We start from the raw sequence: 72089 nt of genomic DNA on the forward strand, positions 1-72089 counted from the left end.
GCATTGGACCTTGAGACATGATTCCGGCGTTATCCTTCCATCACGTCCGTACAACAACTGCTTAATGCCTTCAATTTCGTTCTCATTGTAAACATATATCTTGAGATCGATATCGGAGCCTAACCACAACAGCGCCACCGTATATAACCGCCATCGTCACCGGAGAAGCGAACGCGTCAGATTGGAATTCGTTGGAGTAGAAGGTGGGAATGATTGGTCCAACAGTCTGATGGTGAAGAAAGTGAGTTAAAGGGATATATTAAAAGACTTAAATGCCCTCACCTGCAAGGCATGTGAGTCCATTTAACTGAATTTTTTGACGTGGTTAGTGCTAAAGGTTATAGGGTGTAATAAAACATGAACATAAAGGTTGGTTTTTGCCGATTTCATAGTGAAAGGTATAAAGTGCAGTTTGAGGTAAACATAAAGGTTGTTTTCTGCAATTTCGTCTTTTTTTATTGGCAAACAAACTTCTTTTTATTCCACCAAATATTTACAATAGCTGCAAATAGCAAGAACTGTCACAGACCATGTTAAATCACCCAGTTACATCATCATAATTCAAAAAGTATTAGGGTGTCCGGTGTGGTGCGGCAAAGGGTGTCAGCAAAGGCTTTTGCCGCGCGGCAACACCGCCACCGAGCCCTTTGCCACTCGGTTTCGTTGATCAATCGGTGTAGGCTTGCCGCTCGGGAATCATGAGAGAGATGGGGTAGTGTGAGAGAAAGAGGGTAGTGTGGGGTGGGGTCCATTCCAATCTCAACCAATCACACCTTTTTCCTTTTTTTAATAGTTTACCACTTCACCAAGTGTCTAACCATTGCCAATACTTTTGAGCATAGTTTACCACTTTGACATGGCACACTCTCATTGGTTGATTTTTTAGTTTGCCACTCTCAAGTGTTTAACCACTCCTTACACCCTTACATTACATTCATATTCCTAAAAAGCTGACATTTATGGGCTTCTTTTAACTTGTGTTTATTATTCGTCTTTTCTTACTCCAGGAGTTGGAGGTGGGTATTTTCAGTTATTTTTAAGTAATCATTTCGAAAAAACAACGAATTTAGTCATTTAGAAAAATATCTGTATCGGATAGACGGATAGTTTACTCTCATTCTCGTGTCAAATTGTGTATGAAGTGACTGAGATGGAGAGCTTTAACAATGCGAAGCAATGGCTAAGTGAAATCGACAGATATGCAAGCTTCTTGTTGGAGAATATGGAAGGAGTGAATGGTTCAATTGGGGTTTTGAAGAGGATGAAATCTGCCATTAGGGGTTATACACAATGAAATGACCAATCTGCCTTTCAAACTATAAGTAAAAAGACATCCCTGACCGGGTCAGTTAACAGTCGACTAACAGCAAATGCTCTGATGGACTTGATTGATTGCAACTGACAACCACAGGGACCTGGAATGACTGTTTTTTTTTTTTTCAAATAAGATCTCTATGTAAGAATGGATGTAAACCACAGGGACGGAAATTGTACATTACTCTTAATTATATCTTTTGATTGGAATAAATTTTAATTTTGTTGAACTAAATTACTTGCACAATTTTAATATCGTAATCAGGTTAAACAATTTGTTTAATTTATAAGCAATTCAAGTGCACCGCCTTCCCCACCATCAACCACCACGGAATCACATAGTCAATTTAAAACTGAAAAAGTTAAATCCATGAGACCATGAAATTCCCTCTTACAAAACAATATGAATTATGTCAAAGTTCATACATTTGAAACAAAAAAAATTCAAAATGAGCAAACTTGAATAATAATTTTTAATCACTGGTCAGAACCGACAACACAGAAAAATTGGGAAGAATTACCAAATTCAAAAGTAGTTCACCTTTTAAACCGCACGAATCATTCATCATGAATTTAATAAAACAAACAGCATTTTCAAAATTTGAGGAGATTCGATCAACGCCACCAGTCACCGTCCGTTATCTTAGCCATGAGATTGCTTGTGGGTTTTTGTTGGGTGAATGGTTTCTTCATCATCGATATCTAATAGACGTTTCTCTTGATGAGATTCGATGTTCTTGATCCTGCAATTACTCAAGAACCCTAATCAAGAATCCTAATAAAGATTTCTTGCAATCTTCTTGAATCAAATCCGAAGAAATGCTCACCGGCTCATTAAACCGCTCTGGGTCTAGTACTTGTGGGTCTGTCAGTCACCAATCGGTGTGTGTATACGTCGTCAAAACTGCCTTTAAATCTTCCGTTGTGCTACAACAAATCAGCTGGAAAGGTTCCGTGCTATGCCTATCGAAATTCCAATAGGTTTTGCCTTGTTCCTAATGGGAGCAATTGGCAATGACAGTTGGAAAAACAACTTTGGTGTTGTGAAGATACATACATAAAGAAAAAATCAATTACACATTTAATAGAGGCGAAAGAAAGATGAGAGGGAGACGGAGGTGGTTGTGGCTGTGGTGGTGACGGTGATGGTGATGGTGGTGGTGGTGTTGATGGTGGTGAGAGAAAGAAAGATGAGAGGGAGAGATGAAGGTGAGAATTTAGAGAGAGAAAGAGATAAGATTAAAGAAAGAGATAAGAGAGACAGAAATTTTTGGTTTTATTTTTTTTTATTATAATGGTATTTTGGTCATTTAACAATACTTAACCAAAAAATTCTAACAATGTTAGAAATTTGGACTCAAATGGTTAAAAAAATGCTTATATGGACTCAGGTCGTTAAACTTTTTGCTTTTGGACTCAAGTGGTTGAAACCCATAAAACACAGGGACTCAAAAAGTAATTTACCCTAATATCTTTATAGGGATAAACCCTAACTTGCTGAAAATATAACTTCTTTTATTTAGGTAACTAATAGTCACTCTATTTAAGACTTCAGTGCTCCATAGTTGGCTTCTAATAGCTTTACATCAAGTTACCTGAAACGCGTTTTAAAATATTTTATCAGCAAGAAATACTGTCGAGTACATTCCATTTTGTAAAAAAAAAAATATAATGTTATACTATACAGCATCAAGAGTTTTTACATTTGTTTATATCTACCAATTTCTCAAACAGTATTGCTATTGGGGCACAATTTCCCCAGTGCTTGTGGTCATGCTACCATTGGCTAACTCTTTGTCCAAAGGTAACGAGTGTCAAGTAATGTATACAAAACCCCACATACCGATAGTAATTGTAGAATACAAAAACTTAATTATTGTAATTATAACTGATAAACATTTAGGGTTTTGTAAAGCATATTAAATATAAATGTATCACAAAAATGTGATAAAAAAGAAGAATGACTCACAAACTCTGAGAAAAAAAAAAAAAGAGAATGACTCACATTGTAAAGTTAGGTTTTTCTACAGGCTTTCTGGTAATATTTTCTGATTATTTTCTTGAGTTCCTATTAAAAATATACAATGTACGTGTGTTAGTATAATAACCCAATTCAACTTTATCAACACGTCACGAGACAGAACCCCAACTTAGTTTACAAAGCATAGCCTTTATCAGGCAGCGTTTTGGCATCAGTTGTTGGGTTCCAGATCAATCGGACAGAGTATCAAATCAGTGATCAGGGGTTAAAACACTTACAATAGGGCAGAGCTTCGTGATTTTAGGGGTATATTATCGAGCTTAATATTGAGAGAGAAAAGAAATTGTGAGTGAGTTCGAAAGTGCAGATGAACGCTCAATTTATAGGTGCTTCCGGATCCCGTCACGCCCTGCGACACACACGGGCAAAGCCCGTCGTGGCCCGCTAGCGCCCCCTAGCTACGACTAGGGTTGACTGGTCATCATGTAGACTTGACACATGTCACAAAAGGTGTCCAACAAGTCATGGGGCCGTCGCGCCCTGCAACTGGGTCAAGGAAGTCTGTCGCGGGTCGCGACAGACGTGTGAACTTTATTTTTTTCAATTTTTTTTATAAAAATAACAATACGTGGGTTTGGTTTTTCGTTTACGGAGCGTATTAGAGCATTTTTAGGGTTGTTATAATCCCCTCTTGTACCACCATTTATCAGGCATTATTTTTTTTGTCATCATGCCAAAATGACATGTCCATGGTATTATAGCCTAGTAATATTTTAACATTAGGCCATAAATTCGATTGCCACAAAAGAATTTTTTCAGTATTGTTGATCGGGTGACTCCACTCATAACACCATGATTTTAGTTTTTAACTTTCAACTCATCACCAAATATACACAACTAATAATCTAAACCCCCATTAGATTCTCATCAATCACACTACCTCTTTCTTTCTTTCTTCTTTCTAGGGTTTCAACATTCAAAATCTCACTCACTCTCGCTCACTCTCATCATCATCTTCTTCTTCTTCAACCTCTCAAACTCACACCCAATGCCCTAACCCTAACCCTAACCAATCACACCTTCTTCTACACCAATGGACCGATCAAGATCCAAACGATACTACTACGACCACCAAGACTACGACCCAATCGACACCATTCGCACCACCAAACCCCGCTACACCACCACCACAAACCACCACTACCCCCGCCGGAACAGCTTCTCCAATGCTGCGGGACCCCGGAAAGTACAGGACCCATCATCTCTCATGGTAACAACAAGTTACAGGATCCTATGCCCCGATGCGAAAGCCGGAGGTGTAATCGGCAAGTCTGGAAGCATAATCAAGGCCATTAGACAACACACAGGTGCTTGGATCAATGTTCATGAATTGGTTCCAGGTGATGAGGAGAGAATTATTGAGGTTTCGGATACGCGGCGGAGGGATCCGGATGGCCGAATGCCCAACTTTTCGCCTGCGCAAGAGGCCTTGTTGTTGATACATGAGAGGATATTGAAGAGTGAAGGAGGGGGGTATAATTTGGGATATGGGGGTGATGATGATGATGTGTATGGGGGTAGGGGTGGGGGTGGGGGTGTAGTGAATAATAGGTTGGTGTCTAGATTGGTGGTGTCTAGGTTGCATGTGGGGAGTTTGCTTGGGAAAGGGGGGAAGATTATTGAGCAGATGAGGATGGAGACTAAGACTCATATTAGGATATTGCCGAGAGATCATACGATACCGCGGTGTGTCGACATGTCGGAGGAGATTGTTCAGGTTGGAAATTGGTTTTGTGACTTTGGAAGTTGTTGTTTCTTGCAATGTGTTAATGATTTAGGTAGTTGTACGTGTACTTAAGGCGTAGAGGGTTTGCCTTGGGCCTATGCTGTTAAAAAACGAGACTTTTTTTAAGCAAGGTGTGTAGTATGTTTGTTTGTGTTCGCGAACCATTCATGAACAGGTTCAATTTCTTAACGAACGAAACAAAACGAAGCCTTGTTCATGTTCGTTTGTTTACCGTTGAACTTTTGAAAAACGAGGCTTTTTTAAGCAAAGTGTGTAGTATAAACAAGCGTAGTTAGTGCATAGTATGTGCGTTTGTGTTCGTGAACTGTTTGTGAACAAGTTCAATTTCTTAATAAACAAACATGGACAAAATTTTCGTTTGGTTATGTGTCTGTGAGTCTGTTTGTGAACAAGTTCAATGCTAAATGAACAGACATGAACAAGGCCTTGTTCCGTTTCGTTCGGTTTGTTACTTCATTTACAGCACTGAGCATAGTGTAAACATGCCGTTTTTAGGGGTTTAGGCATGCTATCAGCTTTAAGTTGGTTTCATTTGCATTGTAAAACTTTTGCATCTTTGTAAGTACTTGGTGATGCAGTCATTTGGAAGCTGCTTACTTGTTTTTATCCATATGTGTGTGTGTGTGTGCTGCATATAGTTTGAAAATCATTGTTTCTTTCAATGCACAAATAATTTAGGTAGTTGTAGGTGCACTTAAGGTGTTGAGGGTTTGCCTTGGGCCCAGGCGGTTAAAAACGAGCCTTTTTTAAGCAAGGTGTGTAGTATAAAGGAGCATAGTTAGTGCATGGTATGTTTGTTTGTGTCTGTGAACAGGTTCAATTTTTTTGATGAACGAACATAGACAGTGTATTTGTTTGGTTATGTGTTTGTGAACCGTTCGTGAACAAGTTTAATGCTAAATGAACGGGCATGAACAAGGCTTCCTTCCGTTTTGTTCGGTTCGTTACTTCGTTTACAGTCCTAAGCATAGTATAAACATACCATTTTTTGGATTTTAGACATGCTAATATGCTATTAGCTTTATAGTTGGTTTAATACGCGGTGTGTCAATACGTCTGAGGAGATTGTTCAGGTTGAAAACTGTTTTTGCAACTTGAAAGTTATAATTTTTTGCAATGTACAAATAGTTTAGGTAGTTGTAGGTGCACTCAAGTCGTAGTGGGTTTGCCTTGGGCCTAGGCGGTTAAAGAACGAGGTTTTTTTTAAGCAAGGTGTGTAGTATAAACAAGCATAGTTAGTGCTAGTATGTTCGTGAACAGGTTCAGTTTCGTAATGAACAACACAGACAAGAATTTTCATTTGGCTATGTGTTTGTAAACCCTTTGTGAACAAGTTTAATGCTAAACGAACGAACCTGAACAAGGCTTTGTTCGGTTCGGTACTTCGTTTACAGCCCTAAGCATAGTATAAACATACCATTCTTTGGGATTTTAGGCATGCTATCTGCTTTAAGTTGGTTTCATTTGCATTGTAAAAATTTTGCATCTTTGTAAGTACTTGATGATGCAGTCGTTTGAAAGCCGCTTGCTTGTTTTTATCCATATATGTTGCATATAGTTTTTGAACATATTCTTGTATACATTGATGCATTTCAATTTCTCATTCCATCTTTTTATATGCATAAGATTGTTTTCAAAGGTAATGGGTCAATGATATTCAAGATTCTTGATTTACCCAAAAATATTTCTGAATTATGGCCAATATGAAACTATCTTGATAATATGATAGTTTTGAATATAATATAATAACTGCGCTATTTTTTTCCGCAGGTTGTTGGTGACATAAACTCGGTGAAGAACGCAATGGATATTATATCTTCACGATTGAGGGAAAGTCAACATCGGGACCGCAGTCATTTATTCAATAAGCTACAATCATCCGATAAGTTCTTTCCTCCTGAAGACGACTTCATGTATCACCAAAACAATATAATCCATCGACCATCAATGGATGGGCCTAACTACAGGTCCCGCTTACCTGACGGTTTAAACAATTCAAGAAGCTTTAATCATGGGTCGCGTCCATCTAGTTATGATGATATCGGAGCTAGTCCTTTGCCTGACAACGCTCAGTCGTTATATGCCGAAGATCTTGTATTTAGAATACTTTGCCCAAGTAACAAGGTTGATAGCGTTATTGGGCAATCGGATGGCTTTATGGAACTGCTTCAGAATGAAATCGGTGTAGACGTTAGGGTTGCTGATCGTGTGGCTGGGTCGGATGAACAAGTAATCACCGTTTTTTCAGATGAGGTACTTTTTTTTCTTCATTTTTATCTTAATAAGAAGTCAATGGATCCATTTTTGGTGGTTTATATTTCCGTAATGTTGCATACCGTAAATACGATTAATTAGTTATCACTTTATCTTATAACTTGTTTGAGCTTGTGTTATGATTATTAAAGGTTCCAATTCTGACCTGTTAATCTATAAATGTATTGATTTGGGTTCTATCTATTAGGGTGAGCAGAAAACCGATTTAACCGAACCGAAAAAACCGAACTGAAACATACGGTTCGGTTACGGTTTTGTATATTATGAAAACCGAACCGGACCGAATAACCTAATAAAAATCATTTCTTTTTAATGTTTGTTATAATATTGATTTAGGAATTATTATTAGTTTTATTGTTAAATTTTAGGTATTTATAATATGAACATTAGCATGTTTCTTTATCTTTGAAATGATTTATCCATTGCCAACAAGAAATAACAAAATTTAACATTGATTTTAATGATTTTTAAAGTATTATAATAGAAATTGTTTTAAAATTCTTTGGAGAAACATAAATATAGATTAGAAGGTTATGTTTATGTGAACAATATTAATTAAAAAGGTTAAATGTAAACATCCAAGAAAGATTCTTAAATCTTGGATTATACTTTTTTTTATCTTTGAATCTTACCTAATTTGTTCCAAAAACAGAACCGAATCATTGCTAAAACCGAAAAAAACGAAGGGTCAAAGGAGTTGAATGAGTCTTGCGGTTCGAAAGTCATCTGAAGTGTATTTAGATGCATAAACCTACAAAATTGTTATTTTTTCAGAAGTTAGATCATTATGCATTAATGTAACTTTTACAATAATATGTATATAACACATAATTTAAATATAAAATTAAAAAATGGATAAAAAAGATTTTCCGCCTCTAGTACTTGTACAAGAATATTGCTGCAGTTATTTTGTATTTCTTTGTGACTCTAGGATACTTACTGTAATTGTAATACATGTAATTTTAGGGCCCTGATGACGATCTCTTTCCTGCTCAAGAGGCTCTTTTGCATATTCAGACTCGAATTCTGGATCTCGTTCCCGACAAAGAAAATATCGTAACTACTCGGCTTTTACTGTCTGCTGGTGAAGCTGCGTGTTTGGATGGTAGAGATGGATTCTTAGCCGACACCAAGAAAATGACCGGTGCGGATATTCAGATTCTACCCAGAGAAAATCTTCCACGGTTTGTATCAGTTAACGATGAACTTGTACAGGTAATTGCTGCTTACCTTAAATCCCTTATGTGTCAACCTTAAATCCAACAATGTTTAAACTTTTGTTTGTTAAGATTGTTGGAGAGATTAAGGCTGCTAGAGAAGCACTTGTGGAGGTGACGTTGAGATTACGAAATTATTTATATCAAGGGTTTAGTCAAAAGGATGGTCAACCCAGCCCCTTTCTTGCACCGAGCCCTGTAGGGAGTGCTTCAAATATGGAAGCAGCTTCTAGTAATATTACAACTTCTCGGGAAACTTACACTGGAAATGATAAACCCTCTGCTGCATCTAATGATACCACCGCAGCACCAGCTCCAGCTAAGGTAACCAGAAAGTCCTAAACAACACTTTCATCAACATAAAAAGAAAAAAAAGTTGGTTCTGGACCGGACCAAGAACACAAATTTTTTTTTTTTTCATTTCATGGACTGAGAACCAGACTGTACGGTTTTGTTCAGTTTGTTGTTATTGATGTAGCTTTCCACATCCATAAACGGGCCGATTCAGGTTATGTTTTTTTTCTTAATGGGTCAAACATGTAATATTTGTATAAGTTAGTTAAAAAGAAAATAGCTCACTGTTCCAGACAGGTGTAATTATAAATCATTTTATCTTGAAAAATATATTTTTATTGAAATAATATTTTTTCTACACAATTTTAAAGTAGTAATTATTATGGACAAAAAGTTTTCCGGGTCAACCCAACCTAAGCCGTATAAAAGTAACCCGTTTGACTCATTACACAAATCGTCTGTTTTGCCACATTTAACTTGTTGGTATATTTGTTCTTGCATCTATTATATGTTCTAGAGCATGAAGTGTTCATTTTTTTTTTGTGTAGAATAACGCTGGATCTAACAGTGAACCTGTAAATCTAACTGAAAGTGGGACTCGTGAAGATGCACCAAGTTCCATGAACAGGTAGCGCTCCGGTTTTACTTTATGATTGATTTAAATTTAAATTATACACCAATTATGTTATATATTTATATAGCAATTGTTTACTCCTTTTAGGATCGTCATGCCAATGGTTACTAGGAGTACACTTGAAGTTGTCATACCAGAATATGCAGTACCCAAGCTCATAACAAAATCTAGAAATAAGCTTGCTCAGATTAGCGAAGTAAGCCTATCTCCAAACGTCAATATTAAGGAATGGGTTGATTTGGGTTATGTTTTTATCTCTAACGGGTCAACTGGTTTAAATTAAAAGATTTTACTAAACATGGAACAGGTTGAATGTAATCAGAAACATATTCAAATGCAAAAATAACCTTCTTACTCACTTAACTATTTTCAATGTTAAAGTATTCATTCATTAATTAACTTTTGAGTTTTGTGTTGAATTGCAAACAAGCTTTCGGGAGCGAATGTTCAACTGGTTGATACAAGCCCAGAAGCAACAGAGCATGTTATTAAAATTTCTGGTACCCGAGAGCAAGCGGAAAGAGCCCAGAGCTTGCTTCAAGGATTTATTTTGAGCAGTATGTACTCTTCTTTCTTTCTCGTGTGTTTTCCCAATAGGTCAACTGTATTTATTTCATTCTTGTTAAAAAGGGTAATGCTTTTGATTCTGCTCAAAAGAGGAATTTATTTTTATTATCATAAAAAGGGGTAATTCTTTTTATTTTGGTCAAAACGGGTCAGTTTGGGTTGACTTGCATGAGCTGGTTGCCAACCGCTCGAACAAGGATTATTTATTCTTGTCAAAACGGGTTGACTTGCATGGGACAGGAATTCTTTATACTTGTCAAAAAGAGAAATTCTTTATTTTGGCCTAAACGGGTCGGTTTGGGTTAATTTGCATGGGCTGGTTCCCAATATAGGTTAAACGAGTGATTATTTTCTTCTTGTCAGAAAGGGTAATCTTTTTTATTGATGGTCAAAACGGGCCAGTTTGGGTTGACCTGAAACATCCAGGTGTAACGTACGATCAAACTGTCTAATATTATTTCAACTATAATATGAATATTTTTTTTGTAAATTGGTGCGCATTAAAAAAACGCTTTAGGTGACTTTCGACATCTTCAATCCGTTTGGCCCGTTTCCTTTTTAACCAAGTTTCTCTATTTTAATCGATTTACCCGGTGGATATAAAAATATAAACTGAGTTGACCGCTTTGATTCATAATATTGACCATTATTTACTTTGTTTAATCATGCAGTACAAGATGATGGCCCTTAGAATTACCAAATTAGGCACATCAGATATCCAGTTACAAAAGAGCAGCATTACCATTACCATAGTTGTAATCTTTAAGTTATTTTGTAACATTTCTGGATGATTATGGGATGGTATTAGGTGTTTACATACATTGTTTGTTGTGTTTATGCTTTTTAAAATAGATTCTTTTTGACACATAATAAACCAATAAATGGTTTATATAGTGAGGGGTGATTACATATACCCTTACAAAGCTCATTAATTTCATACATACCCAACCCAAACCTAAATTTACTTGTATTTCCTTTCTTAATGTTAAAAACTAGTAAAATTCTCTCGCGCTACGTGGCTGCAATTTGATCGATAGCGGTTTGTTTTATTGCGGTGTTGCTAAGTATAGCGAAAAAAATCAGAAAAGAAAAAAAATTGTAATGTACCCAAAAGAATTTCAAGAATACTATGGTAGATTAAAATAGTAAGAATAGCGTTTCAAAAGGTTATTTTTTAGTAAAAAAACAATTGAGAAAAAACAAAGTAAAAAAGAACAAAAAGAGTTGTTTCGTCACAAAGGCTTGATCTAAATGTATATTAGACTGCGGGGTGTGGGGCCTGGGATGACATGTGGCACTTGTGGGCTTTACCAGTTCACACCTAAAATAGTGGAGTGTGGATGGGGTATGGCTAGGCAGCGTGGGGTGTCAATTGGCACCTATTTTTTTTTTTTAATTATAGAATTTAATATATTAATTTTAAAAACACCTATTTAATTAATATTAAATAACTACAACAAAAAAAATACATTACATCACAAAAAAAATCAATCATCTTCATCTTCGTCTTCAATGTCAAATCTAGGAAGTGTTGAAACATGTTTTACCAAATCAGCTTGAAGATTTGCATTTATTTGTCGTGACTCTCGATTAGATTTTGGTTTTGCGTTCTCTGTTCGTCACTAAGGTCTTCGTTTTTTGATTCGGTCTCCTCGGGATAATATTCAACTATTGCCCGGCCTTCATCCTCTAAAATCATGTTGTGTAGAATGATGCACGCATACATCACGTTTCTTATTTGATCTTTTTCATACAATCGACAAGGCATAAGGCATGCTCAAAATGCGTCACCTTTTCTACAAAACACCAAATGCTCGCTCGATATCTTTGCGTGTCACCATCTGAACTTTGTTAAACTTTACTCTTTTAGGATCTAGGGTTTCATCTCTTGAAAAAGATTTCACAAAAACAGCCCATTTATGGTAAATTCCATCAACAAGATAGTATCCATGCATGTAGGTAGAGGATCCTGTACATTAATCCAGAAGTGTGAGAAGTGTATTATAACACTATATATAACATCATATAAACACCGTATAACACGATGTAACACCATATAACGCCATATAACACTATGTAACACTATATAACAAATATAACACTATATTTTGTCTGATAGCATGTCTATGATAGTTGTATAGTGTTATATATTGTTATATAGTGTTACATAGTGTTATATGGTGTTGTATGGTGTTACATAGTGTTATACGGTGTTTATATGGTGTTATATAGTGTTATATATAGTGTTATAATGCACTTCTCACACTTCTGAATTAATGTACATTATCCCTATCCCATGCATGTATTCAGGGCATGTTTGGCTAAGCTTTTCAAAACAACTTATTGGCTTATTGACTTATCAAAAAGCCAATAAGTTGTTTTTGTGTTTGGCTAAGCCAAAAGTCCTTTTAGAAATGGCTTTTTGCAAATAAGAAAAAGGAGGTTTCAAGAAGTCACAATATTGTGACTTTTTGGCCAGCTTTTAACTTTTCAAACTACAAATTACCAATATACCCCTTCTTTACCCCTTTATATATAAAAGAATGCCCATTTTAGTCATTTTACATCAATAAGCTAATCCAAACACTTTTTTTAAAAACTCATTTTCAAAAAGTCCTTTTCCCAAAAGTCCTTTTCCAAAAGTTCTTTTTAACAATAATAAGCTTAGCCAAACATGCCCTCAACATCATTTACAAAAAATGTTCCTTTAGGTCCAACACTATTTATCATATCATTAAAAAGGGGCGAGTCATTAAAAATAACCCATGCATGTATTCAACGAACTTATTAAGTTAATTAACCAGACCAGTTAAAAAATATCCGGTTAAAATCAAAAAATCAAATTAACCGGTATAACCGGTTATGGAAATTAACCAGTTTGTGCACCTCTGATCGACTCTAAGTGCTAATCACTTTATCTTCGGCTTAACGAGCCCATTGGGCCAGTTTGAGCCTGTATTGAAGTTAAACATAAATCAGCAGGCCCATGAACTCACTTTACGACCACCAACGAGAACGCCCAAAACCGCCATACGCCACCGTAACTACTTTCTCCTCCAGTATCGCCGCCGAAGATAAGCGTACGTTTATCTCTTTTACTCATGTGACTGCTAAATTGAAATAATTTTGACTTTTTAATGTATGTAATTTGATTATTTGATGTGTTAAACATGTTAATTTTGTGATATTTTTTACACTACTTGTGGTTTAATTTCAGAATAGAACATTTTTGAGTTCATCCTTTCAGCTCGACATTTGTTGTTTCTAATTTTGTATACGATACGAATTAGATTAAATATACTTACATGTTATGGAAGAAGATAACATGACGTCATGAAAAAAAGAATTCAATTTGGATTTAAACCCTATAATCTGTTTATTTGTACCATTACGAGGCATAGTTGTCAACAGCGATCGTAGCGATCGCTTTAGCGCGCTATGTAGCGCATAGGTATAGTGTGGCTATTAGGGTTGTATCGATGGATAGAGAGAGTAGCGACACTTAATATAAAATAGTAGGGGTGTAAACAAGCCCAGAGGCTCGAGAGCCACTCGTTATCGGCTCGTTAAAAGCTCAAACGAGCCAAGCTTTAACGAGCCCGAGCGCGAGCTCGAGCCTAAAATAGAGCTCGTATAGTTATCGAGCCCGAGCTTGAAATACAAAGCTCGTTTAGGCTCACAAGCCTAAACGAGCCCAAACGACATTTTTTTATATATAATATAATAATAATGATGATAACATTGGCGAGCCGAGCTCGAGCCGAGCTTTGGCTCATTTAAGCGATATTGAAGCGAGATCGAGCCTCATTTGAGGTTCTTCTCAAAATAGCTCGAGCCGAGTCGAGCCAGGCTCGAGCTCAAATAAGTAGGCTCGAACCGAGCCGAGCTCGAGCTCGAGCCCAATCGAGCTTGGGCTCGGCCCGGCTCGTTTACACCCCTAATAACTAGCAATTAAATATAGCTATAAAATACTTAGATATACATGTAAAAATAGCATATATGTCAGGATATTTTGATATAATATACATATAACTTTTTTTTTAAATTGTTTTTCTAGTGTATCGCTATTTATAAAATAGCCGCCCGCTATTTATCGCTATTCGCTATGTAGCACCTTAGCGCTATTTGTCACTATTCGCCATTAACAACTATGACTTGCACAATCGTATTTGTGGTTTTTGTACGTTAGGTTCAATAAAATTATTGGGGGTGCTCGAGTGTTAAAAGGATTGTTGAAGTAGTAAATGTAATGAAATTAATTTTGTAGTACATTTAAATTTATGTAAGGATTTAACTACTTATGGAATGACATTTGTCAATTTTTTTATTACTACTAAGTGACACGTCAGCCCTAGCCTGGTTGGGGTGTACATCATGTGCATGAGGCGTTGCTCAAAGCACAACCAAATACGCTTTATTTACAACCAGAAACTGTGTTTGTCCCATCTTTTACATATCAACCTTTTCCTCAAGTAAATCTTTCATAAGCTTCCTATAGACCACCATTTTGACTTAGGGGCCCCTGATGCGCCTTTTAAAAAAAGTTATCAGCATGTATAATTTTTGGATTATGATGCTTTTTGTTCATAGTTGGTATTACTATTTCACTACACTAATTCATGCAGACTGTTTTGTCGAAAACTTGTAGTTGTTCCATCGGAGAACTTGTATACGTCAAGTCCTGTTGTAAATTTAATACATTTCCCTGATGTTATTGAGTTGATTTTTTTCAGGATGAGTAGTTTGTGTCCAAGCATTCACTCTGACTTGTTACAGTTACAGAAAGGGATCGTTAAATTTTTTAATCAACCTCAAAAAGGAAAATGTAACATGAGGTTGTATCCGGTGCCCAACGGGTGTTCGGTCTTTAGATGTTACACTACTACCAAATCATTGCATGTTGGTGGTCCGGTTAATGGAAATCAAGTTTCTTCTGTTGTTGATGGTTCAGAAAAATCTCAAAGGTGCGAACGTATAAACGGTCAGCTAGCCTAATTAGATGACCCCATGATGTGTTATGCGCACTGTTTTTTAATATCGTGAAATTTGAACTAGACCTTGATTTTGACCTTCCCGTAACTGTACTCACTAGACACGGTAATTTCAGCCTGTTTGGTTATGTTTTGTCTCTAACGGGTTAAATGGGTAATCTCTGTTTGTTTAGCTGAGTCAAACGGGTTGAAAGTCAAAAGTGTAATTTTGTGCATACAACCTGTTAAATTGCTTTATTCAAGAATCAAGATACTAGACTCTTCTCTTTTGATGCTAGAATTTTTATAATTATAATGCAAGCATTGATATATTTAAAAAAGGCGTATGAGCCTATGTAGAGGTGGGCAAAAAAACCAGTTAATTAACCAGAACCGTAACCGGTTATTAACCGGCAGAACATTAACCGGTTAGTGGTTAATTTTAACCGCCGTTTAGTAACCGGTTATAGATATCTATGCAGCTAATATCGGTGATTCATCGGTCCCCTAATAAAATATCAGTGACAAATATCGGTACCGATATTATCGGCGATATTTATCGATATATCACCGATAGTTGACCGATATATCACTGAATTATTGGTTTTAAATTGCTATATACATAAATTCTGCATTATATTAAAATTACCGATATCCCACCAATATCTCTCCGAGATAACCTATATCTCAAATATCCGATATTTTACCGCATTACTGCGTAGATAGATATTTAGTATTGGAAGTTGGAACCGGTTACTAACCGGTAGACAGGTTAACCGAAAAATTCAAAAAAAAAAAAAAAAGGCAAAAAACCAGTGATTAACCGGACCAGTTAAAGCAATAACCGGTTAAAGTAAAAAAGTGAAATTAACCGCCATAACCGGTTAACCGAACCGGTTATGGAAATTAACTGGTTTGCACACAGTACCCATAACCCATCTCGCGGCCTCTAGTTTTTGCTGATACGGGTTTGGTGGTTCATGTTACCGAGGAGTAAATAGGCTTAAAACGTCTATACTTTTGCTGTTTGCACAAACTAATTTTAGACTTTATGCTACTATTCATGCATGCAAGAAAATCTAACAAGTTCTTTGATGGCTGAAGAAAACTATTGGGTGACGATCTTGAAATGAAGTTAGAAGAACTGTTCTCTGAAATCAAAAGCCTGATAAAAATGGGAAATAAAGATGATGCTCTTGATCTACTCGAAGCAAATTATGAAGCTGTGAAAGAACAAATGATTGCGGGAGATAAAACCATACAAGAAGCGGCTGTTTTAGACGTCATAGCCTTAGGTTACATGGCAATCGGAGACTTTAAGATGGTTAAATCTATCTTGAATACGGTAATGACTTTTTACATAAATCTGTCGTTTATTCATATCGTTTTTCGATGCCTGAGAATTAGTTTCATTATAGCGTGCGAAGAAATTATAACGTATATCTTTGTTTTGATCTAGTTGGATGAGATTGTACAAAATTTGGGAGATGATGAGCCTCTTATTGATTCGATATTGACGCACATGGGGAGTATGCATTCAACTTTAGGGAGGTTTGAAAAGTCAATGCTTTCGTACAAGAGAGCTCTTGAAATTTTGGAGCGATATCACGGTAAATATGCTTTTTACAATCATATTTAGCGTGTAATTATATACTTGTAACATTGTCATAATGATGATTAGGGTTTCGTTCTAATTTATATAGGGGATAATAGTACCTCGCTTGTTATGCCGTTATTGGGAATGGGCAAGGCTCTTGGTTCTGTGGGCCGAGCAACAAAGGCGGTTGACGTTTATAATCGAATTATATCTATATTGGAGTCAAATTTGGGAGCAGAAAGTGAGGAGATGGTAGTACCTTTGAATGCGCTTGGCAATCTTTTAATAGAACAAGGCAAAGCTGAAGATGCCGGAAATCCTTTTATGAGGTTTTTTTTTAATATATTTGCTTAATTTCTTTGCTTTTTTTTTTATAAATATATATTTTTATTTCATTCATTTTGTCTCTTGGTTAAGCTTAGAATTGTAGGCATATATACCAAGTTATATGGAAAAAATGATCAAAGAGTTGGAATGGCCATGTGTTCTCTAGCTAACGCAAAGTGCGCAAAAGGTAAATTATGTTTTTTCGTTTTTATTTTTTATTTTTGTATGCATACATGAAAACTTATTGCATTTTGGCAACAGATAAAATGTTGATTCTTGGTTTCCTCGATTTATTCAGAAAACAAATTATTAATTTTTTTTTTTTTTTTTTTTTTGAAATTTTAACAACAGGAGATGCAGATTCAGCCATCAAATTGTATAAAAATGCTCTTGAGGTGCTGGAGCATTCAGAAAGTATGAATATCGACGACAGCGTATTGGAGAAGACACGGATAGACCTCGCAGAGTTGCTTCATGTTGTAGGAAGGTATGATCTATTTGTATAGATTGTTCACACTTATTGGTCAAATTTCAGGTCAAATATGGAAAAATTGATAATAATGGAACGCGTCAAACTGTCCATACAAGAGTTGGAACAGGCTGAAAGTCACCAAACATGTATTCAAATAATAGCAGTAATCTAAATCACTTTATTAAAAAGAAATTATCTTATTGTTATTATTATTATCATATTAGAGTATTTGATGCATTAATTAAGTATTTACAAAATACACACAAAAAATCACCAAACATGTATTCAAAGAAATTATAGTTTTTGTAATTATATTTGATGATGTTAGTTATCTACAAATACAGAAAAGTGTTTGTGAGCAAACCCAACCCTATGTGACCCATTTGGACCCACGCATAAAATTGACTGGTTTTGACCCGTTATCTAACCCGTACTACCTGCCCGTTTTCACCTATTAAAATCACTTATTTTCCAGAGAAGAAGAAGGCCGGGAACTTTTGGGAGAATGTTTGTCAATAACCAAGAAATACAAAGGAGAAGAGGATCCGAGTTTCGTAACCCACATTACAAATCTTGCAACCTCCTATTCACGTTCCAAGAATTATGTAGAAGCTGAGCGGCTTTTAAGATCAAGTTTAGAAATTATGGAAAGGAACGTGGGCCCTGATGATCCTTCAGTTACGTTTGTGATGTTACAGCTTGCTGTAACTCTTTACAACATGAATCGTGATGAAGAAGCGGAGCAACTGGCTCTTAAAGTCTTGCGGGTTCGTGAGAAAGTGTTTGGAGATGCTTCTTTACCAGTTGGTAACTTCTTCTTTCCTTCTGTAATTTGCAAAAATAAAAAATAAAATAATAATAATATAATAACATAATAAAAAAAGTTAGGCAACAGGAAACAAATGAAATATGTGGTCAATGTACTCACAGTCACCTATTGGTTTAATTGTCACATGTCAATATAGTTGCAAGTTTGTTAGGGGGTTACAAATAGCAACTGATTTTGTAACTGGCAGTTAGGTAAACAGCCTATAAATTGGACCTAATATTCATTTGTAACTACCGTTAATAGGGTTGTTCATGAGCTGAGCTGAGCTGAGCTGAGCTGAACCGAGCGAGCGTCTGCTCATACTCTGCTCAAATTGAAACCGAACGGCTCGGCTCTGTTCGAATTTAAGGAAACGAGCAGAAAATGTTGCTCGAACTCGCTTGGTTTACAACCAGTTGCTCGTTTCGCTCAGTTCCAGTTTTAAATTAAATTTTAATACAAAGACTTCTTAAATGTCAACATTGTTTCATTCAGAATTGTTTCACTCAAAATGTTGCTCGTTTTCGCTCGACTGTCATTCACTCAAGATACATCATATAAGTTCAACAAATACGAATATGATTTGGGCTAAATCCACTTACAATTCCAATATTCAATAAAGTGATAATTATAAAAATAATTATATATTCATGCATACAAAATTATATATATAAATAAAAATATTCGAGCAGGGCCGAGCGGAATTTTGCTCGTGCTTGGCTCGTTTATAAACCGAATCAAGCCAGCATTTTCCGAGCACTTTGCCCAGCCCTACCATATACCAACTTTGATTTAATCAGGGCGAAATTCGTTTGGGGTGAACCCCACGCGTTTTGAATAAAGCTTTTCAACAAATCGTGCCCAAACACATGCTGATTACAATCCGTCACAACATAGATGTTATTTGTTTCGACCCGTTTGACGTTTATGTAATTTTAGGGGAGGCACTGGACTGTTTAATATGCATTCAGAAAAGAATGGGAAGAGATGATGGTGAAATATTGGATCTGCTGAAGAGGAATTTAAGCATACAAGAGAAAGCATTTGGTGATGAAAGTGAACAAGTAGTTGAAACTCTCAAGAAGATTGTTTTTTTCATGGACAAACTTGGTATTAAAGATCACAAGGCTCCTTTTCAAAGGAGATTGTCTTTACTTAGAAGTAAATTTAAGCAACAAATTCAGTATTAATGTTTTTTTTTTGTTTATAGATAATGTTTTCTTGTATATAGATAATGAGATTTAGATTTGAGGCCCTAATACACATATAAAAGTGTCTGTTAACGATGTAGAAGATGTTGGGTGTTGTATTTTATTTATTTTTTTTAAATATACCTAACACTAATATATATTTGTTTGTGTAATATTAAATATTTTTTAAATTTATCGTCTTTTTTTAACCGGTTCAACCGAGTGATCCAGTAGTAAGAGCATCCAAATCGTGTTCTCCATCCCTCTGCACTCTCTCTAGGAAACCGACAACTTCAGGAACAAACGAATCAAAGTATCAAAGGCAAAGGTAATGAAGACATGTTCATTCTCAACACAAGCTTTTTCATACTTACCAACTTTTCCTAGTTCTTCCTATTCATATTTTAGATAAAATTTACATTTAAATAAAAATTACATTTAAGTCAAAATAATATTCTTTCTCTTCTCATCACCACCGCTGTGATATCTATCCATTTTTAATTGATTAATAATAATATTTGTTATTATTTATTAATCTTTTTCTTTTCACTCATAAAATAATTGAATGAAGAATGGCTACCTAAACTTGATCCCTATCTTGGATTAACAATCCCTATTTTGGATAATGATATATTAAGCGATAGTGTCAAATTTAATTAAAACCTTTTCTTTTCTTAAATTATAAAGAATGTTGTATAGTGTCAACAGCCAAGTTGCTTTATAAACATGCCTATATTTATTTGCTTTTGATTATAAAACATTCAGAAAAATGCAATTTGCGTCCATGTGGTATGTGCCAAACATCAATCTGAACCCCTAAATTCATTTTTTGGTTTTTTGAGCCCCTGACCTTATAAATTCATAACACTCCGAGTCCTTCCGTCTGAGTTCTGTCTGTTTGACTGTTTGACTATTGTGAAATGTCCAATATACCCTTAATGACCTTATACATATAATCCCTTATCCCCTAAATTGATCAAACTGATTCATAAGACCACTTATCTGATACGAACCCTAACCCCAATTCCCAAATCGATCGATCCAGTCTTAAACTATTGTGAAGATGTCTCAAAAATCAGCTTCAAGCTCCAACAAGAAATCAGCTGGCGGGGAAGCTTCTCAATTCTTGTGTTCTTGTGGTGCACCTACTTGGTACAAGGTATCAAAGACGGAAGCTAACCCAAATCGACGCTTCTTATGTTGTGTAAGTTAAAATTATAGAAGAAAGATTGAAGTTAATTATATGGCTATGTCCTGATTGATGTGTTTTTACAGAAGAAAGATTGTGGATTTATAAGGTGGGCTGATACACCTTCATCTCCATCTTCATCTCCACCTTCAAATTCATGCTCTGCTTGTGAGAAGGTAATACCCGCATTGTTAAGGAGCATGGAAAAGAAAGATGATTTGGCAATTAAGAAAGCTAACGAAGTGATGTTTTTGAAGATGTGTTTATTGTTTAGTTGGTTAATGATTGTGGTGGTTTATGTGTATTTTTAGTTTAATGTAATGAATGTTGGTTATGTGTCTTGTTTTGGTTAATGTATGAATGAACATTGGACAAGTTTAGTATCACTTTAATGCTATGAATGTTGTCGTTGATGTGTAGAATAACGAATTGGTTGAGGAAGTGGCTGACAATGAGTTGGACTTAGTGCCGTCTGTGCTGAAGGAGGAGTGGTTTGATGACTATGATGTTGTGATAGAAGTGTTGAAAGCAGAGTATGAAGCGTCTCTTCCAGATCCAGCAGCGGACTACGACTCAGAAGAGTTGGAATGGGCTAGGTGGGAATGTGCAGTTCAACCACCGGAGGATGATTGGTACCATGATCCGTCCCCGGGGGAGCATTCTTCTGACTCTGAATGGTCAAATAATGATGCTCATTGGAAGTAGATTGTTAGGGTTTTAAATGTTTGTATTGATACATTAACTGTATGTTTTTGATACATTAACTGCATGTGTTTTATACGTTTAATGAAATTTAGTTGTGGTTGAGACTCAATGTGTATGATACATTAACTGCATAAACTGCAGTTGAACTGCATTACCAAGATCAGCATATAATAAACTGCATTACCCATAAACTGCAGTTACAAACATAAACTGCATTACAAACATAAAGTGCAGTTGAACTGCATTACAAAACATAAACTTCATTGTTGAACTGCATAAACAAGTCTTGAAGTGGGCCACTACATAAACAGGTCTTAAACCATACATAAACATATCTTAAACCATTGAAATCAACCTAACTAAGCTTCACTCGAAGTTGGTGCACCTTGTGTTGCACTTTGAGATTCTTGAACATTCTCCCCTCCCTGGCCCTTGCATGTCCTACTGTTGTGACCCAAGGTTCCACACTTGCTACACTTGCCCTTCCTGGTTTTGTTTTCTCCACCTGCAACTTGATCCTCACTTGGTGCATGTACAACATTCTCCCCACCCTGCCCCTTGCATGTCCTACTGTTGTGTCCCAAATTTCCGCACTTGCTGCACTTGGTTGTATTGCCCTTCCTGGTCATTTTTCCCTCACTATCAAAATGAGCTTCAACTTCAGCCTCACCAACTGATTTCTTTCTCTTCTTTTGTGGCCTCCCAACCCGCTTATGGTGTTTGGGAGGCAGAAGTTTGGTGGGACATTGTGAGGGTATCCAATTCTCAGGCCCGGGAATTGGATTAATCACATTCTCATAAACCTTCTTCCATGTGGATAACCAATACACTTCATCAACCAATTCTTCTGGCACCCCTATCCTAATATCATTCCTGGCCATATCATTGATAGCAGCCACTGCATGTTTACATGGCATGCTAGTTAAATCCCACTTTCTGCAGGTGCATGTTCTGTTCTTCATATTAACAACACACTGAGATCTTGAGCTATTCACCTACACAAAATCAGTATCCAACATTGAAACATTGAGTTACTCACCTAGTAAAGGGTCTTATTTGGTCAAACTGCAATACACATACCTGGTACTGTACTGCATCCACCATTAAAACATTGAGTTGTGAGGCTTCTTCTTTGATCTTATTAAACACTTCTTGAGCATGAGGAGTTGATGGTTGATGAAGTGTATTGGTTATGAGTCACTAAACATTGAGTTATGAGTCACTAACATTACATGTAATTTTTCTCTTCTTCCTTACCTTCTTCGCAACCTTGTCCAGCAGTGTACAGTTATCATCTTTATCACTAAAATCCTCATGATCACAAGTTATATCTTCCTGCCTAAGTTCTTCTTCAGTATTCTCATTTCTAGCATACTTAATTGTCTCATTGACTTCATCAGGATCAAAGTCAACACATGCCTTGAACTGACTCATATCTACTTCATAATCAAACACTGGATTATCTGGTTCCTGATCAAATGTGTAATCTGGATCTTCTTCATCACTGTTCTCTTTATCACTACTTTGTGACTCACCCTTAGAAACTGCCTCGCTACTTTCTGACTCACCCTCAACCACATTATCTTCACCCATATTATGTAGTAAAGCCAGGCTCATTGCAGTTGAATCCTTGATTCTAGAGTCTCCTATTTCAACATACAAATCTACTAACTTACATCCTTTTCTAAGTTGGTCATACACATAATCTAACTCATCATCATCAGTAAAGTGTCTAAGACTAAAATCCAAACACACATTAGGATCTTTAACAAAATATTTGAACACATCATCTATAGAGTAACCTATAACTTTCAGCATTTCACGAGGAACAACAACACTTAACTTTTCAAACTCAACCCATTCAATGTAACTAACCTTACCGTTGACATACTCCCTTCCTGGATAATCAGTAAACTCACCTCCATGGTTAATCTTTATCGAAAATAGTCTAGGTTCATTCCCTGTTAACACAAATGATCAGAACATCAAACTCATTCTCAACAAACCGAAAATGGCACATACCCCTGAGGAAGAAGACACAATCAACTTACCATATATATCTTCAGAATCGTAGTATTGACCTTGAGGACGAAGTCGTCATGTGAACACCATCGATTTGGGGTTTCTCTCTTGCACAATCAACCGTCTTTGTTTTTGGCGGGACTAAATTAGGGCTTAATAGTGAATTTTGGGGTTTTTAGAAGGGAAATAAATCAAAAAGACGGTCTTACCCCTGGCTCAAACAGTCAAACAAACGGCAGTGTAACAGAAGGACTCAAACTGTTATGAATTTATAAGGTCAGGGGCTCAAAAAACCAAAAAATGAATTTAGGGGCTCAGGTTGATATTTGGCACATACGACAGGGACGCAAATTGCATTTTTCTCTAAAACAAAATATAAGTAAACAAAGAATCACGACCAACAAACTTACCGTTTTCTCACCGATTGACTATATGACCAAACGTGTTTAGTCAAGCCGACCAATTCTTTTTCAATTTGTTTTTATGCTTTTTTTTCTTATAAAAATATGCCTTTTTTTTCTTACAAAAATAGTTATGTTATATATTTAACACAACTCAGCTCAACACACACCTATATCATCTCTCTCTCTCTCACACACACACACATACCAAAATCCCATTGATCTAATTCCTACCACCAAACGATGCCGTATTGCAACGTCGGAGACTACCAGACCGGCGCCGATGCAATCACGAACAAGGGTATAAGAATTTTCTACAGAACTTACGGCGGTGGTCCAATCAAAGTTTTTATGATCATAGGTATTTCCGATTAATCTCTATCCTTAATAAAATATACAAGATATTATTGAATTATGGAAATTTTGTATTGGTTCAGGATTGGCAGCGACCCATGACTCATGGAACCCACAAATCGAGGGTCTTGTTGGGTCGGTGAAAGTGGAACCAAACGACGCCGTTGAAGATCGGGGTGGAGATAATGATAATGATAATGGGAAAGGTATAGAGGTGTGTGCGATTGATAATCGAGGTGTTGGGCGTAGCTCTATACCTAAAAGATCAGAATATACGTAAGGATTGTATATGTTTCATCAACTTCTTTTTTTTTTTTTTTTCGGCAAATTGGATTTAAATAATCCCAATTTTCTCAATTTGACCGATAATAATCCCAACTCAGTTATTGGCTGATAATATTCCGCTGTTACAAATAGCTTAACGGAGCTAAGCTTTTTTCCGAATTACAAACCGATGTTTTATGGATTTTGATCAAAACGAGGATACGAGTCAATTTATGTAAAACTTACGTCGAAACGATGCTTCAAACGGCTTGATTTTTGTTAATTTGAAGTTTAAACACCCGAATTGAAGCACCGTTTTCGTCGTCTGGGTTAGTATTTTTTTGGTAAATTTTACATCAATCAACTCGTATCCTCGTTCTAATCAAAAGCCCTAAAACATCTGTTTGTAATTCGGAAAAAAAAAAAAAAAACTTGACTCCGTTAATCTATATTTAACGCAGACTATTATAGGCCAAAAGTGGACCAATTCGGATTATCATCGGCCAATAACTGAGTTGGGATTATTATCGGCCAAATTGAGAAAGTTGGGATTATTTAAATCCAATTTGACTTTTTTTTTTTTATATTTTGGGTTTATTTTGCTTATTGTATTGTGGGTTTTAGATTTTTGGGTTTATTTTTGCTTACTGTATTGTGGGTTTTGGATCATTTGTTTTCTACTAGCTGATATCAGTGTAGGATTAATTTTGTATTGTCGAAGCGTAAGCATAGAAGGTTTGTTTTAAACAAGATGGTCGAGGAACCATAGTTTAATTTTTCGGTATGATCGGATTTGCCATACAAATGGGGTTGTGGCACAGCTTGTTGTCCGTTTACCTGCCATTGTTTTGTAGTTGCTAATCTTGTTATAAATTTATTAAAGAGTTAAATGCCATTTTAGTCCTTGTGGTTTGGGTCATTTTGCGAGTTTAGTCCAAAGGTTTCATTTGTGCATTCAAAAAGGTTTCACCGTTGCCATTTTAGTCAACTGGGTTAACTTCATCCATTATTTCTTTTAATGAGAAAGACAATTCGATCATTTTATATGGCCGAATTGCCCTTCTCGTTAACAGAAAAAATGGATGAAGTTAACCCAGTTGACTAAAATGGCAAGGATGAAACCTTTTTGGACTAAACTGGCAAAATGGCCCAAACCACAGGACTAAAATGACATTTAACTCTTTATTAAAAAGGACAAGATAGTTCCCCCTGCAGTTTAGGCCAGAGGGGTATTATCTAGTGTGTGTGAGAAAGAGAGTAATGAAGTAATGTAATCTATTTGTTGGGTGCAGAACAACAATCATGGCGAAAGATGCCATTGCAGTAATGGACCATTTGGGTTGGAAAAAAGCTCATGTGTTTGGCCACTCAATGGGTTAGTAACATGCTATAGCTTACCGATAATGTTAAACACACACATCTATGTACATCAGTATACGCATATGTATATGTTGAAAAACCCTAAATCTGTATAATACAAGAGCTAAAAAGTGGTTCATTAGGTTTCGAATTTTAAAAGTTTCGAATTATTTAATAATGTGTTGAGAATCACATAATTCATTTGTACCTATTTGCTTTAATGTGACACGCAACACGGTTAGGTAATCACTTATGTTTCTCTCTCCCGCTACTTATGATTAACATGTATGCACTATCGATTCTCAATGGATCTGAAACGAACGATTTTAGTACTTATGTTGTTTTATTAATGTTACACAGGTGGGATGCTAGCTTCCAAACTGGCTGCCCTTTTCCCAGAAAGGCTTATGTCTTTGGCTTTACTTAATGTAACAGGCGGAGGCTACGAGTGTCTTCCTAAGGTGCAAACATATTCATAATCAACTCTCTAATTTAGTGGCACGTTGTCTAATGAACGTTCTTTTAATTCGATCTAATTAGCTGCAAAACTTGATTAATCTTTCTATTTTATTTTCCTTCTGCAGCTTGATCGTCAAACCTTGTCCATTGCGGTTCGTTTTCTAAGGGCTAAAACTCCAGAGCAAAGAGCGGCCGTTGATCTAGACACCCACTACACTCAGGTTGACAATGCTCTTTATGTTGCATTATCATATAACTATTCAAAAGATGCTTAAAAGCCGATACAAACAAATGTTTGTTTTGTAACGCATACAGTCCTACAGTCTTAGTAATAATCTAAATAGGATTTAATAAGTGAAAATAGTGCATGACGCAAAATAAAAGGACCTACTACAACGCTTTTTTTTTTTTTTTGTGTTTCTCCGAAGTTCCATCATAGAACCTTCAAGGGTGGTGTAGCAATAAGCGTTTGATTCTTTCTAGAAGAGGTCTCAAGTTTAAATCCAACAATCACTGTTTTTTGTCGTTAACCCTGTGTTTTACCTGGTCTCATCGGTTATAAAAAAAAAAAAAGACGATATTTGGATTTAGTCTTTTAGCCATATATTCTTTAGTGCTCCTCTTGGTATTAAAGTCCTACATAGTTTGTTATCATGCTAAACCACATCGTGGAACCACTTCACAAATTTAAGGTTTTTTTTCGGCAGTTTGTTTGTTATGATGCTAACGATTATTATTTTCTTCTCTGCAGGAGTATCTTAAAGAGTGTGTTGGAGATGAAACAAGAAGAGCAGTACTATATCGAGTAAGAACCAAATTTTGGTATTTGAAACACAGATGTAGCATGTTTTTATTGAAGCAAACTAGTATCTTACCAAAATTTTCATTACAATCTATTACATAATGATCATCAAATGTTCTTGATCAAAAAAAATTTCAGGAATATGTTAAAGCGATTTCATCAAGTGGGATGCAATCAAATCATGGGTTTGATGGTCAGATTCATGCATGCTGGACGCATAAAATATCTAGAACAGATATAGAAATGATCCGCAACGAAGGTTTTCTCATATCCGTCATTCATGGCAGGTATAAAAATTTCAAACGCCTTTTTTTCACAATAACTATTGTGCTGATTTAGAAACTAATGGTGCATTAATGTCTAGATATGACGTTATTGCTCAAGTATCCCATGCAAGGAGGCTTGCAAAGAAGTTATATCCATATGCAAAGATGGTGGAACTTCACGGAGGTCATCTTGTGAGTCATGAGAGGACGAAAGAGGTATGTATAGTGTATTATTTTCTATCTATCTGAAAGCCATTAAGGTTTTGTCAAACTTTTAATATTGTTCCTTTGTTGTGAGACTTTATAAAAGTTAAATTGTTAAAAGTAAGTGACTTAAGTCGAACATATATGAATCTTGGTCACTACTACGTTGTATTCAGTTTAAACAATTATGAAAAACTTCACAACAATAGTACCAATAATGAAACTTGAGTGGTTTTTATAGTTAGAAAAAAGTATTGAGTGACTTTATTAAAACAATATATTGAAGCTTCATGATTGAGTAAAATGCTATTTTCGTCACTGAGGTTTGGCCAGTTTTGCGACTTCCATCCAAAGGTTGGTTTTATCCGCGTCTGGATCCAAAAGGTTTGAAATCTTGCCATTTGTATCCAACTCATTAACTCCATCCATTTTCTTCGTTAAGTTAGGGGTATTTCCGTCTTTTTTGTTAACCTTAAAGGGCGATTCAGTTATTTTCACTTTATGTAAAAAATGTAAAAAGACGATAACCCCTGAAAAAGACTGAATTGCCCTTTAAGGTTAACAAAAAAGACGGAAATACCCGACTTAACGCAGAAAAACGGATGGAGTTAACGAGCCAAATGAGAATGGCAAGATTTAAAACTTTTTGGATTCAGATGCGAAAAAATAAACCTTTGGACAAAAGACGCAAAACTGGCCAAACCTCAGGGACGAAAATGGCATTTTACACTTTCATGATTTTATCCTCAAGTAAAACAAAAAGAAGCAGACCCATAAATCTTACAGAGTCAAATATGAGTTGACTGATACATGCGAAAACGTTGCAAATTCAGGTCAATGAAGCTTTGCTTGAACTGATAAAGGCAGCAGAAAGCAAGACAAGCCCGCATGACTGGACCAATTTGTCAGAGAAGAGCACTGGTAAGATAGATTAAGTCAAACTCAAATTAAAAGCTAGTTATCAATTAGGCTAAGAGAATAGGTCATAATAAACCGATACACATTTTTATTTTCTCAGGCTTCTGGTCAATGAATTTCTCTAGTGGATACAAGTCGGAAGGTAGCATTGCTGAAACAGTTAGGCGCATCGTGCTATACATATTTAGCATTTTTGTATTAGCGTTTGAATTTATACGAAGAGTTCCAAGACGTATAAGACCAGTCAGGGTGGGCACCGGCTTCACATGACGATGGTATTATATTATATTAATAACAGTCGGCATATCTTATGGTAAGCCATCAATTCTTAATGCAAGTCTATTCAACTTAAATATATTGGCTAGTGTAAGTATCTAACCACTTGAAATCAAATTAACCTACAGGTAAAGACATAACATTGTAACAGAGAAACAAACACAGGTTGATTGCGGGAGTTTCGAGAGACAATCGAGTCAACAAAAGCATATCCATTTCTATAGCATTTCTTATACAACTAAAGTGCAAGGATACAACATAATCTAGCCAAATAATCCATTCCTGATTAGATTTGATGTTGTAAATCTCTCTGTGCTTTGCTAAATTAACACTGAAACATAATTACCACATTTCGTATAGAATCCATAGAAACAAAACAGAGTGACGTGTATGTATTAATAATCCTTGTATACGTTCAATTTCAAGCCGTATGGCGAGGTCTCAAAATGAAAATGACACTTAAAAGGTGACTTCTAGTATTGTACGCGTTCAGCCACTTACAGTTGATTTCTAGCTGAGTATGTTGCAAGTCTAAGCTTTCTACCGGTCCCTTACATTTGATTTCTAGCTCTATGAATGACAGAACGCTTAGACCTACGGTTGAGCTCTATAATCAAATGACTGCAATACAAACTTATACCTCAAAGACTATGAATGCATCGATATAAATGACACTTAAAAGGTTAATTTCTATCGTTGTATGCTTTAAGTGTAGGCGTTCAGCCGTTCACATACAGTAGTCGATATCTAGCTTTGTTGTAAGTCTAATCGTTCTGCCATTCACTTACACTTACTTTCTAGCTCTATGAACGGCAGAACACACAGACATACAATTGAGTTCCATAATCAAACTACTGCAATACAAACTTATCAGTTATCACTCAAACACATGAATACATCGATGTAAATGACACTTACAATTAATTTCCAGCTCTGTGTGCGGTAAGTGTAAGCGTTCATGCACACCTGCCACCTTCAAATTCAATCCAACGATCTCCAGTATAACTGAATGATTAAAGTTTCATAATCAAACGAACTGCAATACAAACTTGATCACTCAAATCGCCATCTTCTTCATGAACCTCAAGGTTACAATAGCCTAAACCTAAACCTAAAACTAAACCTAAATCCTCTTTGTTCCTAAACATTTTGTAATTTGTTGATCGAAAGTTCTTCACCATAGCCATACTATCGCAGTTTAATGTCATCATAAATCGCAAACTAATCAACTGCATACGTGTGTATATGCATGTGTTATGTGTATTGTGTGTGTGTATATATATATATATATATATATATATATATAGAGAGAGAGAGAGAGAGAGTACCTTGTGAATTCATAGCGGTTGCTGATGCTGATGATTGAGGAAGAAGGTGGTTGGTGTGGTGATTTGGCTTGATCAATTATTATTAAATAAATAAAAAATATGAATTGTTTGGGTAATATACCACTGGAAAATGGAATATTCTACAGTTCTATATATGGCAACTCGTATTTTATAAACTAGGTTTTTACTATCGTCGCGTTCCGACGAACGTCTTTTTGTTGTTTAGTATGTGTTTACATCTCTTTTTAAATTACTACAAGCGCATTGTGCATGGAACCGCTGACAAGAATAAAAAGAAAATATAGAAAAAAAAACACTAAAAGATAACCAAAAGAAAATCAACCAACAAAGTTGTATGGTAATGATATTGTTCGTATGAAACCTGTGGTCAGATATTAGCAAATGATACTGGGTACCGGTACTGAATTTCCCGAACCGAAAGATCTTAAGTACCAATTCGGTACGACTTCTGGCGTTCCTGGTACCGGTTCGCTACCGGTTTTTACCTTCATATACTGCTACCGTAATTGGTATTTTCGGTACCAGTTTCGATTCGGTATTGGTTGGCACCGAGCTCATCCCTACCCTTGAAACTAAAAAAAAATCATTAAAAGTTGAAGAAAATCAACGAAAAAAGTTGCACGATACCGTTGTTCGTTCGGTACCCGTGATCAGGGATGAACAAATGGTACCGGGTAGCAGTACCGAATTTCCTGAACTAAAAGATTTTTAAAATCAATTCGATACCGACTTTTGGCGTTTTCTGTACCAGGTTGGTGTCGGTTTTTATCTTCATGTACCGATAACCGTACCGGTATTTTCGATACCAATACCGGTTGACACAAGGTTATCCAACTTAAAAAGTAAAGAAGATAATAAAAGTATTAAAAACTATATATTATTATAATATTTAAAACACTATTTATTGAATTCTATTTTTAATATACAATAAAGAAGTTCGCTTTTGTTATTTATTCTGTGTTTACATGTGTTTTGAAATTACTACGAGCGTGTTGCGAACGGAACTGCTGACAAGAATAAAAAGAAAATGTAGAAAAAAAAAAAAAACTAAAAGATAACCGAAAGAAAATCAACAAATAAAGTTGTATGGTAACGATGTTATTCGTATGTAACCCGTGGTCAGATATGAGCAAATTGTTCTGGGTACCGATACCAAATTTGCCGAACCGAAAGATCTTAAGTACCAATTCGGTACCGACTTTTGGCGTTCCAGGTACTGGTTCACTACCGTTTTTTACCTTTATATACCGGTACCGTAACCGGCATTTTCGGTATCAGTACCGATTCTGTATCGGTTGGCACCGAGCTCATCCCTACCCCTGAAACTAAAAAAGGAAAAAAATTAAAAGTTGAAGAAAATCAACAAAAAAAAGTTGTACGATACCGTTGTTCGTACGGTAACCGTGATCAAGGATGAGCAAATGGTACCGGGTAGCAGTACTGCATATCCCGAACCAAAAGATTTCCAATATCAATTCGGTACCAACTTTTGGCGTTTTCTGTATTAGTGCCGGTTTTTACCTTCATGTACTGATAATGAACAGGACCGTCCTGGTATTTTCGATACCAGTACTAGTTCGATACCGGTTGACACCAAGCTTATCCCAAACCCTGATAATTCGGCACCAACTTTTGGCGTTTTCTGTATTAGTGTCGGTTTTTACCTTCATGTACTGATACCGAACAGGACCGTCCCGGTATTTTTGATATCAGTACTGGTTCGATACCGGTTGACACCAAGCTTATCCCAACCCCTGATATTAAAAAAGGATTAAAGTTAAAAAGTAAAGAAAATAACTATTATTATAATTATAATATTAAAATAATAAAAGTATTAAAAAAACTATATATTATTATAATATTAAAATTACTATTTGTCGCAACCTCCGTCCCCTAACTACCCGGGAACGGCGGCCGCGGCCAGTTTCAGTGGTATCGGTGGTTATCATTTTGGCAGCGGAAATTACATCAGAACCGTAATTAGGAAATATTTTATCAGAGTAAAATACCATGCTTTTATAATATTAAACACATGGGAAAATCCCAAGTTTCCAAGTACACACATTTTTATAGGGATAAACCATATTTTATTTAAATAAAACATCTCTTTATTTTAGGTAACTTTATAGCCACTTTTCCAAGCCTTCTGTGCTGTCCAGCTGACTTCTATTTGGCTTTCATATTTTGTTACCTGAAACGCGTTTAAAAACATTTTGTCAGTGGGAAATACTGGTGAGTGAATCCCAGTTAATCAAGTTTAGTAAAACCATCGTACAGTATTGAGAGCGGTTGCGCAATTACATTTGTTTCCATCTACTTTAATTATCACCCACGGTACTGTCAACCCGACTTGTGATCATGTTACTACTCACAATGTAGTAACAAATTTTGTATACAAAACCTCAACATACCGACGATAATTGTAGAATACAAACACTCAATCACTGCTTAATACAATGTTAATTATATGAGGTTTTGTAAAAACAGTTTTGCAAAAATGTTTACAAAAAATGAGATTACTCACATTGCTGTCTTTAACCATTGGGTGTCAGCCCAATGGCCACCAGCCCGCATTCTAACCCGGAGGTGGCGGGTTCGAGTCTTGCTCATTCCCAATGCCCCTACGGTAGCGGATTTACCCCCAGACTCAGGCTTGCTGGGTGGCGGTCTGCGAGGTGGGATCACCTCGGCGGTTGGGAGGACCGTGGAATATCCCCCCCCCCCCCACATTGCTGTCTTAGGGTTTTCTTTAAGGGTTTCCTGGTGATTATCTATAATTTACACAAATGCATACGCGTTAGTATAATACCCCAATATTTACATTAGTAATTCCCTCCCCGAGACGGTATTCCAACGACTACGTCGGGCAGAACCTCGACAGCCGTTACGGAACCCTGGATCAATCGGGCAGCGTATCTAATACGTAACCGGGGTTATGATACTTACAACGAGGCAGAACTTCGTTAATTAGGGGGTTATAATACCCGAAAATTATGTTTGCTATGTAGAAATTCGAGAGAGAGAAAGATTTGTGAGCGAATTCGACTGAACAGCCGATGCCCTCAATTTATAGGGCCTGATTTCAGGTTCCTCGCGGCTCGCGAAGGATGTAGCCAAGGGCTACGCGGCCCGCGTCGTAGGGTAAGTAGGCCCTAGCTGATCCGTATCATCACACTAGGCTCGACACATTGCACGACATGTGGCAGCACCGGACTGCGCCTCATGTCCCTTCACTCGCGGCCCGCGTAAGACCAGGGGTAGGTCTTCGCGGCCCGCCACAGCCCTAAAAACTTGTTTTTTAATTAAATTTAATAAAAATAAAGGTATTCGGGGTTTGTTTTCGTATACGGGGTGTATTTTATGACGTATTGGGATATTTTAATTATTTTTAGGGTGTCGAAAATTTTAGGAGGGTTGTTATATCCTCCCCACCTTGTTTTAGAACTCGTCCTCGAGGTCTACTGGAATAGATGCGGGTATTTCCTTTGCATTTCTGATTCAAGCTCCCATGTGTATTCTGGTCCTCTCTTGGAATCCCATTTTACTTTGACTAGAACTAATCTCTTGTGCTTGAGGTTCTTAACTTTTCTGTCTTCAATCTGTAGAGGCTTTTCTACAAATTTAAGTTGTTCATTTACCTCTATATCCTTAAGAGGCACTATCAGTGATTCATCAGCTAAGCATTTCTTGAGATTAGATACAAGAAATACATCATGTATTCCTGCCATTTCCTCTGCCAGTTGTAGCTGATAGGCTACAAGTCCTATTTTTCTAATAATCTCAAAAGGTCCAACATACATGGGGCTTAGCTTTCCCCTTTTGAAGAATCTTACCACTCCTTTCCAAGGAGAGACTTTCAATAACACTTTGTCTCCTACCTGAAATTCCAATGGCTTCTGTTTGTTATCATCATAGCTCTTTTTTCGGTCACGTGCTACTTTCAGTCGTTCATTGACTTGGATAATCTTGTCGGTTGTTTCTTACACTGCTTCAGTTCCAGATAGTTGCTTTTCCCCAATTTCTGCCCAACAGACTGGGGTTCGGCACTTTCGTCCATAGAGTGCTTCGAAGGGTGTAGCATTGATACTTGTGTGATAACTGTTATTATAAGAAAATTCTATTAATGCTAAGTGGTCATCCCAATTACCTCCGAAATCAATTACACAAGCTCTAAGCATGTCCTCCATTGTCTGAATTGTCCTTTCGCTTTGTCCGTTCGTTTGAGGATGATAGGCTGTGCTTAGATTCAACTTGGTTCCCATTGCTTTTTGGAAACTTGTCCAAAAATGAGAGGTAAAACGACTATCCCTATCAGATACAATTGATAAAGGAATTCCATGTAATGAAACTATTTCATTTACATACATCTTAGCTAATTGTTCCATATTGAAAGTTTCCTTCATTGGTAGGAAATGAGCTGACTTAGTTAGCCTGTCTACAATCACCTAGATTGTATCATTACCTTTCCTTGATTTGGGTAATTTGGTAACAAAATCCATTGTTATCAATTCCCATTTCCATACTGGCATTTCTAACTGCTGCAATAAACCTGAGGGTTTCTGGTTTCAGCTTTGACTTAGGAACAGGCTAAACACTTAAAAACATAAGCTGCTATATCCTTTTTCATTCCTATCCACCAAAATTTTTTTCTTAAATCCTGATACATCTTATCACTTCCAGGATGCATCGTATACTTAGACTTATGGGCTTCTTCTAATATACGGTGGCGTAGGTTTCCTGATTTAGGTATCCACATTCTTTTCTTATGGAATCTCCAAATTCCATCTGTCCCTTATTCTAATTCCTTAATCATTCCTTTTAATTTTTCAGTATCATCCTTGATTACTGATTCTTGTGCTTTTCTAATCTGTTCATTTAAATCTATCTGTAAATTTAATTTAAGAGAACGCACTCTTTTTGGCTTTTCATGATACTTTCGACTTAAAGCATCAGTCACTACATTTGCCTTTCCTGCATGATACTGGATATTACAATCATAATCACTAAGTATCTCCATCCAGCGTCTTTGTCTCATATTTAATTCCTTTTGCCCAAAAACATACTTTAAACTCTTATGGTCTGTGAAAATGGTAAACTTACTACCGTAAAGGTAATGTCTCCAAATTTTTAAAGCAAAAATTATTGCTCCTAATTCTAAATCATGGGTTGAATAATTCTCTTCATGATTCTTAAGTTGTCTAGACGCATAGGCTATAACTTTTTGACGCTGCATTAATACACATCCATAACCTAACTTAGAGGCATCACAATAGACTACAAAGTCTTCAGTTCCTTCTTGTAATGCTAGTACGGGTGCGTTGGTTAATCTTTGCTTAAGAATTCTAAAGGCTTCTTCTTGTTTTGGTCCCCATTCAAATTTAACAGATTTACAGGTTAGGTTAGCTTAGTTAAGGGAATGGCTATTCTAGAAAAATCTCGAATAAATCTTCTATAATAACCGGCTAATCCTAAGAAACTTCTAACCTCGGTTGGTGACTCAGGGGTTTTCCATTTGGTAATTGCCTCGATCTTGGTGGGATCACATGAATTCCTTCATGATTAACTAAGCGTCCAAGAAACTGTACCTATTCTAACCAAAACTCGCACTTTGAAAATTTTGCATAAAGATTTTCTTTTCTCAATAAACTTAAAAGTGCGTGCAAATGCTTTACATGCTCCTCTTTACTCTTAGAGTAAATGAGAATATCTATAAAGACAATTATGAACTTATCCAAATATGGCTTACATATTCGGTTCATCATGTCCATAAATGCAGCTGGGGAATTGGTTAAACCAAATGGCATGACAGTAAATTCATAATGGCCATACCTTGTTCTAAAAGCGGTCTTAGGAATGTCCTCTTCCTGTACCTTTAATTGGTGATATCCTGATCGTAAATCGATTTTAGAGAAAAATCGAGCTCCTTGCAACTGATCAAACAAATCATCGATTCTCGGTAATGGATACCGATTTTTAATCGTGACTTTGTTCAATTCACGGTAGTCAATGCACATACGCATTGATCCGTCTTTCTTCTTAACAAATAAAATCGGTGCTCCCCATGGTGATGAACTTGGCTGTATGAATCCTTTCTCCAATAATTCGTCTAACTGTTTCTTCAGTTCCAGCATTTCTGCGGGTGCCAAACGGTAAGGTGCTTTGGCAATTTGTGTTGTTCCCGGTAGTAGCTGAATCCTGAATTCAACTTCTTTGTCTGGCGGTAGTCTTGGTAATTCTTCTGGAAACACATCTGGAAACTGAGATACTACGGAAATATCTTTCAGTTCTTTTCCTTTTGTGTTAGTGATTATGGAAATCAAATACACTAATGACCCTTTTCTTATATAACTTGTTGTTTTCATCACAGAGATGAATTTTGTGGATATAGAGGGCTTATCTCCTTTAATTGTGATCTTTTCACCCCTTGGTGAATTTACTTGGATTGACTTTTGATCATATAGAATACTGGCTTTATTGGCTATTAACCAATCCATTCCTAATACAACATCAAATCCTTCCAGACTCATTGGATAAAGGTTTGCAATAAACTTTTGATTTAAAAATTCTATTCTTGCTCCCTACAAGATTTCAGAAATCTTATAGTTTCTCCATTTGTTGTTTCTACTAGACATTCTTGTGGGAGTTTAGTTAATGGTTGATTGAGAAGTTTGCAAAATGAAGTATTAATAAAACTTTGGTTCGCACCAGAGTCAAATAATACTTTAGCAAAAACATCATTAACTAAAAACGTACCGGCTATCAGGTCCGGGATCATCTTTGCTTCTTCCGCAGTCAGAACAAATGCCCTAGCATTCTTAGTAGTCTTGTTGTTCATGGCTGGAACTAGTTTCGGACAGTTTGGCTTGATGTGACCTTTTTCTCCACAGTTGAAGCACATTCCATTATTTGGTTTCTTCCTACAATCTTCTTCCCTGTGTCCTGGTATCTTGCAGAAATTGCAGTAAGTGGAGCATCTTCCTGAATGTTTCCTCTTGCAGGCTTTGCAGTTAGGTGCAGAGGTAGAACCTACATTTTTCCCACGGTTGGAGTTTCCATAACAAAATTTTTGGGTAAGCCTTTGAGCTAGGTGTAACACCCCTGTTTTGAAAGTCAAAGTCAAAGTCAAGATTTAAGTCAAAGGAAGAAAAGATTGCTAATTGCAATCTGTCACTCCTTGCTCAACTCTTGTTTTGGCTTCTTTGACTTGTAGATAATCTATTTATTTTATCGCATTAGTTGTATTATGTGGAGTACATGTTAATAATCGAGGTTTAATCGCTATTTACTACCTGTTTAATCGTTTATCGCATCGCAATCGCATTCACAACCCGAACTATGCGTTCTGGATATTGTTTTACGTGTGTGTGCTATTTATGTGTTACTTGTGCATGTTTAATTATGTTTATGTTTGTGGGGATTAATCGAAACGCGATCGCAACTCTATCGCAATCGAATCACAGACGCTAAGTGCAAGTTAATTATAGTGATTGTATGTTAGATATAGTAGTTGGGATTAATTGTGTAATTAATGGGTGATTTTATCACAAACCCGCATAAACGCATCGCAAAACCCAACGCATGAAACGAAACGCCAAAACTCAATCGTCGGAGCCACTCGTTCGAGTGACCACTCGATCAGATGGCCAACCGATCGGATTGCCGTCCGATTGGATTGCCATCCGATCGGATTGCCATCCGATCGGATAATCCGATCGGATTGTCATCCGATCGGTGACCCACTCGACCCTAGTATACTTTCCTTTTTGGGAAACCCTATAAATACCCTCACATGTCACATCACTTGATGTGACAGCTCTCCACTCGACCCAGCCGCACTTCAGCCTCCTTTTCTCGATTTCTCGTGATTCTTGTAAGTTTTCAACCTAAATCTTGTACTTCTATGATCTACACACACTTCATCATTCTCTCTTTTAAATCTTAACTCTTAACCGTGAAATCAGTGGATTTGAGGTGTTCCAGGGTGATGTCATCATGAAGTTCTCATGAACTTCATGTTTTGGCTTTAATCCACCAAGAACAACTTAGATCTGGACGATTTCCACATGAATGAACAAAGATCTTACCTAGATCTGAACATATTCATGGTGAAAAGGATTGAAAGATGGTTTCCTAACTTTCTTTCAACTCTGTTGCATTGAAAGATGGTTTCCTAACTTTCTTTCAACTCTGTTGCATTGAAAGATGGTTTCCTAACTTTCTTTCAACTCTGTTACACTCAATGCACTCAAAACCGATAGAATCAGAGCTAGTTCTGATCTTCTACTCTTTCTTAGTGATGTATTGGTTCAGGATCTAAATTCTATCCAAGAGACAACCGATTTCAGGTTAAACGTGAACCACCGTCTCGAACAGTTAACTGGTCGGACTAGGGCGATTCCTGTTCGATCGGATCACTTGAGTCTTTACGAGGTTCTGTTGTTTAATGCGTTATCACGCTGTCTCGATCAAAACTGCAAAACTCTCAAAACAATCAAGTGTCAAGACGATCAGGTCGTTGGGACGGATTGTCGTCCGATCGGATTGCCATCCGATCAGACAGCCATCCGATCGGCTTACACTAGGTTCCACACTTAAACTATTACTTCAACTTTTCAAAGTTTTGAACGTTGACGGATTGCCGTCCGATCGGATTGCCATCCGATCGAATGACCATCCGACCATGTGATGTTTGGAACTTCAACACTAAACAATTTTCAACATGTTCAATGCATCATCAGTTCTAACGGATTGCCACCCGATTGGTAGACCATCCGATCAAGTGACAACATTGCTGTGAACTTGTTCTCTGAGAAATACCTCGCCGAACGGATCGTCATCCGATCGAACCGCCGTTCGATCAAACGACCTGAAAGGCAGAGATACTTCTCTGTTTTCAAAATGCTACAACGAAAACTTCAAAAGGCAAACCGTCATACACAAACACATCCTCACCAGACGAGGTGTCAATCCAATCGAATGGTCGTCCGATTGGATGACCATCCGAACGGATTGACATCCGATCGACTGGCCATCCGATCGGATTACCATCGGATCGGACTACCATCCGACACTTGGTACTTTACACCGTTTTACACGCCGCTTTCCGTTTATGCTATTGTTAACTGTTCAGGCTAATCTCTCTCAGCGCTCCCTTCAATCCAAGAGAGTGTTTACTTGTTAAACACAATCTGTGAGTATACTCGATCCCTTTTTGCTTTACGCACTTTTGGGTGTTACATACGTTTCTTATTCTAAATCACAATCGACACACAACGCAAACACTATTTATACGCTAACCGTTATTGCATGCTACGTGTTATTCGATGAATGCTTGTATGTTATGTTAACACAGTGATTGTTGCCTAACACCTTAGCGACGATAGTACTATAGTTTGAACTCAGCACCTGTCGTGGAAAGGGGTTGTTTAGGGCTTTACTTCACGTGTTCCAGTGGGGATTGTGTTGCGCATTCTACAACTCGCAGTCACGTCTGTGCATATTTCTTTGTCGATAACCTACTTGCCTTCACTTTATACATGTTACATGCTGGTTATGCGTAAACTATATTCGAACTCTATTACTATTATCAAACTTGTATGCTCACCTTTACACTATGTGTATTGACCTCTATTTTAACGTATGTGGCAGGTGCTTAAGAAGCTAGGAATTGCTGTGCTTTGGTGAATCAAGTTAGGGGTCTAGCTATGTCACGCTTAAATTTGAGTCATCGGAACGGTATTTGTTTTTGGGACAATTATTTGTAATAACTGTTTTTATTTGGATATGTTGTGGTATGGGACATGACGTTTAATTATCTGGTAATGAATAGTTGTTATGGATACTCATGATATAATTCTTTGTGGAGAGCTTGTGTCAACATAGCAAATGCCTTCTTTTCATTATCGTACGCTTTCTTATCTCCTTCAAACATAGTTGCCAATGAGGCTGCAGTTGAACCTGCTTCTTCAAGAGTTGCGTTGTATGGTGAAGTGAAACATAACCATAGCTCGGTATTTTGTCCTAGAACGTAAGTATGAAAACGACCTCTCCAAGATGGATATTCATTCATATGATTCAGCTTTGGCGGTCGATTGTTGCTACCCATTTCACTTTCGCTCTGTAGCAAATTTTGAATACTTGGATTTTGACTTGCTACGCATGCCCACTGACTTGCAGAAATTGCTTGTGGTTGTGGCATCATATTCTTGACCCACTCCTCTGAGGAGGTCGGATCTAGAGCCGTGCTTGAGCTACTGCTCCAATCCCAAGGGTTAGTACTCATGATTGATATATATATATATATATATATATATATATATATATGAGTGTACCTGATCAAACACTTGAAAAGAAACGGTTAAGACAGTTTTTCAAAGCTTCTATAAACAAATGACAGTTAAAATCGACGAAGTATAAAATGACAAAGGATGAAATGACGAAGTATGATTCACAGTGTGAACGACGAAGTCTTGTAACGACGAAGTTCAGAATCTTCGTCTAACACACTCTTTTGACGAAGGATGGAGAGTGTTTCAATCTTCGTCTGAAACAATTTTGACGAAACAATTTTGACAAAACTTTGATGATTCGTCCAACACAATCTTCGCTGACACAGGATAAGATATTTTTGCAAAAGCAATTACTTCTTGCAGAAAAGTAGGTGGTGTGACGAATTTTCAAAGCTAACAAGTTGCTGTGACAGAAGTTAGTTTGATTTACCTAATCATCATTTCATGTACACAATTGTCAAACAATAATATTATAAGCAACAAACACTTCAACTTAAATTTAAAGCAGATCAAACTCAGATATTATTTCAAGAACAGTTTGAAGATGGTCAAGAACACTTTGAATATCAAGAAAAACTTGAATATTTTGAAACACAAACTTTGCTTAAACTTTCAAGAAAAAACCCATTTTTATCATGTAGACATGCAATGTAGTAAGGTTTTTGATAAAACTTATAGCAAGTAAAAAGATTTGAACACTTTTTCAGAAAATATGAATATCAAATAAAAACAGTTTCTGAAAAATACATAAACAGCTTGATAAAACACAACAATGTTTGGTTTTAAACAAGGATAAGAGCCATAGCTCTGATACCACTTGTAGGTCCGTTTTTCTTAGAGGATCTATTAGGAAACCTAATCCTGTTTATCACGAACACGGTCACGAGTGCGGAATCCACATGATGGTGCAAACCAAACAAAGCAATGCAAGCAACACAACAGATAACCAAAGATTCACTTTAGATTAAAAGGACGAGAACAACATCAAACATATACACACAATGCTTGAACGATAAACTCTCAGTAGTAGTCTCTCTATGCTCTCATGCCTTAACTATTAAACACACTAAGCTATATATACTGTCCAGGGACGAACCTTGATAGACGAAGGTTAATGTGTGACGAAGATAGAACCTTCGCCACACACAAACAATGACGAAACTTGAAGGTTCGCCAAGCAGTGGTTTGATGAAGATAGATCCTTCGTTAAACACTAAACAAGGACAGTAGATAACTAAGTTAACAGAAGACATAAGAAACCACTAACTATAGTTAAACACAATGCACACAAGCATATGTCTAACAAACCATACAAATACAAAGACAAAATGTCATACCAAGTAGGATAGGAGGATATCCTACTAGGTAGACTTGACGGAACTTACAGACTCGATTACAAAAGAGTAAATAACATATAACGTAAACAAGACAAAGTTACAGACACATAAATGCACCAACACAAACATGTGCCCGAATCGAGTTGTGAAGCAAGAGCCACAACAACAGCACCCCAGCAGCAGCCTCAGCAGTAACAGCAGCAAGCAGCTCGCGCTCGAACCTTCAACGTCAATGTGCGCCAGGCTCAGGCTGACAACAATGTGGTTAATGGTACATTCCTGGTGAATGGTATTTATGCTTCATGTTTGTTTGATACTGGAGCCGATAATCGTTTTGTATCGTTTGAATTCGAAAAGCTCCTTAATCGTAAGCACGCCCATCTCCCCTCGACGTTCGATGTCGAAGTCACCACCGGAAGAACTGTCGCTGTCATTTCTATTCTTCGTGATTGTACTCTCGTACTCAACAATCACGTTTTTCCTATTGACCTTATTCCGATGCAGCTCGGTAGTTTTGACATATAGTAGGCATGGACTTTCTTTGCGAAAACCATGCTTAAGCTGTTTGCTTCGATAAGATGATTCGATTCTCGCTCGCGAATGGTGATCAACTTTGTGTGTATGGTGAAACTCCTTAGAAAGGTCTCAAACTCATGTCGTGTACCCAAGCTAGCAAGTATCTCCGTAAGGAATACAGAGCTTTCTTGGTTAATATTGTAGTAGCGGAGGAGGAAAAGTAAGGAAAGACAAAAGTGAAAGATGTCCCCGTTGTTTGTGAATTTCCTAACGTCTTTCCTGACGATCTCCCCGGCTTACCACCAAGTCGTGATATCGACTTTCGCATCGACCTCATTCCTGGAGCAAATCCTGTTGCTAAAGCTCCTTATCGACTCGCTCCGTCCGAAATGCGCGAACTCTAGAGTCAGCTCCAGGAATTGCTTATAAAGGCTTCATTCGCCCTAGCACCTCTCCTTGGGGCGCACCAGTCCTTTTCGTCAAAAAGAAGGATGGGTCGTTTCGGATATGCATCGACTACAGGGAATTGAATAAGCTGACAATCAAGAATCGTTATCCCCTACCTCGAATCGATGATTTGTTTGATCAGTTGCAAGGTGCTTCATGTTTTTCGAAGATCGATCTACGCTCAGGCTATCACCAATTACGCATTCAAGAGGAGGATATACCCAAAACCGCTTTTCGCACTCGATACGGCCATTATGAGTTCGTTGTCATGCCTTTTGGTTTAACCAACGCACCCGCGGTTTTCATGGATCTGATGAATCGCGTGTGTAAACCATTTCTTGACCGCTTCGTCAACGTGTTCATCGATGATATCCTTATCTATTCCAAGTCGAAAACCGAACACGCGCAATATCAACGTTTGGTTCTCAAGCTACTCCAAGGGAATCGACTCTATGCCAAGTTCTCCAAGTGTGAATTCTGGCTAGAGGGGGTTCAATTCCTCGGTCATATTGTTAATAGTCAAGGTATTCATGTCGACCCCGCGAAGATCGAAGCTGTCAAGAGTTGGGTTACACCTAAGAACCCGTCTGAAGTCCGTTCTTTTCTCGGACTAGCGGGCTATTATCGCCGATTTATCGAAGGATTCTCTAAAATCGCCGTGCCGCTTACTTCTCTCACGCATAAAGACAAGCCTTTTGTTTGGGGAACCCAACAAGAGACTACCTTTCAAACTCTCAAGCATATGCTCTGCAAGGCTCCCGTCCTTACTTTGCCCGACGGAAACGATGACTTTGTTGTCTATTGCGATGCCTCAAACCTGGGTCTTGGTTGTGTTCTCATGCATCGGGACAAGGTTATTGCTTATGCATCTCGTCAGCTCAAGATCCATGAGAAGAACTACACAACCCATGATCTCGAGCTAGGTTTAGTTGTTTTTGCGCTGAAGATTTGGTGACACTACCTTTATGGAACCAAGTGTACGATCTTCACAGATCATAAGAGCCTACAACACATCCTCAGCCAAAAGGAACTTAATATGCGCCAACGCCGATGGGTTGAACTTCTCAACGACTGCGACTGTGAGATTCGTTATCATCCTCGCAAGGCAAATGTCGTTGCTGACGCTTTAAGTCGACGAAGCTACTTGCATAGCACTCGTAATGTTCAAGCCCAGCATCATCTCGAAACCCTTATCCGCGAAGCCCAACATGCTTGTTTTACCGAGCGAACTTTGAAGAATGAAAGGATTCTTGACGATGGAGCCCAGCTAGTGAATAAGTCGAATGGGATATTCCATTATCTGGATCGGATTTGGATTCCCAAATGCACCGACTTACGAAAGATCCTGATGGATGAAGCCCACAAATCCCGATATTCTATTCATCCCGGTGCCGATAAAATGTACCAGGACCTCGCTACAAGTACTGATGGCCGGGCATGAAGAAAGATATCGCTCTCTATGTTTCGAAGTGCCTGACTTGCTCGAAAGTCAAGGCCGAGCACCAAAGACCCTCTGGCTTACTCGTCCAACCCGAGATCCCTATGTGGAAATGGGAGAGTATAGCTATGGACTTCATAATGAAACTTCCGCGCACGCCATCAAGTCATGACAGCATCTGGGTTGTCGTTGACCATTTGACTAAATCTGCTCATTTTCTGCCGATATGAGAAGACTTTAAGGTAGAAAGATTAGCCCGAATCTACACCAATGAGATCATTTGTCGACATGGGACGCCTCATGACATCATCTCTGACCGTGATGGTCGATTTACCTCGCGTCTTTGGGAAACGTTTCAATCTGCTCTGGGTACTACGCTTAATCTAAGTACCGCTTTCCATCCCCAAACCGACGGTCAGACTGAAAGAACGATTCGTACCTTGGAAGACATGTTCCGTTCGTGTGTCATAGATTTCGGTCGTAATTGGGACGTATACTTACCTTTAATTGAATTCTCGTACAATAACAGTTATCATTCCAGCATTCAAATGGCACCATTTGAGGCATTATACAGAAGAAGATGTCGATCGCCTATTGTGTGGCACGAGATTGGAGATTCGCAAATAACCGGTCCTGAGCTATTACAAGAAACGACTGACAAAATCCTCCAAATTCGAGACAACCTGCTAAAAGCTCAGAGTCGTCAGAAAAGTTACGCCGATAGACGATGCAAGCCCCTTGAATTTGATGTTGGCGATCACGTACTCCTAAAGGTATCACCTTGGAAGGGTGTGGTTAGATTCGGCAAGAAAGGGAAACTCGCGCCTCGATATGTTGGACCCTTTAAGATTCTGGAAAGGATCGGCAAAGTTGTCACACCTTGGCTTTGCGGAAGCGTGGGTTTATTTGGTGTGACTCCTTAATACCATAGCTTAATCACAACAAATCTATATGAAAGTAAAACCATGATGTTCATCCATTTATTCAAGTTTAAAAAGTAAAACACGACAACATTGTTTTCAAAAGTCGACACATGCAACGGATTACAACATGACATAATAAAAATATTGCTCATACGACACAACCATAAGACATGAATTAAAAACACAGTTTAAGACTTGTGACTCGTCCAGGCAAAAGTCACAATCCCTAAACTCGGATGACATCATTTCTCCTACGCAGCTTGATGACATAGCATACCTTGCCAGATCCCTAATTTCCTGAAATACATGTAATTTGAAAAATCAACAAAAAGTTGAGCGAGTTCATGTAAAAGTGAGTATGAGTAAACTTTTAAAGTATGTATAAAAGTTCCTGGTATGTAGCAATAAGGAAAAAGAGATCACCAATGGGTTGCAAAGCCACTAGTATGTGTGAGAAAGTGCAGGGAAACTCAAACCTAACAAATTTGTACCGGGCTTCGGCTGTAAGACACAGTCACTGATGTGCGTGTAGTGTAATATATTTTTGATGTATATTTTAAGCCCTTTTACACTTTTAGCCAAGTTTTAAATTTATAAAACACGATATTTACTAACACTAAACACACATATGGGCAAGTGCACCCATCGTGGACGTAGTATAGTGTTGGTAAGATACCGAGGTCGTCCAAGGACACAAGAGGTTTTAGTACCGGTTTATCCTCAACGTCTAATCAAATCAAAAAGTTAGAAAAAGGTTTTTAAACTAGAAAAATAAAAACTAACTAAATGCTGAAAAATAAAAATAAAATAAAAACAGATAGACAAGATGAATCACTTGGATCCGACTCGTGTATTAGTATAACCTTTGATTATTTTCGCACTTTTGCACTTGTTTAAGAGATTATCTTAGTTATTGTAGTAGGCCCCTCTTTTGAAGGCGACATTACCCTCAACCCAGTAGTTTGAGTCAGCAAGGATACAATCCTAAAGGGTTGGATTATTGGAAGATAATGAATTAAGTTATTAATGCAAATTGTGGTAGGCCCCGCTTTTGGCGGTGACGTTACCATCGGCTAAGTAGTCTGAGTCAGCAGGGATACAGTCCTAAATAGCCGGGTTATAGTATTAATAGTAGTTAACTTATGAGGGGGTCAAAAAGTTTGGATCTCCGCCATCCAATACCTATGGGCATTGAAGGAGATCCTACTAAATTTGACCCAGGTCCCTTGCAGGACCTCTAAACGCTGAACAAGGGCAAGACCCTTACCAAACCGTTCCCTTAACCCCCGACCAGGTAGCCAACATACCTCCATATAGACCGTGGAGATATGAATGGTGAAAATCTTTTATTTTATATAGACAGTAAAATAATGCCATGACACCACGGACAAACGATAAGGAAAGATCACCTTCAACATAAGCAACTAGTTATTAAAGTCATTAATACAAAACCAAATAAAAAGTGTAAAAGATTAAAAATAAAAAGTATTATACTAAACACTTGTCTTCACCAAGTGATGTAAGAGACTTAGGCAAACATGGCCTTGATTGTCAAGAACTCTTACTATCAATCTTGGATCCCGAGACGACTCACACACTCTACGATGGACAATGGATGATGGTGGTGGATGATGGTGTTATGGTGGTGGTGGGTGGTGGATGAAGTGTGAGAGAGGTGGTGTGCCAAGGGATGAGTTGAAGTGAAATCAAGCACTCCTATTTATAGGCTGAACAGAAGGCTGGGCACGGCCCCGTGTCCGCTGGACACGCCCCCGTGCCCGTCTGACACTCTCTCTCTTCATTAATTGTAATTCGCAATTACAATTAATGCGCCTGCTGTACTTTCGCGGACACGGCCCCGTGGTGGGCAATAGAAGCTTCTACAGCTTTGTCTTTTCTGCTGCTTCTTGGGCACGGCCCCGTGCTGGCTGAGCACGGGGCGTGTTCAGTCTTCTGTTTTCTCTTCTTTGCTTGGGAGGATGCCGTTGAGGGTTCGGGCAATCTACTTTTGTTCCTTTTCTTGTATTTATGTTAGAATTAGCTGTCTTTTTGCTTCTTTTGTGAATTTGAGCTCATTTCATCCTGAAAATACAAAAGGAAGACAAAAACACTCTTTTTCCAACATTAGTACTTAAAAAGGGTTAGTTTTATGCCTCATTTGATGTAATTTATATGTTGCATTTTACACACATCAAATACCCCCACACTTGAATTTTTGCTTGTCCTCAAGCAAAACTCTTTAAATGTGGCTTACACTCCCAAATGGAATGGGTAGAAGAGAAGGTTTTTGGCTTGTCATAGAGTGTCGGGAATCCAAGATTTTTGTGGGTTTTATTTTTATTTATTTACAATCCCATTCGTTATGATTTATTTAGAACATTTCATAAGGTAAATTACTTATTTGGGCATAACATGCCTTTTTAAAATTTCATTTATATACAAGTTCACATACCTCACTGGAGAAATCACTCAACACTCGGCCGAAGGTGTATTTTTTTTAGTGAATCACTCGAGAGCGGCATGGAACTTACGCCTACCATAAGCTTGCCAAGCAATCAATCCTCCTCCTTTTTAACTATATATCTTTGTAAATATCAAGAGGACTTTTTGGGTGAAGGGTTAGGCTTGGGCTAAAGGTGGCTGGTTGGGTTAGTGGTTAGTAAAAAGGCGAAAAGCGTAAAAAGCGTCGGTTTTCGTAAAACACTTTTGTTTTTAGTGACTTTTTTTTTCTTTGAAGTATTTCTCCAAACAAGCTTTTGTTTGCATAGCTTTGTTTGTTTGGTTTTTTTTTTGTCACACAAAAAAAAACGAGCTTACGAAAAACCGAGCTTGTTACTAAAATAAAGGGTGAAAATAAGAGTTTTTGGTGGGTGAAAAGGGTAAAGAAATGAAAGGTTTAGGCTCAAAGGGGTTAACTAGGGGGATTTTGGGTAGGTGGTTAAAAAAATAAAAAAAATAAAAAATAATGGTGTGGAAAGAAAAATGGTTAGTCCTAATGCCTCCATCATTTACTTACTTGGGTTTAAGTTGGTAAGGACCGGGAATGAATCGTCGTGGCAAGTTCTAGAGTTGTAAGAACCAAGCGGCTATTCACACAAGAAACGAAAAATGAGCATTTAGTCTAAGGATGTAAATTTGTATGCTCAATAAAGGCTCAAAACTCACTTTTGTGGGAATGGGTTTTTAATGTGATCAAGTATATATAATCAAATTTTAACTAGGCTTGTTATGCCATTTCATAATTTTCTTATGTTGGTTCTTGTTATCACGACGCTCTCGGTTGTAAAATTTGTAAAAATATAACCTTATTAATCTTAGGATTCCTAACTTAAACTTTAGACAAGTAAAAAAAAATGAAAATTTTTTGAAAAAATTTGGGGTGTTTAGCGGTTCCAATAGAGTTTTGTGTAAGGCTTGTTGTTAGGACTTGCAAAATTTCAAGGTTTTAGCTTCCCCCCCACACTTAAATTACACATTGTCCTCAATGTGTCCCAAAAATAAATTTTTAGGTTGATTGGATGTGTAATGTGGTGTTAAAAAGCAAAGATTCACTGGCAGTCTGGACACAGCCCCGTGTCCACTGGACACGACCCTGTGGTGAACTGCCAGTAACGAAAACTTACAGAAGATGAACACGGGGGCGTGTTGGTTAGACACGGCCCCGTGTCTGGCAAATATTTGCAGGTCAGTAACCAAACAGCAGGTCTGGGAGGTGAACACGGGGCCGTGTCGGCTGGACACGACCCCGTGTGGACAGTCTGTAAGCCTGAAAAATAGGTTTCTTCTCCCGGTTTCTCCATTTTGGGCCTGTAAGTGCTAAGGTTTAGCACTCCAACCCTTGGTTTGTACCTGTTTCATCACTCAATACCACACCAAGCAACATAAACATCCTACATTACCATAGTTAATTGTCTCCAAGCATAAAGAAAAAGTAAAACGGAAATAAAAAGTAGTCAAGGAAAGTAAATTGTTCAACATTTGGCATGCAGGCCATAAATTGTTCGATAGAAAAGGGTACTTAAACCTGTGGGCTCACCATCAACCCGCTCCTTGTTCCTTCAAACCTCCTACTCCATGTCTTCATCGCTATCCTCACCTCCACCCCCATGCCCCGCCATATACTCCCGGATGCTACCGATATCATCTTGTATATCGTTGATGTTGCGCTCAATAGCTCCGACCCGGTGGTATGTGTTGTTGGCGAGATTGTAGGTGTTCCTGGTACACATGAGGTTTTCCTGGAAAAGATCATGTAAGCTTTGAAAGTTAGGAAAACTGCCTCCTTGTGAGGAGGATTGACCCGGATCGCCATGGGGTTGGTACTGGTATTGGGGAGGTGGTGCATGAAGAACTAGGGCCTCCTGTGGGTTCCATGCATAGCCTTGTGCTCTTTGGAAGCTCACTGTCCCGTCTTCCGCCTCATAAAGTAAGTTCATGGCTCGGCAAATGTGGTAGTCAACTCGTCCCGACCATGGACTTCTTTCAAAGGACCTTGGAATGTTCGTGAAATGCTTGAAAAGACGGTACACCCATCCCCCAAAGAAGATAGGTGTTGGAGCGCGAGCAAGGCGATTGAGATGCATGTTTCGTAACAGGAGATATGGAACATCAAGAGGCTTCCGGTTGTGGATGCAGTGAAGGACAACCAAATCTTTCAACCCTACAACGCCACTACTGTCGTGACGCTGGTTTAGCGAGTAGGTGAGGAGCCTGTGAATGTAGCGGTATAGCGGGTCCCTCAGTTTGGTACTCTTGGTGCTGCTAGGGTTGTAGATTCCTTCACCGATTTGGGCCCATGCGGCTTGACGTTCATTCTCATCCAAGTATCGTAATCCCCCGATGTTTTCCTCATTTCCCGATTCCTCTTCACTGTACAGTCCTATTATAGCTACAAACTGTGCCATGGAGATCGAGTACTTTGTCCCGCCACACCGAAATGCGACCCCTTCATTGTCAAACGGGTCACACCTCGAATTGAAAGCGAAAGTACTGTAAAACTCCATGGTGCATTGATGCACCGACCGAAGCCGAGTGTTCAATGCAACTGCTAGTGGCCCTATCACGATGTTGTTGAATCAGTCTAGCTGGTTCACCATGGTTAACATGTCCGTACATGCTCGCCTAGGGTACTCCTCGGGTCTTGTTTGGAGTATTTCATATCTCGCCCTAGCATCGAGTTCGCTTGCATTGAACCTTGTGAATTTTGACATCTGAAAGAATACACCAATAGTTAGTATGAAACAAAGAAATTTTTAAAGAAACTGCAAACAGTGGGCTGGACACGGCCCCGTGTTCAGCGGGCACGGCCCCGTGTCCAGGCGTCTGTAACCCAAAAACTTCATTTTTCGTCCCGGTTTCGAAAACCTGAAAATTTTTAGTCAAGTAGTTGCGGTTTCCCCCGAAAATGAAACCCTAAGTGCCTTTTTTCCCAAAACAAACCGTTTACCCTTCCAATTTCGTCTTTTTCGGTTCAAAAACAAGGGTTTGAGGTTTTAGTAGGAAATCGGACGAATCTATCAACAATACATGTTTATTTACTTCCTACTACACTAATCTAAACTACTTCAAACAGATTGCATCAAAAATTTGAAGTTCGATCCGGATGAACATGAAGAACCCTAGATTTTTCCCCAATTTTTGATGTTTTAACTACATGCAAGTAACTAATTTAACTACTAAAGATGATAGAATCATACCTTGATGTTGTTAAACGTGGGAGTGACGTCGAAAATCTGCGGAAAATCGCCTGGAACCAGAGCGTTTTTGGCAAAACGGGGCGTGTGGAATGAGGTAACTGCTATGAAAAGAGGGTTTTATCCCGACAGTTGCCTCGACACGGCCTCGTGTCCAGCGGACACGGCCTCGTGCCGAGCCAAAATATATATATATATATATTTTTTTTGTGCTCGTGTGCAAGCCCCCTTTTTCCGAAAATGGTTAGAAGACTTACCGGTTTTCTTGATGTACACTTGCCTGTTCGTAACATGTCGGGTATGATGTTGATTTTATTCGTTAACCGTTTGAAGCGAGATCTCCTCTTCCTCATCCTCAATGGATCCTCGGTAGAGTTTTAGCCGTTGGCCGTTGACTTTAAATGGTATCCCATTTCGAGCTTTAATTTCTACTGCACCGTGAGGAAAAACATGGGTGACGGAAAAAGGTCCTGACCACCTAGATTTTAGTTTTCCAGGAAATAATCGAAGTCGTGAATTAAACAATAGAACTTGATCTCCTACCCGAAATTCATTAGACTTAATATATTTATCATGTAAATTTTTCATTCTTTCTTTATAAATTTCGGAGTTAGAATATGCATAGTTCCTTAATTCGTCTAATTCATTCATTTGACAAAATCGATTTTTACCTGCAGTTTCTAAGTTTAAGTTTACATTTTTTATTGCCCAGTAGGCTCTGTGAGCTATTTCCACCGGCAAGTGACAACTTTTTCCGTAGACGAGCTTATATGGGGTTGTGCCTATAGTGGTTTTATAAGCAGTTCGAAAGGCCCATAAAGCATCGTCTAATTTGTCAGCCCATTCCTTTTTATTTAATCCTACGGTTTTTTCAAGTATTCGTTTTAAACCTCGATTAGTCACTTCGGCTTGCCCATTTGTTTGAGGGTGATATGTTGTTGAGACCCGGTGATAGACCCCATACCTTGTTAATCTTTTTTCGAGTTGATGATTGCAAAAATGAGTACCTCTATCACTTATCAAAGCTTTTGGTGTTCCGAAACGAGAAAATAATTTTTTCAGAAATTTTACCACTACTCTTCCATCATTTGTTGGAAGAGCTTCGGCCTCCGCCCATTTAGACAAATAATCGACTGCCACAAGTATATATTTGTTTCCTTTTGATGGTGGGAAAGGTCCCATGAAATCGAGTCCCCACACATCAAAGATTTCACAAACGAGAATGCCATTTTGAGGCATTTCGTTTTTGGAAGAAATATTACCTGATCTTTGGCAAGCATCACATGTCTTTACAAGGTTTTGTGCATCCTTGTAAATGGTTGGCCAATAAAATCCTGAATCAAATACCTCTCGTGCGGTACTCGCGGCACCATGATGTCCTCCGTATGGACCTTCATGACAGTTGTCACACCCTGGCTTTGCGGAAGCGTGGTTTATTTGGTGTGACTTCTTAATACCATAGCTTAATCATAACCAAGCTATATGAATTAAAAATATGCAAGATCATCCATTAAAATAAAAATACCATAACATTGTCTTAACGGGATAACACCCTAACAACCATAAACTTGTTCACCAAACATTACAAATTCAATCTTAACATAAACATGATTCAAGGACTGTGACTTGTCCAGGAAAGAGTCACATTCCCCGAACCCTGGATGACCTCGGTGACTAATGCAGCGGGAAAAACATGCCATACCGTGCCAGATCTTTAATTCCCTGAAATACATGTAAGTTGAAAAATCAACAATAATGTTGAGCGAGTTCATGTGTAAGTGAGTAAATAAACCTTTGTCTTTATCAAAACCCTGGTATGTAGCAAATAAGGAAAAAGAGATCACCAATGGTTTGCAAGGCCATTGATATGTGTGAAGTGCAAGTAGGAAGACTCAAACCTAGCGGATTTATGCGTCGGGCACTAAGTCACCCCGAGGTCCGTTATGCTGGACCTGGGGCTGGGCTCGCTACACCCAGATAGATCTACCGCTCCTGTCCCTCGGTCCTACCATGAGGATTAATGGCCTCAAGTTTCCGCCTACCCACTCACATGATCTAAGTAGTAACCCTCCTTACGCTAACCATACCATGTAAAAAAAGTACTCTTAATCATAGTAACATGTATTTCACCCCCGCAGTTTAGAAAACTGAAAACAGTTAAGAGAAAAAGGGGGACATGAACTCACAGTCAGTGCGTCGCTATACCAAGTACTCCGAATGTCAGGCAGCTGTGCAACGACCTACATGTGCTAATTCTATTAGACGGATGGCCGTGCCTTAGCTTTATAGTTTAAGTTTTTGGGAAATAGTTAGACAACTATTTCGTGTTTATATTTTGCATGTACTTTGGTAATTAATCTCCTTCCCAAGGATGGGGGATTTAATACATGTGTATTTGTATTATATCATTAAGTCCCACTTAATATATTTTTACTTCTACTTCCAAAATATAAATATTTTTCTCAAAAACATTATATTTTCACTTCACATAATACTTCCAAAATAATGCGTTGACAAAATACGCGTTCATGAATATTTCCGTATAATGCGTAAGTTACGTTTTAACGATTAAGTGGTAATAATAATTACCGGTGTAACTTATATGTTTGTCGTGTAAGCGTTTGTATTATTTTGGAGCTGTTATCGTTCGAAATATTATTTTTACTCTAAAGATAATATTTATGTATTTTCACAAAATAATCATAAACAGTGTGGTGAAAAATATATTTACTAAGTATATGTTTATCACGTTTAGTTTTGTGAAAATCCCACCTCCGAATATTTGTAAATAAAGTCGTGGCGAAATATATTTTGAAAACATGTCAAAAATAATTCTAACACTTGTAAATAATTCTAAGTGTTAGATTTTAGAAAAATTTCGCCAGAGTTTCCCCTGTAACTGGAGGTGGCCACGCTTTCAAGCGTATCATTTTCTTTTACAAAATCATTTCAACACTTCTTTAAATCAACCAATCAATTTCCGACACATCAAACTAGTCGACAAGTATGTAAATCGTGTAATCGCATGAACTTGTAGTTTTTCCGAAAACTATAGTGTAGATCCCGTTATATTTTGTGGATCTATGTGTAAAGTAACTAAATCTTGTAAAAACCTCGTTTTTAGAATAAATCTATCTTTACTTCTTCCCGTCATCTTTTACAAAAATTGTTATTTTGCCGGATCTTTCATTTCGCAAGCGTTTATACGCTTGTGGTTTGTAAAAATCACACTTGTTAGTGTGTCATCCGACTTTTATAAAACATGATTTTCTCGACACTTGGTTCTACGAAAATACCACTTGTACATACGTAGATCCGCTAGTTTTAAATACTATTTTACAAGTAAAAATATTTTTACACAAGTTCATGTTTCTCGTGTGGTAGAGTTTCACCTTTTAACCCTTGTACCGTCCGAAACAAGCTTATGTCAAGATCCATGATCTTAACAAAGTCGGGTTAAACGATGATCCGAGCTACCACAACGTAGATCGGGCCTAAATAATCACCACTTTCAAATACTACAACTTTTACACAAGTATTAAGCTTTTATCCAACAATATTCATGTTTTAGTAGACTTTAAAGATTCAAAAGATAAGTTTCCGCATTTTAACCATTACAAATCTTATTAACCACCTTAGAATGATCCGAGTATGAGCTTTAAGTGTTATACCTCTAGCTCGGGGCTAGGGAAGATTCTAGGCGAAAAGGTGGTGGATAAAAGCAAGATAACGGGGTCCTTCCACTTCCGTTTGCTCCAAGACTCCTAATGCGTGACCCGAAAGGCTTGTATGTGCTTGGAATGGATGGATCAAAACTCGAAAATGGGTGTGTAGGGGGTGGGGTGTTCGGCCGAGAGCTATGTAGAGGGAGAGAGAGTTGTGTTTGAGTGATTTAGTGAGTGATTAATCTCTTGTGTTTAAGCTAGGTATTTATAGACAAAATCAAGATCATCGTCCAATGGATTACATGTCCCCTTGATATTAGGCATAAACAATATAATAATCAAGTCTTGTACTCTTGTGTTCCCCTCTAGTTGGCCGATCTCAATGGGGGGGGGGGTCTAGTTCGATTTCAATCACATGGTTAGAGTTTAGTTATGTTAAACCAAGTTAGGTTTAGGGGTTAACTCGGTTAGTGGTGTGATGTGTTATAATGCGGGTGTTAGGGTAATCAGGGACCCTAACTGGCTCAGAAAAAGACCAGTATATTTTTGGCAATATTTTTATGTTCCGGGTATAGTCCGGTTGTTCGTTTGGATAGTAATCCGTTAAAGAGCTTAAGTAAGCTTTTAAGCGTCGTTAATAATATTTTTAGTGACACAACTTATTCTACAAAGTGTGAGGAATATTTTCCTCATGTTTTGGCACTTTATTAGTTAGCCAGAAGCTAGTATGTTAATAAAAGTGATGTGGCTTGTGCTTAGAGTACGTTTTAGGCACACCCAGTCATTATATCTTATTCCTAGAGACGCAGTTCTACAACCCTTGTATCCCTACACTCACTATGGGTGTAGTAAAATATTTCTGGCTCATACAGGCCCTTAGAGGCACTGTCTGCCTGATGCTGGCTTTATCAGCATGTTCAATAGGTTATCCGTTCTAATGCTACTGTGCTTTAGTGCATCATGTTTGTCACTAAGGTTCAACTTGTAAATAATGTAGTGACGGCAATCAAAGTATGATGCAGGAATATTCAAGTAATAAAGTCAAGTAGCAGTTTATCAGCAATTTCAGTTAAGCACAGTAATTAGGCAGTAATTAATAATTAATTAAATCATACGGATACCTGGTTTGGTGAGGGTTGTCACATTCTCCCCCCGTTAGAAAAATTGCGTCCCGAAATTTTAAGTTCTGCTTGTAGAAGCAGGGTTCTCAGGAAATAGGTGGGGGTATTTCTCTTTCATTCGGTCCTCACGCTCCCAGGTGAATTCAGGACCATGTCTAGCATTCCAACGAACTTTGACGAGCTTGACACTGCTCCGGCGGGTCTTGTTAACTTTCCAATCCGTGACCTCGACAGGTTCTTCAACGAAGTGGAGTGTGTCGTCAACATGAATTTCGTCGGTAGGAATGGCAACTGTATCTTGCGTTGGACTTCTCTTCAGATTGGATACATGAAATGTATCGTGAACACCATTCAGTTCGGCAGGTAGGTCCAACTTGTATGCTACTAACCCGATTCTCTCCACGATCTTGAACGGTCCAATATACCTCGGATTCAACTTTCCACGCTTCCCAAAGCGTGCCACCCCCTTCCAGGGTGATACCTTCAACAAAACCATCTCACCAACCTCAAACTCTAGTGGTTTCCTGCTTCGATCCGCGTAGGCTTTCTGCCTGTCACGTGCCGCACTGATGCGGTCTCGTATCTGTGCGATCTTACCTGTGGTTTCCTGTACCACTTCAGGACCAACCAACTGTCTATCACCTGCGTCAGCCCAACAAAGCGGTGATCTGCACTTGCGCCCATATAAAGCTTCGAATGGCGCGGCACCAATACTGGTGTGGTAGCTGTTGTTGTATGAGAACTCAACCAAAGGCAAATGCTTATCCCAGCTACCGCCCAAATCCATCACACATGCTCTCAGCATGTCCTCCAATGTCTGAATCGTCCGCTCGCTTTGGCCGTCGGTCTGCGGGTGAAAAGCAGTGCTCAGATTCAACTTTGAGCCAAAAGCTTCCTGGAAGGATTGCCATATCCTTGACACGAACCTTCCGTCTCTATCAGAGATAATCGAGAGAGGTACTCCATGGCGTGTAACAATCTCTCTCATGTAAATTTCGGCCAGTTTGCTCGTATTATCCTTCTCGCGGATAGGTAAGAAGTGTGCTGACTTCGTTAATCGATCCACTATCACCCAGATAGTGTCATGGCCTCTTGGCGTTCTTGGCAATTTTGTAATAAAATCCATAGAGATTTGTTCCCATTTCCACTTGGGAATCTCTGGTTGCTGCAGAAGTCCCGAAGGCTTCTGGTATTCCGCTTTAACCTTAGCGCAAGTTAAACATTTGCTCACATAAACAGCCACATCGCCTTTCATCCTAGGCCACCAATAGTAATCTTTAAGATCCTGGTACATCTTATCCGCTCCAGGATGGATAGAGTACCGCGACTTGTGAGCTTCATCGAAAATAACCTTCCTTAAACCACCAAACAGAGGAACCCAAATCCTTTTCTCAAAACACAACGTTCCTTCCCTGTTTGGTACCAATAACTTCTCCATCCCACGGAGATACTCTTCTTCAAGGTTTCTTTCCTTGAGAGCTTCTTTCTGCGCGGCACGAATGCACAGAGGAAAGTCGGTTCGAATAACCATCTCCAAAGCCCTAACCCTTATGGGCTTGATCCTCTCTTTTCGACTTAGGGCATCGGCGACCACATTCGCCTTCCCTGGATGATACTTAATTTCGCAGTCGTAATCATTCAACAGTTCTACCCATCGTCTTTGCCTCATATTCAACTCCTTCTGGTTGAATATATGTTGGAGGCTCTTGTGATCTGTGAAGATTGTGCACTTCGTACCATAAAGGTAGTGTCTCCAGATCTTTAAAGCAAAAACTATTGCGCCTAGCTCCAAATCGTGTGTGGTATAGTTCTTTTCGTGTACCTTCAGTTGGCGTGACGCGTAGGCAATAACCTTTTGACGTTGCATCAACACACAACCCAATCCTTGACGCGATGCGTCGCAGTATACCACAAAATCATCTGTACCTTCCGGTAGAGCTAAGATTGGCGCGTTGCAAAGCTTATCCTTCAATATCTGAAATGCTTCCTCCTGTTTGATTCCCCAATCAAACTTCTTGTCCTTCTGCGTGAGGAGCGTTAATGGTTGGGCGATCTTTGAAAAGTTCTCAATGAACCTTCGATAATAGCCAGCCAAACCGAGGAATTGCCGAATCTCGGTTGGCGTCTTTGGCGTTTCCCAATCCTTGATCGCCTCGATCTTGGTGGGATCCACGTGGATTCCATCTCCATTCACCACGTGCCCAAGGAATTGCACCTCTCGTAGCCAAAACTCACACTTAGAGAACTTGGCGTACAACTGTTCTTTCTTCAGCAGCTCCAGAATGGCTCTAAGATGCTGCTCGTGCTCAGCCTTCGTCTTTGAATAAATCAAAATATCATCGATGAATACAATCACGAACTTATCCAGGTACGGCTTGCAAACTCGATTCATCAAATCCATGAACACTGCAGGTGCGTTTGTCAGACCAAACGGCATAACGAGAAACTCATAGTGTCCATATCGGGTTCTGAAGGCTGTCTTTGGGATACTCTCTTCCTGTATCCGTAGCTGATGGTATCCAGATCGAAGATCAATCTTTGAATAAAAGCTTGAACCTTGAAGTTGGTCAAACAGATCATCGATTCTTGGCAGGGGATACCTATTCTTGATCGTCAGCTTGTTCAACTCTCTGTAATCAATGCACATACGGAAACTACCGTCCTTCTTCTTGACAAACAAAACTGGAGCTCCCCAAGGCGAGAAGCTCGGTCGGATAAATCCCTTGTCTAACAACTCTTGAAGTTGTGTCGAGAGTTCCTGCATCTCAGGCGGAGCAAGTCTGTAAGGTGCCTTAGCCACAGGCGCGGCGCCTGGAACTAAGTCTATGCGGAACTCCACTTGTCTTGGAGGCGGCAATCCAGGCAAGTCTTCTGGAAAGACTTCTGGATATTCCCTCACGACAGGAATGTCTTCGATCTTTGGCTCAGCAGCCTTCTTATCTACAATGTGTGCCAGAAAGGCAGCACATCCCTTCTGCAAACACTTTCTTGCCTTCAGGCAGCTAATAATCCTCAACGGCGTCTCACGCTTCTCTCCGTGAACAACAATGGTCTCACCATCATTGGTTGGGATACGAACGACCTTCTCATGACAAACTATCTCGGCCTTGTTACTCGATAACCAATCCATCCCTACTACCACGTCGAAGCTTCCCAACTGGACTGGTAGTAGATCTAGAGCGAACTCACGCTCTCCCAATTCGATTACGCACCCTCGAATCACTTCATTAGCTTCTACTAACTTCCCATTTGCTAATTCGATCGAGTACGGAATATTTAACTTACTAGCGGCTAAACCAAGCATATTCTTAAATTCTAACGACACGAAGCTATAATCGGCGCCAGTATCAAATAAAACGGATGCATAGCGTTGGTTTACAAGGAACGTACCAGTGACAACATTGGGATCCTGGCGCGCTTCCCTTGCTTCTATGTTGAAAACCCTTCCGCGGGCTTGGTTCAATTCCGGGCAATTCCTCTTGTAATGCCCAACATCACCGCAGTTGAAACATCCGGGCCTCTGCCCGTTCCCACCATTGTTTCCCGCTTGGTTGTTTCTCTGATTACGATTCATGGCGCCCACTTGGTTTCCGTTGTTGACTCGGTTTCCATCACCTCCATTGTTCCCTTGGGGGCGGTTCCCAGTACCACCACGGTTATTTCTATTCCCAAATCCTCCTTTGCCTCCCCGGCCAGCACTAGCCCAACAAAAATCCTTCGTATGACCAGTCTTCCCACATGATTCACAAACTCTTAGCCCGCAACGACCAGAGTGATGTCGTTGGCATGAGTTGCACTTGGGTTGTGCACCCATATATCCCTTTCCTTTCTTCCTACCACCAGCTGTATCCTGAGCTGGCGCGTTCTGCTCTCCTTTCTTAACCACCACCCCGGTGCCCTGCTTGAAGTTCGAAAACTTTCGTTTGTTACCACCTGACGACTCCACATGAGTCTCTTTCTTCTTGGGCTCAGCTTCATCAAACTTGTTCAAACGAATTGCCTCCTCGGTGAGAGCCACACTCAAATCAATGGCTTCAGTGATAGTTGCAGGTTTGGAGGAGGTCACCATGCTGATGATTTGAGGAGTTAATCCCCAAATGAAGCGTTCAATTCTCTTGAACTCAGGTGTGACCATGTAGGGTACCACATGCGACAAGTCGTGGAATCTTTGGACGTACTCAGCTATCTTTGAACCTTCCATTTTTAGATGCCAGAACTCGGTCTCCAATCTCTGAATTTCAGCGCGAGAACAATACTTCTTGCGCATGAGTTCTTTCAGTTCAGCCCAAGTCAGCGCGTAAGCAGCAGCTTCGCCAAGTGTCTGTACTTGTAGATTCCACCATGATAGGGCTCCATCCAAAAATAGCCCAGAGATGTAAGTGACTTGCTGATCCAATGCGCATTTGCTCATGCGAAGAACGGATTCTGTTTTCTCAGCCCAGCGGACAAAAGCGACAGCACCTCCTGTGCCATCAAAGTTTACGGGCTAGCAGTCCAAGAACTGTTTGTAGGTGCACCCTGCACATACATTACAACGCATGATTGGCATTAGCACTCTTGCTAAGGGGATCCATTTAGGTCATGGTATGTCTTAATGACTTAGGGTTACCATGAGGTGGATTGTTGTTGTTACCAGTGTTGCCAAAGTTGCTTCCACTTATTCCTCCTTGAGAGGCAGCATATTGAGCAATAGCAGCAGCAATGACTTGCTGTAGTTCGGCCTGAGTCGTAGGCATCTGCTGTTGTTGACGTCTTGGCGGCATCTTCTAAAGATGTGTTTACGTTGGTCAAGCCATAATAACGCGTACGTATATAGTAATAGTAATAGCACATAACATCTCATGTTATCAATACTTTACAAATACTAATCACACAACATCCCATGTCACAAATATTATACACACAACATCCCATGTCATAAATATGTAAATAAGCAATCAAGCGAATCAAATATGATGAGAATACTGCGATTGCCATATATATCGAGACCACAACGTAAGTGTATCAGTACATCACTATGTCATACAATCATCAATCAACTAGGGGCTACATCACCCCTGTCCAAAAGCTATATCAAATCAGTGTCAAATACATCAAATACATCAAGTATGTGTCAAAAGTCAGTATCATCGTGTAGTCTCCAAAATGCTATGCAACCAAAAGTAATCGCGGTCCTCTCACCAACGTCTACACAAGCAGTACTGATGAGCTCTATACAGATGGCGGCGGAGGAGGGGGAAAGTAAGTGTAAAGCAAGCGACGTAACTGGAGCCAGTCCTCCTCCATAGCTTGCTGAGTACGGATGACAGAAGCAACCTGCTGCTCTAGTGTAAAGAGACGAGCAGCATAATCTGGGGGTAATGATCGACATGGCTGAAGAGGAGAGTGTATCTGTCCATGGCATGAACATGGTGGCAGCTGAGCTCTCTCAAGCTCCTGGAGACGCTGCGTGTGTGACTCGTGCTGATGAACGAAGGACATCAAAACGTCCTCTATAGTGTGTCCCACATGAAACGGATGGTATGGATCAGTCGGTGGCATGACGGGCGGTGTCGACCAGAGTAAAGGCTCACTGGTGGGGTCAAATGGTGCCACATGAAACGGTGAAGTAGAGGGTGGAACAGATGACATCTGGGGCATGAAGGGGCTAGACATCGGTACGTGCCCAAAAGGATGGGCTGAAGAGCCCTCTCCAGGCCTCGCTGGAGGTACAAACTGAGGAACCTGAAAAGTGAAATCAATAGGTCGTGTAACAGGGATCTGAGCGGGCAAAGGTGGAACGTCCTCATCAGCAGGTATCCAACCGTGCTGTGCATGCTCATCCGGTGGATCCATGTGGTCTGCAAACAGTGCGTGCTCAGGCTCGAGTGGAACGGGATCAAATGGGGGAGCAACGACAGGGTGAACCGGTGCAACGTGATCAACAGGACGGTCAACTGGTATATCAGCAACAAAAGGTGGAGGAACAACAGGATCGACAGCAACAACGACATGATCGCCCTCCAAATGATCATCAACGGGCGGGTCAGCTAGAACAGGCTCAACTGGGATGCCAGCATGTACGGGGTCATGCTCGAGCATAGGATCTAGAGCAGCTGCCTGCTCAGGAGCCAAGGCAGGCTCAGGGTCATCAAAAGCCATCTCGAAATCAAAATCGGGATCAATAGGATCAACTAGATCAGCGGGATCCTCCATGGGCTGGTCCATCGGGATAAACTCAATATCATGATCCGGGTCAAATCCCGGAGGAAAGATGGGATCAGAATCCTCTATATCATCATGGTCAAATGCGAAGCTAGGAATAGGTGCGGCAGAGGATGCCTGGTCAGGATCCGAATCGTGTGCAAAGTGCTGTGCGCTCACTTCGTGAGAAGGTGCGGATGCCACAGACTCAAAGGAGTCTGGGACCGGTGAATGTGCGGGTGAGTCCTCGGCAGGGGCATCAGCGATCATCAGAAGATCGCCAGCGGGAAGTAGGGCTGCGTCCGGGATCTCATCCTCGATAGGCTCATCCTCAAACAGATCGATATCGCCGTCAGCCTCGGCGTCAAGTAGTAAGTCATATGCGGGATAAACGGCCAAAGGTATAGGAGCCGGAATCACTACTAGGGGTAAGTACTCAGCAGGGGGGCCATCCGCAGGCTCATCAGCACCCTCGAGTAGTGCGAAGGGCTGGAAATCGTCGTCGTCCGTGCTGGTGGAATCAGATGTATGCACCTCATGCTCCGAAGATGGGAGGTCATCGGATACGATAGGTAGGGGTCCGGTGGTGTCCGAGTCACCTGTGCCTGGTGAGTCCATGTGTCTGTAACACCAACACAAATATGCCCAAATAATCAGTCATACAATCAGGTAATCACATAAGTCACCAAGTAAAAATCACATAATTCTCCTAGTCCCACTAGCCTCCCAGCCTCCCAGACTGTTCTTCCTAGTCCCACTAGCCAATTCTTCCAGCCTCCCAGACTGACTCCCTAGTCCCACTAGCCAATTCTCCCAGCCTCCCAGACTGACTCCCTAGTCCCACTAGCCAAATCTCCCAGCCTCCCAGACTGACTCCCTAGTCCCACTAGACAACTACCTCGATCCATTGGATCGAGCCTCGGCCTCCCAGACCGAGCCTCAGCCTCCCAGACTGAGCCTAAAATAATAAATAAAATGCGCTCAACGTTTGTTTATAAAAAGGTTTTGGATCTGGACTTAAGTGGTATGCATTAAAAATGTTTTCGTGAGAGCCCTAGTGATCATAGTCTAGACTCGAGAAGGAATCCTAGTTCGCTATGATCAGAGCTCTGATACCAAGCTGTCACACCCTGGCTTTGCGGAAGCGTGGTTTATTTGGTGTGACTTCTTAATACCATAGCTTAATCATAACCAAGCTATATGAATTAAAAATATGCAAGATCATCCATTAAAATAAAAATACCATAACATTGTCTTAACGGGATAACACCCTAACAACCATAAACTTGTTCACCAAACATTACAAATTCAATCTTAACATAAACATGATTCAAGGACTGTGACTTGTCCAGGAAAGAGTCACATTCCCCGAACCCTGGATGACCTCGGTGACTAATGCAGCGGGAAAAACATGCCATACCGTGCCAGATCTTTAATTCCCTGAAATACATGTAAGTTGAAAAATCAACAATAATGTTGAGCGAGTTCATGTGTAAGTGAGTAAATAAACCTTTGTCTTTATCAAAACCCTGGTATGTAGCAAATAAGGAAAAAGAGATCACCAATGGTTTGCAAGGCCATTGATATGTGTGAAGTGCAAGTAGGAAGACTCAAACCTAGCGGATTTATGCGTCGGGCACTAAGTCACCCCGAGGTCCGTTATGCTGGACCTGGGGCTGGGCTCGCTACACCCAGATAGATCTACCGCTCCTGTCCCTCGGTCCTACCATGAGGATTAATGGCCTCAAGTTTCCGCCTACCCACTCACATGATCTAAGTAGTAACCCTCCTTACGCTAACCATACCATGTAAAAAAAGTACTCTTAATCATAGTAACATGTATTTCACCCCCGCAGTTTAGAAAACTGAAAACAGTTAAGAGAAAAAGGGGGACATGAACTCACAGTCAGTGCGTCGCTATACCAAGTACTCCGAATGTCAGGCAGCTGTGCAACGACCTACATGTGCTAATTCTATTAGACGGATGGCCGTGCCTTAGCTTTATAGTTTAAGTTTTTGGGAAATAGTTAGACAACTATTTCGTGTTTATATTTTGCATGTACTTTGGTAATTAATCTCCTTCCCAAGGATGGGGGATTTAATACATGTGTATTTGTATTATATCATTAAGTCCCACTTAATATATTTTTACTTCTACTTCCAAAATATAAATATTTTTCTCAAAAACATTATATTTTCACTTCACATAATACTTCCAAAATAATGCGTTGACAAAATACGCATACATGAATATTTCCGTATAATGCGTAAGTTACGTTTTAACGATTAAGTGGTAATAATAATTACCGGTGTAACTTATATGTTTGTCGTGTAAGCGTTTGTATTATTTTGGAGCTGTTATCGTTCGAAATATTATTTTTACTCTAAAGATAATATTTATGTATTTTCACAAAATAATCATAAACAGTGTGGTGAAAAATATATTTACTAAGTATATGTTTATCACGTTTAGTTTTGTGAAAATCCCACCTCCGAATATTTGTAAATAAAGTCGTGGCGAAATATATTTTGAAAACATGTCAAAAATAATTCTAACACTTGTAAATAATTCTAAGTGTTAGATTTTAGAAAAATTTCGCCAGAGTTTCCCCTGTAACTGGAGGTGGCCACGCTTTCAAGCGTATCATTTTCTTTTACAAAATCATTTCAACACTTCTTTAAATCAACCAATCAATTTCCGACACATCAAACTAGTCGACAAGTATGTAAATCGTGTAATCGAATGAACTTGTAGTTTTTCCGAAAACTATAGTGTAGATCCCGTTATATTTTGTGGATCTATGTGTAAAGTAACTAAATCTTGTAAAAACCTCGTTTTTAGAATAAATCTATCTTTACATCTTCCCGTCATCTTTTACAAAAATTGTTATTTTGCCGGATCTTTCATTTCACAAGCGTTTATACGCTTGTGGTTTGTAAAAATCACACTTGTTAGTGTGTCATCCGACTTTTATAAAACATGATTTTCTCGACACTTGGTTCTACGAAAATACCACTTGTACATACGTAGATCCGCTAGTTTTAAATACTATTTTACAAGTAAAAATATTTTTACACAAGTTCATGTTTCTCGTGTGGTAGAGTTTCACCTTTTAACCCTTGTACCGTCCGAAACAAGCTTATGTCAAGATCCATGATCTTAACAAAGTCGGGTTAAACGATGATCCGAGCTACCACAACGTAGATCGGGCCTAAATAATCACCACTTTCAAATACTACAACTTTTACACAAGTATTAAGCTTTTATCCAACAATATTCATGTTTTAGTAGACTTTAAAGATTCAAAAGATAAGTTTCCGCATTTTAACCATTACAAATCTTATTAACCACCTTAGAATGATCCGAGTATGAGTTTTAAGTGTTATACCTCTAGCTCGGGGCTAGGGAAGATTCTAGGCGAAAAGGTGGTGGATAAAAGCAAGATAACGAGGTCCTTCCACTTCCGTTTGCTCCAAGACTCCTAATGCGTGACCCGAAAGGCTTGTATGTGCTTGGAATGGATGGATCAAAACTCGAAAATGGGTGTGTAGGGGGTGGGGTGTTCGGCCGAGAGCTATGTAGAGGGAGAGAGAGTTGTGTTTGAGTGATTTAGTGAGTGATTAATCTCTTGTGTTTAAGCTAGGTATTTATAGACAAAATCAAGATCATCGTCCAATGGATTACATGTCCCCTTGATATTAGGCATAAACAATATAATAATCAAGTCTTGTACTCTTGTGTTCCCCTCTAGTTGGCCGATCTCAATGGGGGGGGGGGTCTAGTTCGATTTTAATCACATGGTTAGAGTTTAGTTATGTTAAACCAAGTTAGGTTTAGGGGTTAACTCGGTTAGTGGTGTGATGTATTATAATGCGGGTGTTAGGGTAATCAGGGACCCTAACTAGCTCAGAAAAAGACCAGTAATATTTTTGGCAATATTTTTATGTTCCGGGTATAGTCCGGTTGTTCGTTTGGATAGTAATCTGTTAAAGAGCTTAAGTAAGCTTTTAAGCGTCGTTAATAATATTTTTAGTGACACAACTTATTCTACAAAGTGTCAGGAATATTTTCCTCATGTTTTGGCACTTTATTAGTTAGCCAGAAGCTAGTATGTTAATAAAAGTGTTGTGGCTTGTGCTTAGAGTACGTTTTAGGCACACCCAGTCATTATATCTTATTCCTAGAGACGCAGTTCTACAACCCTTGTATCCCTACACTCACTATGGGTGTAGTAAAATATTTCTGGCTCATACAGGCCCTTAGAGGCAGTGTCTGCCTGATGCTGGCTTTATCAGCATGTTCAATAGGTTATCCGTTCTAATGCTACTGTGCTTTAGTGCATCATGTTTGTCACTAAGGTTCAACTTGTAAATAATGTAGTGACGGCAATCAAAGTATGATGCAGGAATATTCAAGTAATAAAGTCAAGTAGCAGTTTATCAGCAATTTCAGTTAAGCACAGTAATTAGGCAGTAACTAATAATTAATTAAATCGTACGGATACCTGGTTTGGTGAGGGTTGTCACAACAGTGACGGAGAATTCTTCGTGCTTCATTACCATGGACACATCTTCGGATGAGCTGGTCGGCACACATTTTGAAAAGATAAGGGTCTTCCCAAAAGTAATGCTTTACATCAGCAAAGAATTTCTTTCTTTGGTGATGCGGCCATCCTTTGGTGACTATACCGCTAGCTAGATAATTAGCATAGTCGGCATACCATGGTTCTTGTCTACTCTCCATCATCTCCAAGGACTCTGTGGGAAATTTTTCATTGATTTGCTCGTCCCTGGTTGCTTCCAAAGCTGGGTCTTCTAGGCGTGAGAGATGATCTGTAGCAGTGTTTTCTGCTCCTCTTTTGTCCTTGATTTCGATGTCGAACTCTTGGAGGAGTAGAATCCATCTGATCAAACGGGGTTTTGCGTCTTGTTTCCTGAAGAGGTACCTGATAGCTGCATGGTCTGTATAGACTACAGTTTTAGAAAGAACAAGGTAAGAACGGAATTTATCAAAAGCAAACACCACTGCTAGTAATTCTTTTTCTGTAGTTGTATAATTTTCTTGTGCATCGTTAAGCGTTTTACTAGCATAATAAAATGGGTGGAAATGCCTTTCTTTTCTTTGTCCCAAGACTGCTCCAACGGCAAAGTCACTTGCATCACACATGATTTCGAAAGGAAATTTCCAATCGGGCGCTATCATGATAGGTGCATTGACTAGCATTTCCTTGAGGGTTAGAAATGCTTGATTGCATTCCTTGTCAAAGATGAAAGGTGCATCTTTTTCAAGTAATTTTGTTAGAGGTCTTGAAATTTTCGAAAAGTCCTTGATAAATCTTCTTTAAAATCCGGCATGCCCTAAGAAACTTCTGATTGCTCTTACGGAGGATGGTGGAGGTAATCGAGAAATAGTTTCTATTTTTGCTCGATCGACTTCCATTCCTTCGCTTGAGATTTTGTGACCGAGTACTATTCCCTCTGTTACCATGAAATGGCATTTTTCCCAGTTAAGGGCGAGGTTAGTTTCCTCACATCGGGATAGCATTCGTTCAAGATTATCGAGGCATTGGTCATATGAGTCTCCAAAGATAGAAAAGTCGTCCATGAAGACTTCCATTGTCTTTTCTATCATATCATGGAAAATGGCTACCATACAACGTTGGAATGTTGCAGGTGCATTACATAGACCGAATGGCATGCGTCGATATGCGAAAGTTCCGTAGGGGCACGTGAAAGTTGTTTTCTCTTGGTCTTCTGGTGCTATCGGTATTTGAAAGTAACCTGAAAAACCATCTAAGAAACAATAAAATTTATGACCGGATAGTCGTTCTAACATTTGATCAATGAAGGGCAAAGGAAAGTGGTCTTTCCTTGTTGCTTCATTTAATCGTCTATAGTCTATACAAACTCTCCATCCTGTGACGGTTCTTGTTGGTATTAATTCATTTTTCTCATTAGTTATTACCGTCATACCTCCTTTCTTTGGGACTACTTGGACGGGACTCACCCACGGACTATCGGAGATAGGGTAGATTAGTCCGGTGTCAAGTAGCTTGATGACTTCATTTTTAACCACTTCTTGTACATTGGGATTCACTCTTCGTTGTGGTTGAATTACGGTTTTGTAGTCATCATTCATTAAAATTTTGTGCGTGCATATGGAAGGACTTATTCCTTTAATATCTACAAGCTTCCAAGCGATCGCGTTTTTGTGTTTTTTAAGAAGATTAACTAATTTCTCTTTTTCTATGTTACTTAATTTAGAAGAAATAATTACAGGTAAACTACCATCTTTGTCTAGAAAAGCATATTCCAAACCTTTAGGAAGTTCTTTGAGCTCAATGGGTGGGTCTTTAGAAGACACCTTATTTTGTGGCTCATTTAGATCAAGAACCTTAAAGGTTTGTTCTATGGCGATTTCTTCTTCAACAAAGTGGTCATCTTCTTTAGTTGTATCGGGTGGTTCAGCTTCATCTTCAATTAGGGGGTCATTATTGCCAAAAGGATATTTCATTGAACGCTCAAGATCTATGCTCCTTTTGAATGCCCCTAACTGAAGAGGTAGATTGTTGAATTTCCGGTTTTTCAAAGCTTTATGAGTTTGTACAAAAGATTTTCCCAAGACTAAAGGAGCGTCATCGAGGATGACAAAGTCGGTTGGGATTACCATTTGATTTGTTTGAACCAAAACATCTTCATCTACACCGATGGATTTTATCACTTTTCGATCGGATAGAAAAATGGGTATTTGAAGTGGAGTAAAGTCACTAATACTTAATTTTTCAAAAATGTAGTTAGGCATTATGTTAACACAAAGATCTTTATCAATGGTGATATTACTAATAAACGAATTTTGAAAGAAACATGGAACCGGTGTAATGTTAATTTCAAAAGGGTCTTCTTTTATTAGCGAAGTTTGATCATTAGTTAACTTAACACTCACTATTTCTTTGATTTTAGCACTAGTGTTTAACTCTTTTAAAAACTTGGCATGAGGGGTTACTAAACAATGATTTTCGAAAGTAGGTGACAAGAGATTAATTTCTTCAAAATTAGACTCTTCTTGCAATTTAACGTTATCGGACTCACCTTTTTCGTTGTTTAGCTCATGTGTCGGTTTTTCACTTTCTTGTTCTTCCATTTTTACATTTTCAACTATCTCTACGTTATTATTACAATTTAATTCTTCTCTTGCGCGGGATTCCTCTTCCCTTGCGCGAGATTCTTTTATGCAACGTTCGATAGTTTTAATGTGTTCTAATATCCTATTGGTCACTTCGGTGAGAGAAAAAGAATTTGGATCCTCAAGGCTTGAATCTGGTTGTTCGATCCTTGGCTCCTCATAGTACTCATATGAAGTAGATGGTTCACACAATTGTTCTTCATTGTAGGTATATGACGGATAAGGGTCGAAACTTTGTTCTTCATAGTACTCATATGAGGTGGGTTGTTCACGCCATGGTTCCTCATAATAAGAATATGAAGGTGGTGGCTCATATCTTGAATCTTCAAAGTATGAGTATGAAGGCTATACCTTGGTTCATCAAAATATGAGTATGAGGGAGGAGGTTCATACCTTTGGTCTTCATAGGATGTATATGAAGTTGATGGCTCGTACCTGGGCTCCTCGTAATGGTTGTATGAATTGGATGGTTGATATGAGTTACCATATTGAACCGAGCGTGCGTTACGACAATTAGTGCAATAATTACCCCTATAATCATCCTCATCATAGGTGTAGTTGTAACCTCCTGAGTATTGATCCATAAGAATCACTCAGCAGACCACAACTGAGTCTCGGGACCAGAAAACAAAAATAGGACGGAAACAGAAGCTGGACACGGCCCCGTGTTCAGTGAACACGGCCCCGTGGTCAGGGTCTGTATCTGGGCGTTTTAATTAAAGTTACTGGTCACGTTGAGCACGGGGGCGTCTTCAGTGAGCACGGCCCCGTGTTCAGACTCTGTATCTGGGTATCTACTCTAAAAATATGCAGCACGGGGGCGTGTTCAGTGAGCACGGCCCCGTGTTAAGGCTACTGTAAATGCAAACTAAACTAAAATGCAGAAAAATGTGCGCGCGTTTTGAAAAGTTTTTGAAAAACTGATTAGGCCGTCGATTTTAAGCTTTCTTAAAATCCTTGTGTCCCCGGCAGCGGCGCCAAAAACTTGATGTGCGTGTAGTGTAATATATTTTTGATGTATATTTTAAGCCCTTTTACACTTTTAGCCAAGTTTTAAATTTATAAAACACGATATTTACTAACACTAAACACACATATGGGCAAGTGCACCCATCGTGGACGTAGTATAGTGTTGGTAAGATACCGAGGTCGTCCAAGGACACAAGAGCTTTTAGTACCGGTTTATCCTCAACGTCTAATCAAATCAAAAAGTTAGAAAAAGGTTTTTAAACTAGAAAAATAAAAACTAACTAAATGCTGAAAAATAAAAATAAAATAAAAACAGATAGACAAGATGAATCACTTGGATCCGACTCGTGTATTAGTATAACCTTTGATTATTTTCGCACTTTTGCACTTGTTTAAGAGATTATCTTAGTTATTGTAGTAGGCCCCTCTTTTGAAGGCGACGTTACCCTCAACCGAGTAGTTTGAGTCAGCAAGGATACAATCCTAAAGGGTTGGATTATTGGAATATAATGAATTAAGTTATTAATGCAAATTGTGGTAGGCCCCGCTTTTGGCGGTGGCGTTACCATCGGCTAAGTAGTCTGAGTCAGCAGGGATACAGTCCTAAATAGCCGGGTTATAGTATTAATAGTAGTTAACTTATGAGGGGGTCAAAGAGTTTGGATCCCCGCCATCCAATACCTATGGGCATTGAAGGAGATCCTACTAAATTTGACCCAGGTCCCTTGCAGGACCTCTAAACGCTGAACAAGGGCAAGACCCTTACCAAACTGTTCCCTTAACCCCCGACCAGGTAGCCAACATACCTCCATATAGACCGTGGAGATATGAATGGTGAAAATCTTTTATTTTATATAGACAGTAAAATAATGCCAAGACACCACGGACAAATGATAAGGAAAGATCACCTTCAACATAAGCAACTAGTTATTAAAGTCATTAATACAAAACCAAATAAAAAGTGCAAAAGATTAAAAATAAAAAGTATTATACTAAACACTTGTCTTCACCAAGTGATGTAAGAGACTTATGCAAACATGGCCTTGATTGTCAAGAACTCTTACTATCAATCTTGGATCCCGAGACGACTCACACACTCTACGATGGACAATGGATGATGGTGGTGGATGATGGTGTTATGGTGGTGGTGGGTGGTGGATGAAGTGTGAGAGAGGTGGTGTGCCAAGGGATGAGTTGAAGTGAAATCAATCACTCCTATTTATAGGCTGAACAGAAGGCTGGGCACGGCCCCGTGTCCGCTGGACACGCCCCCGTGCCCGTCTAACACTCTCTCTCTTCATTAATTGTAATTCGCAATTACAATTAATGCGCCTGTTGTACTTTCGCCACGACCCCGTGCTCACTGGACACGGCCCCGTGGTGGGCAATAGAAGCTTCTACATGTTTGTCTTTTCTGCTGCTTCTTGGGCACGGCCCCGTGCTGGCTGAGCACGGGGCGTGTTCAGTCTTCTGTTTTCTCATCTTTGCTTGGGAGGATGCCGTTGACGGTTCGGGCAATCTACTTTTGTTCCTTTTCTTGTATTTATGTTAGAATTAGCTGTGTTTTTGCTTCTTTTGTGAATTGAGCTCATTTCATCCTGAAAATACAAAAGGAAGACAAAAACACTTTTTTTCCAACATTAGTACTTAAAAAGGGTTAGTTTTATGCCTCATTTGATGTAATTTATATGTTGCATTTTACACACATCAGTCGCCTCTATGGGCCTCCCCGGCCTCACGGGTGTGGGCTCGCCACACCCAAATAGATCTATCACTCTTGTGTCCCTCGGTCCTAACAAAGAGGATTAATGGCCTCAAGTGTTGTACCCACCCCTCACATGATCTAGTAGTATAAACCCTCCCTACGCTAACCATACCATGTAATAAATGTTTGTAATAGTTGTCGCATGTATTTCACCCCCGAAGTATAAAACTGAAAACAGTAAAGAGAAAAGGGGGACATGAATTCACAGAAGTGCGTCTCGTGAAATAGTCGATCCCAAATCAACCTGCTGCGTGACGACCTACACGTACTAATTTCTATTAGACGGACGACCGTGCCTTGGCTTAGGGTTTTACGTTTTTGGGAAGTAGTTAGACAACTATTTCGTATTCACACTTCTAAATTATTTTATATTCGTATTTCCTTCCCAAGGATGGGGGTAATAATACATGTATGTTTTATAATTCCGAAAATATATTTTTAAGTCTCACTTGAAAAATATATTTTTAATTACTTTGTCTAAAATGTTTAATCCCCAAAATATATATATATATGTATATATATATATTCCCAACAATATTA

The 72089-nt window shown here is 38.8% G+C and overlaps 4 protein-coding genes and 2 long non-coding RNA genes across 6 annotated transcripts in view; 4 read left to right on the forward strand and 2 right to left on the reverse strand.

Annotated features, from left to right (window-relative positions):
* The window catches only part of LOC110909995, a 6203-nt gene extending 4726 nt beyond the window's left edge, over positions 1–1477 (forward strand). Inside the window, exon 3 of the long non-coding RNA XR_002575751.2 lies at positions 1143–1477. This is a non-coding gene — a long non-coding RNA (uncharacterized LOC110909995). The remainder of the gene's footprint in view (positions 1–1142) is intronic.
* Positions 1478–4190: 2713 nt separating this feature from the next.
* On the forward strand, positions 4191–11016 carry LOC110912112 (RNA-binding KH domain-containing protein RCF3). The gene is made up of 8 exons (XM_022156787.2): positions 4191–5072; positions 6873–7355; positions 8343–8591; positions 8666–8917; positions 9436–9515; positions 9609–9717; positions 9952–10078; positions 10760–11016. Exons 1-8 carry the CDS (start codon positions 4389–4391, stop codon positions 10777–10779), a joined length of 2004 nt encoding a protein of 667 aa, XP_022012479.1. The 5' UTR covers positions 4191–4388; the 3' UTR covers positions 10780–11016.
* Positions 11017–13021: 2005 nt separating this feature from the next.
* LOC110912113 (nephrocystin-3) lies at positions 13022–19612 on the forward strand. The gene is made up of 9 exons (XM_022156788.2): positions 13022–13168; positions 14822–15052; positions 16163–16403; positions 16518–16668; positions 16762–16984; positions 17078–17169; positions 17334–17469; positions 17930–18261; positions 19202–19612. The coding sequence occupies exons 2-9, from the start codon at positions 14823–14825 to the stop codon at positions 19450–19452; spliced, it is 1656 nt and encodes a 551-aa protein (XP_022012480.1). The 5' UTR covers positions 13022–13168; position 14822; the 3' UTR covers positions 19453–19612.
* A 1936-nt stretch (positions 19613–21548) lies between these two features.
* LOC110912115 lies at positions 21549–23973 on the reverse strand. Its single transcript, XM_022156790.2, has 3 exons — positions 23398–23973; positions 22427–23307; positions 21549–22341 (listed from the first exon to the last, which is right to left on the reverse strand). Exons 2-3 carry the CDS (start codon positions 22448–22450, stop codon positions 21706–21708), a joined length of 660 nt encoding a protein of 219 aa, XP_022012482.1. The 5' UTR covers positions 22451–23307; positions 23398–23973; the 3' UTR covers positions 21549–21705.
* Positions 23938–29141, forward strand: LOC110912114 (putative aminoacrylate hydrolase RutD). The gene is made up of 11 exons (XM_022156789.2): positions 23938–24130; positions 24207–24399; positions 25680–25762; positions 26107–26207; positions 26331–26426; positions 26957–27010; positions 27146–27294; positions 27372–27489; positions 28311–28398; positions 28496–28708; positions 28800–29141. Exons 1-10 carry the CDS (start codon positions 24013–24015, stop codon positions 28663–28665), a joined length of 1170 nt encoding a protein of 389 aa, XP_022012481.1. The 5' UTR covers positions 23938–24012; the 3' UTR covers positions 28666–28708; positions 28800–29141.
* LOC110912116 lies at positions 27625–30111 on the reverse strand. Its single transcript, XR_002577702.2, has 3 exons — positions 30000–30111; positions 29590–29676; positions 27625–28395 (listed from the first exon to the last, which is right to left on the reverse strand). It is a non-coding gene; the product is annotated as an uncharacterized LOC110912116 (long non-coding RNA).
* Between the last annotated feature and the right edge of the window lie 41978 nt (positions 30112–72089).

The sequence above is a fragment of the Helianthus annuus genome, chromosome 15 (assembly GCF_002127325.2).
Source record: "Helianthus annuus cultivar XRQ/B chromosome 15, HanXRQr2.0-SUNRISE, whole genome shotgun sequence".
Lineage (NCBI taxonomy): Eukaryota > Viridiplantae > Streptophyta > Magnoliopsida > Asterales > Asteraceae > Helianthus > Helianthus annuus.

What these genes read in the sequence shown, in the direction of transcription:
- LOC110912113 (XM_022156788.2), top strand. Translation starts at nt 14,823, where the DNA reads ATGAGTAGTTTGTGTCCAAGCATTCACTCTGACTTGTTACAGTTACAG. An exon ending in TTAAATCTATCTTGAATACG is followed by an intron (nt 16,404 to 16,517) that starts GTAATGACTTTT and finishes GTTTTGATCTAG; the next exon opens with TTGGATGAGATTGTACAAAA. An exon ending in TTGCTTCATGTTGTAGGAAG is followed by an intron (nt 17,470 to 17,929) that starts GTATGATCTATT and finishes CTTATTTTCCAG; the next exon opens with AGAAGAAGAAGGCCGGGAAC.
- LOC110912114 (XM_022156789.2), top strand. Translation starts at nt 24,013, where the DNA reads ATGCCGTATTGCAACGTCGGAGACTACCAGACCGGCGCCGATGCAATC. An exon ending in CCTAAAAGATCAGAATATAC is followed by an intron (nt 24,400 to 25,679) that starts GTAAGGATTGTA and finishes TGTTGGGTGCAG; the next exon opens with AACAACAATCATGGCGAAAG. An exon ending in GCTACGAGTGTCTTCCTAAG is followed by an intron (nt 26,208 to 26,330) that starts GTGCAAACATAT and finishes TTCCTTCTGCAG; the next exon opens with CTTGATCGTCAAACCTTGTC.
- LOC110912115 (XM_022156790.2), bottom strand. Translation starts at nt 22,450, where the DNA reads ATGGTGGATGCAGTACAGTACCAG. An exon ending in TGGATGCAGTACAGTACCAG is followed by an intron (nt 22,342 to 22,426) that starts GTATGTGTATTG and finishes GATTTTGTGTAG; the next exon opens with GTGAATAGCTCAAGATCTCA.
- LOC110912112 (XM_022156787.2), top strand. Translation starts at nt 4,389, where the DNA reads ATGGACCGATCAAGATCCAAACGATACTACTACGACCACCAAGACTAC. An exon ending in TTAACGATGAACTTGTACAG is followed by an intron (nt 8,592 to 8,665) that starts GTAATTGCTGCT and finishes TTGTTTGTTAAG; the next exon opens with ATTGTTGGAGAGATTAAGGC. An exon ending in CAGCACCAGCTCCAGCTAAG is followed by an intron (nt 8,918 to 9,435) that starts GTAACCAGAAAG and finishes TTTTTTGTGTAG; the next exon opens with AATAACGCTGGATCTAACAG.